This window comes from Dryobates pubescens, chromosome 15, assembly GCF_014839835.1.
Source record: "Dryobates pubescens isolate bDryPub1 chromosome 15, bDryPub1.pri, whole genome shotgun sequence".
In the NCBI taxonomy this organism is placed as follows: Eukaryota; Metazoa; Chordata; class Aves; order Piciformes; family Picidae; genus Dryobates; species Dryobates pubescens.
Window position 1 is genome coordinate 21,116,980 of NC_071626.1, and position 60,948 is coordinate 21,177,927.

A 60,948-nucleotide genomic window follows, 5' to 3' on the forward strand; every position below is an offset into this window, starting at 1 on the left:
AATAGTTTTTTTTATATTTAATAAATCATATTAGGCTGGAGGTGAGGAGAAAGTTCTTCACAGAAAGAGTGATTGGCCATTGGAATGTGCTGCCCAGGGAGGTGGTGGAGTCACCGTCCCTGGAGGTGTTCAAAAAAGGATTGGACGTGGCACTTGAAGCCATGGTTCAGTTAGTCATGAGGTGTTGGGTGATAGGTTGGACTTGATGATCTCTGAGGTCTTTTCCAACCTTACTGATTCTATGATATTCATATTTTATCATATTTCCAGCTTATCAATTTGTTCATAAACTATATCAGGTGGTTGCATTTGAATAGTTTTATTTGGGTAGGATTAGACTAACCCGAACAGTTATTTGACCTTAAGTAACACAGAAGATACATTTAATACCTCTGTCTGAATGACAGAGAAGTTTCTCTAGTTACTCCTTGTGCTCCTGGGGGTTCATGAAGAAAAGTGTGCCCAGCAGCTCTCTGGAGTTTCTCCTTCCCCTCTTCTCTGCCCTGGTGAGACCACAACTGGAATACTGTGTCCAGTTTTGGGCTTCCCAGTTCAAAAGAGACAGGAATTCGCTGGAGCGAGTCCAACAGAGAGCTACAAGAATGATTGTGGGAGGGAACATCTCTCCTATGAAGATAGAAAGACCTGGGGCTGTTTAATCTTGAAAAAGCTGGGGGGGGGGGGGGGGGGGGGGGGGGGGGAGAGGTGTCAAGATGAAGGTGCCAGGCTCTTTTTGGTGGTGCCCAGTGATAGGGCAAGGAACAGTGGGTACAAGCTACAACACAGTAGGTTCCACCTCAATGCAAGGAGGCGCTTCTTTACAGTGAGGGGGACAGAGCCCTGGAACAGGCTGCCCAGAGAGATTGTGGAGTCTCCTTCTCTGGAGACTTTCAAAATCTACCTGGATGCTTTCCTGTGCCCTAAGTGATCCTGCTTTGGCAGAGTGTTGGACTCAATCTCTTAGGGTCTCTTCCAACCCCCTAACATTCTGTGATACTAAACAAAGCCTGTGCTCTTCTGTCTGGGAGGTTTTCACTAAATGGGTTTTCCTTCAAAGTATTTTAGAAAATTAGGGTGAGTTAAGCTGTGTATTCTAATCAACCAAGATATAAATAAATAAATATAGACCATCTGAACAACAACCAAGTGCTCACAGAGAGATTCCTGAAATAAATTGTGCTTCAGTGAAGAAGTTTTTTACAACAGTGGATTTCTGTGCATTTCAGCACTTGCAAGTGTGGCTTCTTTTTGGTAGCACAAAGAAGCAGGTACCCTGTCTGACTTTCATACTGCAGAACTTGTACTGGACAGAACATGCTTGAACATAAATTTTTATGTCCATTCTTAAGGTGCAGAAATAATGTTTGAAGCAGTTATGGATATAAAGTCATTCACTCTTGCCCGGTTTTACTTTGCAAAGTTGATCTCTGGACCAAAGCTTCATGTTTTTGCCCAGTCATCATTTGGACAGAAAACCTATCAACTTTGGCAAACATTCCTTGCTTATGTGAGCTGCCCCTCCAACGGCCAAAACAGGAGAGAGTAATAAACATTGCCAGTAGGTTTACTAGAACAAGCCAAAACACCAGGTCTCCTGCCTCCAAATCCTTTGCTGTCACAGGTGTCTCACAGCACAGCTGAACCACAGAGAAAACAAGCCCAAGGAAGCACAGGAGCCTGCAGCAGCAGGGAAACGCAGTGAAGAATTTGGACTGGTGATGCTGAGAGCTATCATATTTTACAATGGAAGTGCTGGCCACCAAAGGAGGGTACATTATTAATTGTTTCAATTGTGCACCTTAACATTCCCCCCACCTTGTCTGTCAAGATTTGTGCTGAAAAGTATCCAGATAGGGATGATGCTTTAGCACTCGAAACCTAATGAAGGTCAGCTTGGAAGTTTGGAATAAAAGAAAGATAACAACATCAGGCCACCTTTTACGCTCTTCCCATGAAGCCTTTGTTCCTTTCCTATGGATGCACCTTTTCTGTGAAAAATCAGCACAGCTTCTTTTGTGGTATGGTAGCAACAAAGCCCCCAAACTGAAGTGAACCATCAAAGTGGGAAGAGAGGAAGAAACCACGTGGAGGACCAGCAGGCCATACTGAGTTTGGGATTTCTCTTTGTAAAATATGCAGTCTCTCAAAGCACACATCATCTGCACAACTGATATCTAGAACTTTGTCCACTATTACAGAAGTAACTGATGAAGTGCAGATGGCAGCTTGTGTATTGAGCTGGCCTCTTCATAAACTGTAATTATGGTGGACATGGAACGGATCACCTCATCCATCTGGAATAAAAATGAGATTGGCAACTCTGCTCTATATAGGACTGCAAAATATCTTGCCCATCTCTACTCTTGGGCATGGCAGAAGTTTAACAATCAAATATAGAAAAACACAGAACCCAAATGGCCTTCTATTTACAGAAGTGATAAACTAACCACTGGAAAGATAAAACCTGCCCAAGTAATTTCTCCTCGCTGACCTCATGCTTCGGCACTGCTTGGAATCAAATCAGCTTTGGAAAAAGTAATCTGTAATTGAAAACAAATGGTGACAAGGCACAAAAAAGACACACCAATAACTGACTTGTAACCTCAAGGCAGTTTCCTAAGCTCCATGAAAGTCTGAACCTTTCCTAAATAGGTATCCAGTGACGTATTCACCGGCACTTGCCAGATTACGGTCATCTGCACATCACACATCACCAGAGGATTTGTTTGTTAAAAGAAAAATAGTAATAGGGTCACTCTGTCCTTTTAGCTGTGCAAACTACAACTAAGTAGATCTCATTATAAAGACCACAGCACATCATACAAAACACACAGTTAAGGATCATGAAAACACAGCTAGTTGTAACTCAAACCACCACTTACATGACATGATGTTAGGCTTTGTAATACACAGGCAAGTAATGACTTCGTGTTTGCTTGTGTACTTATATTCAGGAGGTACTTCAGGGATAAACCACCTACCCAAGTTATAAACCAAGGACTTTTAAAGCTTATCAGGTGATGTCACTGTTGGGGCAGGGAGGGGAGCCACACAGTATAAATGCACCTTATGCTTTTGGCAAGGATGCTGAGCAGGCAGTTTGTAGAAAAACAAACCCCAAAAAACCCAACTTGCATCATGGATACCAATCAATCTGATTTCTTCTATAACTTCTGATCAACACCTTGCTAACACAAATAAGACACAAAATCACCTGGATCATTAGAGAATAACTAACTTTATACAAACAGACATGGCCAAGGAAAAACAAAAATAGCTTTACATCACTGGGGGTGGGGTTGTGGGGTGGGGTGTGTGTGGCAGGGAAGGGGAATAAATCTCCAAAAGCCACAAAAATCTAGTTTTCAACTCTGCCTTGTTTAGGAAAATCTCATCCTTATTTCTAGTTCCATTCAGTTAATCATCTGTTGCCTTTCACATCATGAGAGAACAAGTACATAAATTGTATACCTCTGCTTTGGCAGTATTTTATGCTCATTTTTGATGACTACCGAGTTAAACACTGAGTTTGGCTTGACAAAGCCTAACCTAGTTGTTTGCCAAAAAACCAGAAACCAAACCAAAAGACTAGAACTCAGACCCCACACACTTGTGCTTACTCACCATCAAATAAAGAACTGCATCTGCTGAAGCAGGGAAAAGAGGCTGTTGAAGAAATTGGCATCTTACCCACCTTCTCCTTACAGGTCCTTGCCACAGTATTAGTAAGATGTAGTTCTAGATCAAGGGATTGCCTTTGTGTCAGACTTACCTGTCATTAACTGATTCATGTATTTTCTGCCTTCATCATTTTGACTACAACCAGAAAGTATGACTGGAATGTACAAAATATACCTGAGACTGCAAATGGGCTAAGACTTAAAGCACAAGTACAGGACACCAGAAACTTGCCATTATTGGAATCCCTAGAAAGTTACAGAGAGGGCAATGAGAAGCTGATCACTCTCCAGACAACTGCTGAAAGAAGGAAAGGGGGTCACAACCAAAAGGTTTGGTATGAGGCCCAGGTTTTACTATTTCTAGGCTAGGTGTGGAGCATATCTACTGCTGTGTTCTTCTACATCTGGTCACACATGCTAGTTTCTGAGGTGCCAGCTTAAGATTCCAGGCTTTAAGCATGAGCAAGAAAGACTGTTATGTGCTTACTTGCATTATCTTGTATCACACTTGGATAGGCACAAAGTCAATTCCCTTTGGTACAGAAATGCATCTCATCATCTTCTGTTTACTAGACAATATGGTTACATAGGTGACTACTGCAAAGCAAAGGATGCACAGCAAAGTTCTGGAGCATCAAAATCTCTTAGAGACCTCACACTAGTGAAAAGTACAGTAGAAAGTGAACTAAGGCCTCCTTTTAGGAAAAAAAAGGGGGTTCTTCAGTGAAGTTTTATAAATACCAGTACAGAAGCAGATTTGATACATCTTGGCTATCATTTCAATGCTGCTATGGGACAGTTCTGAGGGCAACTGCATCTCTTGAGTTTAGGAAGTTTGCTTTAATCCTGCCCTTGTATGTGGCTAGTCATTACATGGAAAAAAAATGAAAGGGCTGCTCAGATACAAAAGGAACTGTGAAAATACTTCTAGTAGCATTTTTATCTGATTTCCTAAAGTTAATACTAATCTGAGAGGTTTTGCAGCTGGAAGGAACTTCAGTTGGTTTGTGGAAGGTTTTTTTTAAGCCTGTGTTGAAATTGCCAGAATTTTTTTTACTTAACAGAGGGTGAAAAAACCCCAAACACCACACACAAACCCTCCCCCACCAACCAAAAACCACCACAACAAAATGCAACACACACAAAACCCCACAAAAAACTCCAAACAGCAAGATTAAAACCCCAACACAACAACAAAATAACCCAAACCAAGAAAAAAAACCCCACCAACCCCAAACACCAACCTCACCTGACTACCTGAACAAGTAATATGCAATTTAATTACAAAAAATACAGAACTCCAAAAGCATTCTGTCTGCTGTGCCTCTTCAGGAAAATATCAGCTGGTCAAAAGCGCAATCTTGGCCATCACTGGCAAAGAAAATGACCAAGCACCACATTTACCCAACCACATCTCACTTCGTTTGAACGTTCAGACTGTTCAGCATTTGGATAATAAAACACTTTTGTAAAGTATCTTCACTTCTATTAGTCAGCTTCACTAAAAACTCTGCAGTATCTGAGAGACACAAACTAAAAAGCAAGACAGAAAGGCCTTTAAAATGATGTATACCCACATCCTGTATCAATAACGGCCACAAAACTGCATGAAAGGAGGCAAGTTTAGACAAGTAACTAAAGCCTTTAAACAATTTTGTAAGCAAATGGTCTGTGACATTTATGCACAGTGGTGGGTTGCTGCCACCTTTTGGTTGCACGTGGCTATTAAGTTCATTTTGTACCTACAATGAATGCACAATGGAAATGCAGGCGATGACTTCTGGGACCCTACCGGCTCAGACGACACTGGGATGGGACACGAACATCATTAATACTTTCCATAAACTGCATGTGTGTGTGTTGACATTTATTTACCACCCTCCAGCTTCAAATATCTTCCTATCATCTTTTGCTGAAATCAGTTCCCATTGGAACACATGTAATAGTCACTAAATGATAAAATTCCAGCATTAAAATGAACTACTTAGCCAAGAACAAAACCAAGAGGACTCCAAGGAGATAAATAGAGCAGAAACTACACCGTGCACTTTGTACAGCCTGTAGATTACCCAGATGTGGCATTAGCCAAGACAAAGCTTTTATTTTGCACTTTTCCTCCACAAAAATTCACTTCTAAACAACAATAAATGCAATTTAAGACAGAGGCCATGTTTCAGTCCAAAACCAGCTCTGAATTTTTTACAGCACGCATTCAGCTTTTATCCCCATCTGTTCATTCTAAAAGCTATTATTCAATGAGTAAAACATGAACAAAAAAAAAACCACACCAAAACAAAACAAAAACCAACCAGCCAAACAAAAAACCCAACCAAACTTCACAGACCATGCATCTAATGCTTAAGCAAGCTAATCCGGTTTTACCCATGACAAAGGTACTTCCAGACTGACTGCAACATAAATACTAAGTCTTCAAATCAATGGCAAACTGTCAACTGTGGAGGGAATATAGAATTGTAGTATTATAGAATGGTTTGGGTTGGAGGGGATCTCCAAAGGTCATCTAGCCCAACCACCTCCATGGTAGGCAGGCGACTGGATCAGGTTGCCGAAGAGCGCTGTTGAGTTGCACCTTAAATACCTTCAGGGATGGGGCCCCAATCACCTCCCTGGGCAATCTGCTCCAGTGTTCCACTACCCTCATGGTAAAGAACTTCTTCCTAACATCTACAAAGCAACTAACAGATGAGCACAATACTATACACACACACACACATATATATATATTAAAACCCAATCTGTGTATCTATTACCCTCCTTTCCTGAGGCTACACAACAAAAGTTACTTGAGGCTGCACATTATGTGGTCAGTAAGGACACAAAACTCATTGATGACTGTTCAGCAGAATGAAAAGGCAGCAACACCACACAATGGTTCTGAGTATGTGGGCAGAGAAACATTTTTGAAGTAATTACACATGAACTTGCTTACTGTCAGCAGAATGTCTCTTGACATCCTTTTATGTTTCCCCACCTCCCCATTTGTTTAAAAAGAATCCAGCTGCTGTCAACTGCTAATTAAATACTTCGGGTTTCAGCTACAGTTGCTGTATGCACACATCTGTGCAATAAACACTGTTTTAAGTGACACATTTTCCATGCTGTAGGAGAGAATATTTATGATATGAAGAAAGAAAAGCAAGTAGGGTCCAAGCCCCTACCCCCATATTCACTAGAAAGTAAAAGCTACAAAGTGTTTTAAATTAGAACTGTTTAAAATCCCTGTATGGCTTAAGGGCTATCTTAAAACTCACTGCTCCCAAAACAACATATTTACTCTTTTTTTTTTTTTTTTTTTGCCTTAAATATATATATGTATTTTTTTCCATATATATTTCCATACATATACACACAGAAATTAAATCCAAACATACCCTTCGGTGCCTAGACATGTTTAAAGTGGCTCATGTTGAGCACTTTGGCTTAAGTGACTCTTAAGCAACACCATTTTCCATGCCCTCTGATTTCACAATCTGGGTTCCAAACAACAGATTTGAATAGAGACAAGTCAAACATGCATAACGAAGCCCTTCTAAGGTCAACAAGGCATTGGTCAGACTTCATAAGCCTGTATAAATCTCACTGAACTATGTGAGCTTTGACATCACATGGCTGGAACAAGCCAAAAAAAAAGGTGACTTGAGCAGTGCCATTCAGACTAAGGACATCACTGAGTTTGGTCATTAGCACCAGAAATCACTATTACAGAATCAGCATTTGTCTGTAAAGCGGTTGTGCATTTCAGTATTTCAGGCAATCCCTTTGGAACTCAGGGTGAAATATCTTTCACACCTTTTACTGGCTATTGTTAGAAGCAGCTGTCCTCAGAAGTATTACAGGGAGAACATTCCCATTCAGATCCAGCTATCCTTCCTCATACAGTAAGCACTCTCCTTAAATGCAATGCAACTACACATTTTCCATTAAGAACACCAAAATCCAAACCTTACCAAATAAACAACAAAAATCCTTCTCAAATACCAAAACACAGAAACACAACCCCGCCAAACAATCACTGACTACAGTGTCTTGCTTCCCTTTGTCAGTTGGAAGGGCTACTAGCTGTCTCCCATCAGAGAGAGTCCTTCACCAAGGACTACAAGCAACAGGCAAAATACAACAAAAAGGTAGTAAAATATAAGTAAACTTTTGAACAGCATGTAGTAGCCAGTACTGTAAGCAAGCCAACCCAAGGGGATGTTAACTAGCAATCTTCTCTCATCTGGGATGAAGTAAACAGATTTCTCATATTAAGTACCTATTATTTGTTGCTCTGCTACCAAGGAGGATCTACACAAGTGAAAAAGGTCATTTTTGGAATTAGCAAAAACAAATAAGTGTAGCATAAATCACAGTGTACTAATCTTCACAAACAGCTACAAGAGTTGAGTCATCACTGACTGTCACCCAATAGCCTACTTTCAGTACGCAATCAACGCAGTTTTAGTCTCTTTAAACTTAGATCTAAGGGTTTTTTATTTGGATCCAAGTTACACTGTGACATCAAAGCCATCTTGATTTTCACTCCTCTCTGGAAAAGAATTTGAGATGGAAGTGCAGGTATGTATGTGGGAGAGAAGGGCAAATAAATGTGAGAAACTTCAAGTACAGCTGACAGCAAAACAGCACTAGGCCAGAACAGCAAGCTGGGCCAGAACACTGCTTTTCTTTTTGCCTTTCCATACTGGAAAATAGAGAAGAAAAACAAAAATAGATAAGCACAGAACCTTAGAAGAGCTAGGTCTCAGCTCCTTCCAGCCTCGAGCCAAGCACACTAGTACAAACTACCACAGCTACCAAACTCACAAGTAGCATCTCCTCCCCTTCTTTTTCCAAGTAAATGCCACTGCTGATTGGTTTCCAATTCAAAGAGCTCCAGCTCTAGCCATGATACGTGAATGTACAAACAGCTTGCTACCATGATCTAAACACAGCTGATATCTTCCTGACTACATGGTCTGGAAGAGAAAGTCAACTTAACTCCTAGTCATAGAAACACAAAATAATTCATACCGGGAGAGACCTCCAAGGGAGCATTGGGTCCAATTTTCTGCTCAGTGCAACACTAACAATACTCAATCCAGGCTTTGTCTGGATCTTGAAAACCATCAATGACAAACATTTCTGGGATCACAAAATTACAGAATGTTTTGGGATACAAGGGACCTTTAAAGGCCATCTAGTGTCAGTTCATGACACTGACTCCCATCCTCCCGCTGTGCAGTTTTAAGCTTATGAACACTCCCACTGGGAGGGAATGCATTCACTAGGTATCTGGAAAATCTATTAGAAAATAACTACATTTCTTAAGAAAGAGGAGGAAACCTTTCTCTATGCTACATCCTGAAAGAAAACCTAGGGAACTGCCAAAAAAGGGTGGGACCAGTCAGGTTCTCCTCACCCTCTACTCTGTACTGGTGAGGCCACATCTGGAATCTTGTGTCTAGTTCTGGGCCTCTCAGTTCAAGAAAGACAGTGAGTAACTTGAAAGAGTCTAGTGCAGAACCACAAGGATGATTAAGGAAGTGGAACATCTTCTGTACAAGGGGAGACTGAGGGAGCTGAGGGATCTTTAGCTTGGAGGAGACTGAGAGGTGACCTCAATGTGTACAAATATGTCAAGGGTGAGTTCCAAGAGGATGCAGCCAGACTCTGCTTGGTGGTGCCCAATGACAGCACAAGGGGCAATGGTGGAAGCTGAGGCATAGGAAGTTTCATATAAATATGAGGAAACATTTTTTCCCTGTGAGGGTGACAGAGCACTGGAACAGGCTGCCCAAGGGGTTGTGGAGTCTCCCTCTCTGGAGATATTCAAAACTTGCCTGGATGCATTCCTGTGTGATCTGGTGTAGGTGATCCTGCTCTAGCAGGGAGGTTGGACTAGATGACCTTCTGAAGTCCCTTCCAGCCCCTGAAATTCTGTGATTTGTGATTTAACACTTTTCAAGCCTAATAATGAAAGCAGTTAAGAATTTTTACAGAATACAGTGATTAGTGCCTCCCAGAACGCTTTTCTACTTCTATGTATCTGGTGCTCTTAAATTCATCTGTGGACACACACACAAACTGCAGCAGAGCTTAAAAAATACACCACTGTCATTTAAAACAAAACCCCAACAAGTACTTACCCAGTATGTAGAATGCATACAGGTTTGAAGCATAAAGCATTTTAGAAATTCACTTGATAAATTCCAGATAAAAAACAGCCAAAAGGTCACTTACCTTCTGAGTGATATTAAAGTAAAATTTAATTAACTCCACTGAATTCTTTTGGTTTGAATTTAAACTGATTTTGCCTTGCAAGGCAGAAGTTGTATCATGAGAACATCAGAGAATACTTCTCTCAAATGCAAGAAAAAAGTGAGCACCATAAACAGTGTGTGACTTAAATCCATGAATCCCCCATTTTTAAAGGTGCACATGTCAACTACTTGTAGAGGAAATAAAGAGGTATCACAGTATCACTAAGGTTGGAAGAGACCTCAAAGATCGAGTCCAACCTGTCTCCACAGACCTCATGACTAGACCATGGCACCAAGTGCCATGTCGAATCCCCTCTTGAACACCTCCAGGGATGGTGACTCCACCACCTCCCCGGGCAGCACATTCCAATGACGAATGACTCGCTCAGTGAAGAACTTTCTCTTCACCTCCAGCCTAAACTTCCCCTGGTGCAGCTTGAGACTGTGTCCCCTTGTTCTGGTGCTGGTTGCCTGGGAGAGGAGACCAACCCCTTCCTGGCTACAACCACCTTTCAGGTAGTTGTAGACAGCAATGAGGGCACCCCTGAACCTCCTCTTCTCCAGGCTAAACAATCCCAGCTTCCTCAGCCACTCCTCATAGGGCTTGTGCTCAAGGCCTCTCCCCAGCCTTGTTGCTCTTCTCTGGACACGTTCAAATGTCTTAATGTCCTTCTTAAATCGAGCGGTGCAGAACTGGACACAGTACTCAAGGTGTGGCCTAACCAATGCAGAGTACAGGGGCACAATGACTTCCCTGCTCCTGCTGGCCACACTATTCCTGATACGGGCCAGGATGCCATTGGCCTTCTTGGCCACCTGGGCACACTGCTGGCTCATGATTAGGCAGCTGTCAATCAGCACCCCCAGGTCCCTCTCTGTTTGGCAGCTCTCCAGCCTGTAGCTCTGCATGGGGTTGTTGTGGCCAAAGTGCAGCACTTGTTGTAATGCTCTTTGTTGTATTTGCCTTTGAAAACGCCATTGAAATCTTACAATGTGGAAGCTGATGCTGTTTGTTTGCTCTGTTTTATTAGAAAAAATACTCAGGCAAGGTCTACAATCATCTGTCAATTATAAATGACTTACAAGGAACTCATGAAGCAATAAAATTAAAAAAATACAAATACAAACTAGATCTGAAACACTTCTATTTGGCAATTTTATAACCAATTAAAAAAAAAAAAGGGAAAAAAAAAAGAAACAAAGATTACAGATTACTTTATAGGTACAGAAACAAAGCAGTAGGTGAAGTGCTCAAGCAAAAAAATCCAAAACAAAAAAAAAGAAACAAAACCCAAACAAAAAAAAAATCAAACAAAAAACACTGCATTTTTTTTTCCCTCCAAAAATAAAGTCACGTCACTACAGATTTCATGAATAATACCCTTATTAAACAACCATTCCAGAACATCTTATATTAGTGGTGCTTTTCATTTGCACTTCATTTCGTTTGATAAGAATTTCCCTCTCTTTTTGTGTGTGTGTACATAAGCAACATTTTTAACCCACTGTAGCTAAGCAAGACTCTCGTGTCAGTACCAATGCAGAACGCATTTGTATTACATTAGGATATGCTCACTTCTGCAACCGAAGGGTTACTTTTAAGTTTTATTCTATGTAATAAAAATTTAGTGTAAAAACTGCTGGTTATTAGTTTCACTGTAGTAAACTCCTCCCCAATAAGGAGGACTAACTCTGCAGTTTGACTGCATATATCCATACAAATTTTACATATTAGTTCCTTCCAAGAGCAAGGAAAAAACTAATGTAACGTTCACTATTAGAAAGGAGCGCCATGAATTAATTATGGGTACTATTCATCCCTCTTAAAGACTTCTGGGAAGGATGTTCAATGTGTTTTTTGTTCTTACAACAGATATCAACAGTAGTATATAGTCCCTTAGGTATGTAAAAGGAAGGGGTTTTTTTTATTGTTAAGGAAGGTGCTTTTTTTTTCTCTTTTTTAAACAATTCTTCTGGCAGCACTAGTGAATTACAATATCCTTCAATATTATTTCTACCATAATATATACATTTTAACTTTCATGCCTCTAGAAAAACATCTACAGTACATTTCATAATATAAAAATATATTACAAATCTGCTGAAATATTTACAAGCAATGTCCTATTCTCTATATGCAACATTTTTGTCTCCATACAAAGACTAACAGGTTAGACACATCTCTATTTGTCAGTTAAAAAAATCCATGTCTCCTTGCTTATTAAGCAAGAAAATGATTTTACTTTCCTTTTCAAAGCCAACTTTGGTGCATAAAGGATTGAACTTCTAGATTATTATTTTTTTTTTTCTTAAAAATACCATTTTCTTTACATCTAGAAAACATTAGGCCAAAGAAAAAATAAAAGAACACTTTACAGTGAATGGGGATCCTAAAAGGTTAAAAAAGGAAAAGTAAAACACCCATAACACTAACTGCTTATAGTAGAGGTTTTTCAAAAACCATCCATTGATACAGATCACAGAAAAGCAGATCTCATCAACATACTACACTACTCCTGCAAAGGGTGTCAGACATACTGCAACACTCTCAATATCTTGAAACCGTACTATATGTATTCAGGGTCGACTGGAAAAGACAAGCATTCCATCAACATTTGTTTAAACATTATCACCCGACATATCTTAGGGTCTGCAAAAGGACAGATTACAAATGACAAATGATTACTATCCACCATACTCAGAGGGCAACAGGATAATCCCTTGGTAGTTGTTTTATTGTCTGGCCTGTGTTCTATTTAGTTAACATCCACGAGTAGCCTAATAGCTCGTTAACAGTTCTCCTGGGAATTGTGAGTAAATGGTGATGGTTACTTTTTCTTTTCATCAAATATAAACTACTGTATTCACTAAAGAAAAAAGCAGCTTAAAGAAGCAAGCATGCAAAGCCTTTTAGTTGTTCCACTAAGTTGCCAGAAGAGTGTTTGCTCAGTCTCCCACTGTACCATTCCATGAAAATGTGGATATACAGTAATATATATATTAATATATTCCACAGAAGCATCAACTTCATTCACAGAATGTTTACACTAAGCATAAATATTTATCTAAGGGGGAAAAAAAAAAAGATGGGATTTGACTAATGTGCAACTTTATTTCTAAATCCATTGTCAGTGACTAAGACTGCAGGTGTCCCCAACTTGCTTGGTTTTTACCTCTTCAACCTCTTCTGTGGCATTGTTCTGTAAAACAAGATAGTACAGGTTTACATAAAGACCCTGCCATGTAAATGTTAGTCAGGTAGAGCATACTGTCAAACCATGGCTATACAAAATCTGCTTTTACTTCACTTGATTAAAACTGAAAGTAATTTTAAATTATCCAACATTAGCACACATTTCAGGTAATTGTTTCAAACTTCCTATTGGAATCATCGTTTTAGCATGACATTAATAGATTGCCACTTTCCCCCTCCCGCCCCCCACAAAGTCTTCATCGCTAATTCTTTGATCTCCCACAGTTTGTCCCAAAGCTTTTTTTAATCACACACTGGTCTTATACAGCTAAAAATCTAGATCTTAGTTTTATTTGGGAGAGGTAGAAAGGGTAGCTCATTTTTCACCAAGGACCATCTCTGAGATTAATCTCAGAGATGATTACATATTTACATGAACATCAAGATGATTATAAAGTCAGCGTCAAGCAGTTTTGAAACACACAATCCAATTTCCTCACAACATTTTTTTATCATTTAGTGTGAACATCAGTAATCCATATAGTTCACTAAGTATTTTGCATACTTATATTTACTAAGATAGCAGATACAGTGTGATGCTTTATTGTCATGTTGTAAACCAAGTTTTCATTGATTAGTGAAATACACTGAATGTTAAAGGTGAACTGAAAGGCTTATCACATATCAAGACCTCAGATTAGTGTTCTTGTTACTCCTTTAGACACTAGGTCACTCCACATTAAGGAAGAAACACAGGAACATGGAACTTTTGTTACAGCAGGAAAAAACTTCTCCCCCCAACCTTTAAATATTTATCTTTGGATGTTCAAACCTTGAGAGTGAATTAAGCATTTCAGATTACCTTTAAAAACTGTACACTCAGAACTGCAGGTACTGACAATTATGTGAGCACACTAAGAAACTGGGGAGGGGGGTGGAGGGAAACTAGGAAATTATTAGGAACAAGATGGATCAGAAGCCAATCCGAAGCCCTAAAACCACAAGTGCAAATGCAGCTTAAAGACAAGCAACATGTACTGTCCCCTTCTGTCCCCCATCTAAAGATTCTTTTGTTAAAAAATAACAGTACTTGTATCCAAGTACAGGGTTCAAGGTAATACTTGCATGTATTACAGTTGAATATAAAATATGTAAAGATAAATTTGGACTTTAAAAAAATTGGTATACAAACCAGTATGTGATCTTAACAGAAGTGATCTTTCAGGATTCCACTGTATGTACCTCCTTTACTAGAATTTCTGTACACCAAGCACAAAAAAGTAAAATACACTTGGTAAATACACACATTCCCCGTTTCTCAGTATAGTACTAGAGTTCAGTTCAAGAAGTTTAAGTAATTCTGAAACAACTTAAGACCTCAGAACTTAACTCCTGGACGCTGACAGGACGGAGGCTCCCTGGTCTGGTGTAAAACGTGTTATCAAGCTCAGGTTACCAACGTCAAAAAGTTAAGTGAGGCTTAAGACTGTATTTAAGTAAAGGAAGTTTCAAAATGAGGACATTACCTGTATATGTTTGGGTCCAGAAGCAAGGCAGTATCTTTTGGTAGCTTTGATAAATGAACTACTTTAGTTTTTAACTGATGTCGCTCACTTTCATTTACCCACACATCAGGCAGACTATGAATAAATAAATAAAATAAAAATATTCAAAAAAGATCAACTGTTTTTCTTACCATAAAATTAATGTGGTAAACTAGTACACATGAAGGGTTTTCTTAAAGCAATCCTCACAATTCACTGGTTAGAAAAGCACCTTCACTGAACTGAGGAAAAGACAGCCTATCTTTACATACCATACTTTTCAATTGCTCAGCGTGAAAGAGATGCTAAACAGAGGATTCCAGAGGAATACCAAACCAGACATACAGTGACAATGGCAGCATATTCTCCATTTTAACAGTTTAATGTGAAAATGGATAGCAGGGGGAAAAAAAGTGAATCCCTGAAAATACTTTATTTTACTGGGCATAAAATATACTACAGGCACCGAGATTCAAGTTGCACTAATTTTCTTGCTCCCAGTTACAAGTTTTCAGTGTTAAAATGCTTCAGTTTTGCAAACTGTTTCATTATCTTCTCAGGAAATCCAGGCAATCATCACAACAAATTCTGGCTATCTAACAGGTCTCATTGTGAGAGGGAATAGTTAAGTCTTTACACATTGAAAGGAACTTCAGAGCTGCTTGTGGCAAAAGCCTGGGGAAGAGGGCCAGAGACGTTTTGCACTTTAACTCTTTTCAACATGCCACCTTGAGAGTGCCTGATTTTATTATTGCTTCTTTTACTGAAAGCATACTGGGCTTTTAAGGCCTTGCGGAGGTTATCAGGAAACAGACTGATAAAAGAGGCACTGGGCTTGATGAGGTCATCAGCATCTTACTGAAAACCTGCTTTCTTGCCTCCTCCCAAAAATTAGCATTGACAGCAGCTGTGCAGAAGGAACAGGGGATCCATTCTGCCTCCACTACTGGTGGGAAAAAAAAAGTTCTCAAGAAAGGAAAGAACCCTCCAAAGCCAACAACTCCCTGAGAATATTTTCAGTCATTTGGGGGGTTTATTTTTTTTTTATGTTGTTTGGTTTGGGTTTTTCCCTTTGTTACAAGATGTATGAGTCAAAAATTAATTTCAGGATGGGGAAAAAGTTAAAGTTTGCAATTTAGAATTCTAACATTTTGAAACAAGTTTCACATTGAGAAACTCAACATTTAAGACAATCTAGATAAAGCAGCTCTTCCTCCCACCAAATCCATAAGCAATTTAACAGACTTTCACAAATTATTAAACTGAACTAATTTTTCAGCAATGGAAGTTAGCTGCTACTCAAATTTGATGTTTTGATCCAGAAAACTTAAATGAAGCCAAAAATGTCCATCTCCAGCAGGAAAAGGAGTTTCCCCAGTTATATTTTTCCCTCCTAAGACAAAGGTAAAAGAAAAAAAGAAGGGTGTGGGGAAGCTCACACTCAGGAGACAATGCATCTATCTATTGAGGTTTAATATGGAAGATGAAAGGTGGAAGATATCATAAGACAAGTATTAACTGTTGCTGAAAAAAGTTGGAGCAGTGTAACGGTTTCTCAACAAGACTCAGAGTAGAAAATGTTTCTAAGTGTGAGTAGATTTACTGTTTAAGAAAAGTTGGGGGACATTAGCCATGGTACTTTGCATTATTTGTTAACTGTAGTAATCAAATGGAATTGAATCTACTGAATAATCCAAAATTACATCATTCAGTGCAGAAAATATACCATCTAGCTAACCCAGCTGAGATGCAAGAAACGTCAGTATAAACCAGCTTGTCCTTCTACCTCACCAACCAAACCTCCATCCACCTGGGGATAGCTTAACAGCACTGAATAACTTGTCTTCTCCAATGCAGTTTCTAATACTGTATTCATCTGCATGAGCAAAAGTCTCATTTGACTCTCTCTTGGAATGAAAAGCACTTTGCTGTTGTGTTTTCCCATTTCCTTTTCATGCATCCAGAGTATTGTATGTTTCTTTTTAATTCCTTGTATCTTAAAATGCAACTAACTGTCTTTATCTCTGAAATAGTTTAATGATTTCAGCATGATGCCACATACAGCATTATCAGCTGTTTTAAAGGGAAGGAAGAAAACCTGCATTCTTCACAAGAATGTTTTCATCTCCCAGGTCAAATAGAACCTTGCAGGCTACAAGTGCTGCAATGAGCAAAAGCTACAGACCCTTTAACATTGCCCTGAAACACCAAACATTGCTCTAGATAACTCCCCTGCAAATAAAAGTTATGACAGATTCATGCTGCCAAGTTCACACTACTGCACATGACTAATCTGGGACACTAAAAACTGAGTAATTTAAACCACCAAAGCAAAGATAAATTTCTGTTATGCCAAGCCTTTGACTCACCATCCCACTCAATCACTTAAAAGCAGCAGCACTGAATCTAAAAGATCCCATTATTCTGAAAGTTAATTGCACAAATTATGATTATTTCATCTGAAACTCAGATATCCTTACTTAATGAATTCCACCAATTTAAAGCTATTTTCCTCTTTTTAAGAAAGAGCCTATAAACCTGCATGTCTTATCTACTTATGCAGCTATCCACCTTAGTGTGAAATAAATGTCTCAATTACTTTCATTTTTATGCAAGGAGAATGGATCCAAGAGATTTATTTTATTCTAATTATCTTTAAAAGTAGTTAATTGCCTTAAAACTGGTGAAGAACATGGAGCATACAGCTACTGCCTCCTAAAACTACTCTGCCTACTGCCTCTGCTACAGTACAGTGGAAAACATTTCTCCCTGTAATTAAAAAAAATATATTTATAAAAATTCTATTCTGTATCAGAACAGAGATGAGATTTCAGCTGTTTCAAAGTAGATAAATTCTTTCTAAAGTACACTTACTACAAGCCTACCCAGGGGCAGTACCTTCATCCTGCATTATACACAGCTAATTGTTTGGAACAAGGCAGGACTTTGAAGAACCAATAGAAAACAAGCAGCCAAGCAGGCTGGAAGAGTATTCCAAGCTCCAATGAGAGAACCCAAAGAAGCAACAATATGAGATGGCTAGCTTAAAGGGCCAAATGTGGTTATTACACTGTTAAATTGTGGCACCTAGGCAAAGATTCTTGTGGTTCTGCTGTTATGCTAATGATTGTTCATTTTTCAGTACTTAGAAGTATTTCAGGATCACAATGCATCAGTGGGTAACTCAAAGTTGTCTCAGTGATGGGTTTCCTTATGCATATGGCTGGCAAAACCGATCTGAACTTCCCATTCAATAGAGAACCTGGTTATCAACGCCTATAATGACAAAATGTATCAAAAACACAGCTTCAAGTTTACCTGAACTTGCATCAGAGTCTAGAGACTTCAGAGCCAAAGTGAAAATCAACTAAAATATTGGGGTTTTTGTTTAACTTCAAAATTCTTTTTTAAGAAGTATTTTTCAAAGCATGAACTTTTAATGTTCAAAAGTACAACATCATTTACTTTAGGAACCCCACTGTAATTTCTTCCCCATTTAAATGCTAGATATGACTACCAATATACTCACATGTCCTCTGGTGTCCAATGGAGCAGGAGTTTTATTTTTCCAGAATCTTCTTTTCTTTTAGCTATTACCTGACAATAATAAACCATAATTAAAACTCATTCTGAAGGTGTTTTTTCATTATTTTTTTTTTGCTCAAAAACATTCATGTTCCACTGGAAATTCATAAGCAGCACACTGTTTTACTCTGTGGAAGTTGTATTAATTCCATAGACAAGTAGTTCTGGGCCCCTCAGTTTAGGAAGGATGTTGACTTGCTGGAATGAGTCCAGAGAAGTGCAACAAAGTTGGTGAGGGGTTTGGAACACAAGCCCTATGAGGAAAGAAAGACTGAGGGAGCTGGGGTTGCTTAGCCTGGAGGGAGAGAAGGAGACTCAGGGGTGACCTTATCACTCTCTACAACTACCTGAAGGGAGGTTGTAGACAGACGCATGATGGTCTCTTCTCCCAGGCAGCCAGTACCAGAACAAGAGGACACAGTCTCAGGCTGCACCAGGGGAGGTTTAGGTTGGCTGTGAGGAGGAAGTTCTATACTGAGAGAGTGATTGCCCATTGGAATGAGCTGCCTAGGGAGGTGGTGGAGTCGCCATCATTGGTGGTTTTCAGGAGGAGACTTGATGGGGTGCTTGGTGCCATGGGTTAGTTGTTTAGGTGGGTTGGATTGGTTGATGGGTTGGACGTGATGATCTTGAAGGTCTCTTCCAACCCAGTTTATTCTATTCTATATCACTACTAAAACCATTCTTGGTAAGGTACAATATTTTCCATTAAATCTTTGTCTACTGAGCAGTCCCTGAAAATAACAACAACAACAAAAAAGGTAGCAGCCTATAAATAGTCTTCCTCTCTTTTAAAACACTTCCAATTTTTAAGCATCTACTCTAAAAGCTTGGAATGTACATTCCTCCACAAAAATGTTCTTGTTCTTCCACAGGATGTTTATGGAAGTTGCAAGAAATTGATGGCTTAATTGTAGCATGGCATAAGAACAAAATCTTCTGCCTCAAATGCTTGTACATATAAACTACATCATATGCATAATGGTGGAGTAGACATCCATCAGCAGCCTCTGGAGGACCCCACGCTGGAGCAGGTGGATGTGCCCAAAGGAGGCTGCGACCACATGGAGAGTCTGCATTGAAGCAGGTTCCTGGCAGAACCTGTGGACTCATGGAGGAAGAAGACCACACTAGAGAAGGCTTGCTGGCAGGACTTGGTACCCCCACGAGGCTAGACCAGTGTGTTCCTCAGGGGACTATACCCTGTGGAAAGGACCTATGTTGGAGTGGTTTGCGAAGAACTGCAATCTGTGAGAAGGGCTGACACTGGAGACACTCAAGGACTCTACACTGGAGCAGGGCAATTGTGAAGAGGAAGGAGCAGCAGAGACCACATCTGATAACTGGCAACAGCTTTATGGTCAGGTTTGCAGAAGTTACAACTGAAATGGAAGAAATCTAGCACCTCTGCAACAATGATGCTTTGTAAAGAGCGTGAGTCCATTCACGTTTTTCATTTAAAAAGTTAATTCAGCCAGATGTATGCTTTATATGGTTTTGATTGGAAAAACAAAATAAACCAAACCCTCTTCCTATATTCTCTAAATTTCATGCACTGTCCCAGAAACAAAAGGGGAATTTAATTTGATTTGTTTTCTTCTGAAGGAAACGTGCATCAGAAGTTGTTTCAAATCAGAAATGAAGTTCTGCTGACCTCTTCTGGAAAACCAGAAAACGTCACCTTACAAACTGGTATGCATCCTTACTAATTTACTGTGTTTCACAGTTTTAAGATTCCAGAACATAGGTAACATGTGCCTGCCGAGCTGAAGTAACTAAAAAAGCTAAAGCCAGTGAAGAACAGTTTATAACCGACTATCTGACCGACTGGACAGATGGGCAGAGTCCAATGGGATGGCATTCAACAAGTCCAAGTGCCGGGTGCTGCACTTTGGCCACGGCAGCCCCATGCAGAGCTACAGGCTGGGGTCAGAGTGGCTGGAGAGCTCTCAGAGAGGAACCTGGGGGTGCTGATTGACAGCCGCCTAAACATGAGCCAGCAGTGTGCCCAGGTGGCCATGAAGGCCAATGGCATCCTGGCCTGCATTAGGAAGTGTGGCCAGCAGGAGCAGGGAAGTCATTGTGCCCCTGTACTCTGCATTGGTTAGGCCACACCTTGAGTACTGTGTCCAGTTCTGCACCACTCGGTGTAAGGACATTGAGACACTTGAACGTGTCCAGAGAAGGGCAACAAGGCTGGGGAGAGGCCTTGAGCACAGCCCTGTGAGAAGAGGCTGAGGGAGCTGGGATTATTTAGCCTGCAGAAGAGGAGGTTCAAGGGTGACCTCATTGCTGTCTACAACTACCTGAAAGGTGGTTGTAGCCAGGAAGGGGTTGGTCTCTTCTCCCAGGCAACCAGCACCAGAACAAGGGGACACAGTCTCAAGCTGTGCCAGGGGAAGGTTAGGCTCGAGGTGAGGAGCAAGTTCTTCACTGAGCGAGTCGTTCGTCATTGGAATGGGCTGCCCAGGGAGGTGGCGGAGTCACCATCCCTGGAGGTGTTCAAGATGAGATTGGACATGGCACTTGGTGCCATGGTCTAGTCATGAGGTCTGTGGTGACAGGTTGGACTCAATGATCTTTGAGTTCTCTTCCAACCTTGGTGATACTGTGATAATTCAGATTTTTTTAGAGAATGAAATCTAGTCATTTCAAAAAGCTGGAGGAGAGGGGCAAAGGCCACAGTAACCTGCAAGATACACTTTTAATTATTGCAGTATCTGCTGATTGGGTTAGATGGAAATGCTTGACTTTTGCACCTGACAATTCAAACACACACAAAAAACCTGACACAATGATTGGGCTCCAATTAAAAGGAGAGAAAAAATAAAAATTCAAAGATGAATTCTGGAAGGCAAAGACATTTCTTCAGAAAGGTCTTATTGACTGCATCCTAGAAATTTCTACATCTAAAAAGAAATTGGTGGGGTTTAAAATAAATGGCATGGTTTTATATAGAATATATATATAAAAATATACATGCACAAATGCACACAAAAGAAGTGCCTTATCATAGGAGATTGAAGGTATCTACAGTGACTGCTTAGAGATTCTTCACAGTATCACAGTATCACTAAGGCTGGAAGAGACCTCGAGGATCATCAAGTCCAACCTGTCACCACAGACCTCACAACTAGACCATGGCACCAAGTGCCACATCCAATCCCCTCTTGAACACCTCCAGGGATGGTGACTCCACCACCTCCCTGGGCAGCACATTCCAATGACAAATGACTCTCTCCGTGAAGAACTTTCTCCTCACCTCCAGCCTAACCTTCCCCTGGCACAGCTTGAGACTGTGTCCCCTTGTTCTGGTGCTGGTTGCCTGGGAGAAGAGACCAACCCCCACCTGGCTACAACCACCTTTCAGGTAGTTGTAGACAGCAATGAGATCACCCCTGAGCCTCCTCTTCTCCAGGCTAAACAATCCCAGCTCTCTCAGCCTCTCCTCACAGGGCTGTGCTCAAGGCCTCTCCCCAGCCTTGTTGCCCTTCTCTGCACACATTCAAGTGTCTCGATGTCCTTCTTAAACTGAGCGGCACAGAACTGGACGCAGGACTCAAGATGTGGCCTAACCAATGCAGAGTACAGGGGCACAATGACTTCCCTGCTCCTGCTGGCCACACTATTCCTAATGCAGGCCAGGATGCCATTGGCCTTCTTGGCCACCTGGGCACACTGCTGGCTCATGTTTAGGCGGCTGTCAATCAGCACCCCCAGGTCCCTCTCTGAGAGCTCTCCAGCCACTCTGACCCCAGCCTGTAGCTCTGCATGGGGCTGCCATGGCCAAAGTGCAGCACCCGGCACTTGGACTTGTTGAATGCCATCCCATTGGACTCTGCCCATCTGTCCAGTCAGTCGAGGTCCCTCTGCAAATTAATCCCTCTTGAAATTAGTTTTTCACTAGGATATCCATCCTGTAAAATACTGCACTGTAATGCAGCATTCTGAAGTATTAGATTTTTCAGACACAAAGAGAATGCATACTCTATATACTTACAGTACTATGAAATACAACACTGTGGCCTTTTCCTAAACTTTCTATATGTGCTGAGAGGTTAAAGCAGATGGCTCGATGTCTTATAGCATCCAGTGTTTGTGCATCAAAGAAGTCATGAGGTCTTGCTAGAAAAAAAGGAAAAAAGGAGGAAGAGAGATCATTAGTGTTCAATACATTGAAAGGATTCAAACACATGTAAGTCTGAAGTTCCATTAGTGAACCATTTATCATTATGACAGCAGGACTACTTTATCAAAGCATAGTAAACATTAATTGGAGAGAAAGAGTGGTAGGGGTTGAAAGAAACCTCTGGGAACCTATCTAGTCCAAGTTGCCTACTAAAGCAGGTTCCCATGTCTCAGGTTGCACAGGAATGTGTCTAGGTGGGTTTTTGAAGGCTCCAGAGGAGGCTCCACAGTCTCTCTGGGCAGCCTGATCCAGTGCTGTGACACTCTCAATGTAAAAAGGTTTTCCTTCGGATTAGGTCAAACTTCCCGTGTCCCAGCTTGTGCCCATTGTTCTATCACTGGACACCACTGAAAAGAGACTGGCCCCCACCCTCCTGACACTCAGCCTTTAGATATTTGTAAGCAAGAGGTTTAGATATTTGCAAGATGTGCCAAGAGGGCCACAATTTGTTTAAATCAAAACATACTCCTTGTAGATGAAACAGCTATTTTCACAAACTGAATTACACTTGCTCAGTTTTAACTTTCAAGTGAATTCCATTCTTTCTTAACCTTCAAAATTAAGAATTTGTTAATTTTGCTAAGTACCCCTGGGAACAGCCACAGCATTAATCTCTTTAAAAAAAATCCCATTAAACCCAGATCTCATTAATAAATGTAGTTCTAATTGAATGCAAAACCAGTCCAGCTCAATTATGGTGTTTATAGGAACCTACTGGCCAAGTCACCCTGCAGCATAGTCAAAAGTTCCAACGTTACTGCTGTGGCTTTAAAAAAAGGAGCATTGAAGTACTTCAGAACATGACAGTGCATAGAACAAACATCTTAAAACTAGAATTATACATACACCTTATTACTTAAGTTTATTAAAAACAACCTGCTCTGATCTAATATATAATCACTGCACTGGATACTGAGATGCTGCAAAGAGATCAACAACAGCACTGAGAAAAACAAATGGCTTGGTGCTGCAATGGAACACAAAGCTAAAGATTAAGAAATAATTATTGTGACCACACTGAAAACATTAGTTCCCCATTAAATTTTTTTATCTCCAAGGAGTAATAATGCTGGAGAAACTCCACAATGCTAGACGGGTTTCTTTCTATGTACAAGTTCTTTGATTATTAGTAAACAGATTATTTTCTAGCCAAGAAGCACTAAACTGCACCACACACTTCAATTTATCACAAGTAAAATGCAATTAACATCCATTTGATATCCTAAAAGCTATCTAAAGCCAGCAGGCACTAATAAAGCACTTTTCCTTTTAGAAAAGCACTTTCATAGTTAAGCATTTCTTGAATAATAAAAACATGATTTAATTGTCATTTGGAGCATAAAGAAGGTCTATCAATGCTACACCAAAAACACCAACCGAAAAATAACTGCTACTAGGCACATAAATGTACACTGTTAGAAATAATACACCCATTTAAAGCATTTCATATAGTCCAGTAGTAAAATTACATGAGCAAATAAGGTATAAAAAAAAAGCATTCAGGTTTTCTAAGCCGTGAGAGCAGTAATTCTCAACACAACACACTGAAATGAAGAGTTGGTATTAGATCATCAGCTACATATCATCCTGGCATTTGAAATTCTGTGGTCTTCATTTAAAACAACTTCTAGATTCCTTTTCACCAAGATTATCTATCCATTATTTCAAAACCTCCAAACTCCACTTAAAGCTAGTATTTGCTGTGCTCCTGGGAGTAATTGTTGTCAAGCATTCATCTGTACTTTATGTCTTGGCCTTATTCTATCTCAGCTGGATATTGCCAATTAGGCAATCATCTCAATACAATGTTTTCTTGCTGCAAGTTGCAGCTCATGCTGCAGGTGGTCAGTGATGCAAGAATGTAAATATTTTATAAATAAATACAAGGGAGGAAGGAAAGGGGGTGGAAAGGAAAAGACAACCCCACATTTTTGGTTTCATACTGGAAGTTTTTCCAGGCTTCACCACTGGATAACATTCAACAGGTGCAGAGGGCAGGCCATGATCTGTCCAAGGTATATGAATAGGTTTATTTATTGCTTATTGACTGTTAATGCTGTATATTCTAGGTATAGTAAATCTATTCACTCAAAATTGCTCTCCAAGTATGGTATCTCCCAGCATAACATTTCCAGCCCAAGCCTCTGACACATTGTAATACTTTCTCTGTATATAGTTAAGCAGCTGCCAGCATTCTGTCGAGTCGCCGCCTGGTGGACAAGTGGTGGCATTGCACCCTTTGTTCCATTAATAGAATTCTGTAAATACTCTAATTGGGTCCAAATTGTAAATACTACACCACTTATGGGATGTATATTCACAATCATGAACTAGAATCTGTATACAAAATAGTGATTAAGCAGTTATTGATAATTTTAATAATTAATATTAATATGTATATAATTCCTATTTCCTCTTTATAAATTAATAACCTCTTCATCACAGCAGGTCTTGACTATCTCCAGAGAGGGAGAATCCACAACACACTGGACAGCCTGTTCCGTTGTTCTGTCACCCTCACAGTGAAAAAAATTCTTCCTCATGTTTCCATGGAACTTCCTACACCTCAACTTCCACCCATTGCCCCTTGTCCTGTGACTGGGTTTCACCAAGATGTATATAGCAAATCAGAGCCTCTATAACACCACTAATGTAATCAGCTATAAAGATGTCTATAGTAAAATGTGCTTTCATCATAAAAGTACTAAGTACCAAACTTAAAAGAGCAACATAGCATTTATGGATAGGAATTAAAAAAGGTAGAACAGTGAAAAAAAATGGCAAGGTGTTATGAAATGCACAAAAAATTCTACAAGTCAAGTAACAGTAAGAATTCTTCTTACAGCTTAAAGGATCACGTCCTTGACAAATACAAAGCCACAGTACAGTTTTCTTTTTATTTATGCATAAATGTCTCTCAGAAGGCTGTTAACCTTCAGATATAAACAGAGAAACCAAATCTGTTGATTTGCTGTATTTAAACTAAGAATTCAGACATGAGGAATCTCCAATAGCAGCACAAATTAGCAATCAGTTGCCAACAAATACCGAGAAAGCCACACCCTGCAAAAAAAGCCAGGGCCTAATCAAACAATGAGGAAGATTTCACACTACCAAATAGTATCTTGTTTTACACCCAGTTATTGTAACTTCTTCTGACCCAACTTGCAGAGACCCTGGTCCATGTGTTCCATCAACACTCCTTTTGGACACTTAAAAATCTAAATATACATCTGTGTTCTCAGCTTTATATATTGAAAATGCTGTTATTTTGTTACTTTGCCTTCTTAGCTAAGGGTCCTTGCTGTCCCCTATTTTTATTGTGAAGACAACCTTGCACACACACACTCTATTCTTTAATTAAAGGTAAAACTAAGTTAATAGACAGACAAGCAAAGTTGTATCAGCCCTTTGTTGAGTCCACCTAATCAATAATAAGCCACATAAAGTTTTAAAGAAAAGCTACCAATATTTAGCATTTTCAGAAAATGCCATCAACTTTGGATACATTTCTGGGTCACAAAACCCCTGGAGAAATACGTAACAGAAGTCAGTTCCCAATTCAGTTAGAGATGATTTTTGCCTTAAGCCATAACTCAGCAGCCAGCACTGCATTTTCTCAAGAGGTAAGAAGATAAATTGCTCAGGCAACTGTCATTTTCCCTCCTGTGTCACACTTGATCAAGACAGTAGGACCAATCAAGTACTACAGTCTGATCTTTAGCATTTCCATAACTTATATTGCTTACATTTCTTTGCCATAGATTCATTCAATAATTATGCAGTAAATCACCACGACTAAAACATCAGAGCAGATCATTTGAAGTTTTAACTATGAAGCTTCTGAACTTCTAGGTCAATAATGTTAATCAATTACTAACAAAATGCCAACCAGAAAAAGTACTTCTGCATATGCTGAGGGGAAAAATTGAATTAAGATGCATTAAATCAGCCACCTAACAAAATTCATACGGACGAAGAAATGAAGATGCAACTCAGGAATCTCTGAAAGTGAAAATTTTGAAGTGACCAGTCTTAGACATCTATATTTCATGTGAGTAAAACAGTCAACAAATCAAGATAATCCCTTAGGAACTTGCAACTATTTCAAGTAAATTTCCCTTTCGTTACATCTATGATGAACTAAAAGGATAATGCAAAGTGAACACACAAATCTTCATTGATCAAACCTTCCCTTTGGAACCTTTGCATTTCCATGGAGTGCTAGAGTCAAAGGGAAAGCTCTTTGAAAGTAGAATTCTGAAAAGAACAAAATAGCTTTTTACCTTCTTTGAATGTTGAATCAATGCCAAAATCAGAGGAATTACTGAAGTTTACACTTTTAAGATGCTGAATTATAAAACTTGCTCACATCATAAGAATGCCCAAGCATTTAGGGAAAACCAAAAAGTAATCACCTTGCCTGAAGTTAACAGCTGTTCCTCCCAGAGCACTGAATTGCATAGTTGTCACATAGTGTGGAAAAGGCACAGGAAATGCACTTTCCAGAATTCTAGGTGACACCTTAACTTTCCAAGACAGGCATTCCTTCCCTTCAAGGCAGAAACATGACCACTGCTTCATAAATTTTGATTGCTTAGAACATATTGTGATTATATCACAATAGTGACATAATCAGCTAAGATGACTACTATGTACATTCGCTGCTGCAGCACTATTTGAGTAACTGGCAACTGTTACTTCTTCACAGGAACAGAAAGATCAATACAGGAAAGCTTTCTGCCACAAAAAGGTTTTGGAAAAGTAAGACTCTAACTGCTGGCCCAATGAAGTAATAGTATCATAGTCAGGGTTGGAAGGGACCACAAAGATCATCTAGTTCCAACCCCCCTGCCATGGGCAGGGACACCCCACACTAGATCAGGCTGGCCAGAGCCTCATCCAGCCTAGTCTTAAACATCTACAAGTTCTCTGGCATGCCATCACTAAAATCCTACTGCCTGCTAGGAGATAGGACTGAAATGATTGCCTGCTTGTGAACAGAGCTTGATTTCCGTGGGCGGTATAACATACAACAGGTCCATTATCTTGTGATTCACTATAAAGTTGACTTCACACTACAGGTTGAGACTACTGCACTTTTTTTCCTTCAGCTGTTGACATACCAGCAGGAAAAAATAAAATAATTTTTTTTAAAAATACTCAAATTAGTTTCCAGATGTCTCTGCTCTAAAATGAAACTGCCACAGTAACAGATCTTAACTAGCAAATGAGTTCAGAACTGGATGGCGGCATCCAAAGCAATTATAAACCAAAAGCTACATTTTTTAATGATTTCCCAGTTTTTCCTAAGCATTATTGTACGTTAGAATCTTTAACTAAATATGACATGGTTATTAGTCTGATTCTGGTACAACTCAGGAATCAAACAGCTGCATCGAAATGGACTAGAAAAGCAACGGGGTAAGCGGTTACTACATGCCCAAGAAAACAAATCTCACATTAAATGACAAATCAGACTTCTTAGCAGATTGGTTCCTAGAAATTAAAAAACATCACTGTGCAAAGAAAGATTAAAAAAACCCGAAACACAGCAAGGGGAATCTGCCCCAAATTAGAACTTGGTTATGCTCATGAAACTGTCATCAAGCTAATGAAATGTTGTGCTCAGAAGAGAGCTTATGTAATATGCATTTCTCTCTATTTCATATGAATCTGCAATCTCCATCTGCAGCACCAAACTTCAGATCTCCTCATCACTGAACAGAACATTTTCCAACAGTCACATAGTTAGCAAACAAAAAGTGACTCTAAAATGAAAAACATCTTTAAATTGTAAATGCAAACTGTGACTCAGATGCTTTGCCCTAAAAATGAACACAAACAGAATCTAGAGTTGCTTTCCTCCTGTCACAAGGGATGGCGAGACTATGATTCTAAGGATTACAAACCTTACCAGACATGTGCTGAGAAACAACCACATGGAAGAGGAACTTCCTATCCAAGTCAAAACATTCAAGAGCTCCTATTTCCGGAAACACTTACGTAATGATCGTCGCCTCTTGTTTTTTAACTTTCTTCTTTTATTCATTCCAGCTTTAGATGGAGATTCCTCTTTGGCCTTGGGCTGGCTGGCAACTTTCGAAGAGTTCTGCTGGCTGAAGTGTGTGGGCACGTGACGGGCAAGTCCTCCCTGAGATGCAAAGCTGGCATTGCACCCACCGACTACACACTAATGAGAGGAGAGAACAGAACACCCCTATCAGCATGCTATATGGCACCCATTTACAGGAGTCTGACACATCTTTCAGCTTCCCTTTTCTGGCTCATCTTCCAATACTAAAAGGAAGACAAATTTTTAATGACCATGCAATTCTTACAAAAGAAAAACAGAAACATCATCTGAAATAAATTTCTATCTGAACTTTGTAACTCTCAATTATCATCATCCATGGTAAGATTTTCTCTATATTGTATTTTATAGAATAGAATAAACCAGGTTGGAAGAGACCCTCAAGATCATCACGTCCAACCTATCATCCAACACCACCTAATCAACTAAACCATGCAACCAAGCACCCTATCAAGTCTCCTCCTGAACACCTCCAGTGATGGTGACTCCACCACCTCCTCAGGCAGCCCATTCCAATGGGCAATCACTCTCTGTGTAAAACTTCCTCCTAACCTCCAGCCTAAACCTCCCCTGGCGCAGCTTGAGACTGTGTCCTCTTGTTCTGGTGCTGGTTGCCTGGGAGAAGAGACCAACCTCTGCCTGTCTACAACCTCCCTTAAAGTAGTTGTAGAGAGCAATAAGGTCACCCCTGAGTCTCCTCCAGGCTAAGCAACCCCAGCTTTCTCAGTCTCTCCTTATAGGGCTTGTGCTCCAAACCCCTCACCAACTTTGTTGCCCTTCTCTGGACATGCTCCAGCAAGTCAACATCCTTCCTAAACTGAGGGGCCCAGAACTGGACACAGTACTCGAGGTGCAGCCTAACCAGTGCAGTGTATATTACATAGCATAAAACCAGACAATGCACTGACAAACTCTTCCCACGTAAAATAAATGCTTCTGAAGATTTTTTCCCCTTCACTGATTCACATTCCCTTGCCTTTCAAAATACTGCAATTCTGTGTTTCTCAACAGCTCTCTGATCATTTTGTAACAGTAACATTCTCTACTGTTCTTCTTTCTTGTGACTAGTCATAAGTGAAAAAAACCATACCTTTACCCACATTAAATTTCTAACAGCTTAATGCTTTGGGTAAATGCTAAGTGAAGTCACTAAACAGTCAACTTACTGTTCTGTCTGAAACTTCAACTTCAGTAACTTGAAAGTTGTAGTAACAATTATTTATTTGGGGATGCTACTACAGCTTCAGAAGTATTTAAGAAAGTCCTATGTAAAGAAAATGACCTCTCTTCCTCAAAAAAATCAAATATCCAACTATAATTAAGCAAACCCACAGAAATCACAAAATAGATGTGACTAATCTAATAGTGGCTACAATAATTGTTGGCATTTTTACAAGTATTCTGTTTATATTTACAACCACTTCATTTGCAAAATAAGTACTTAAATCATACTGTTGAAGAGCAAGGCATAAACCTTTTCTCTTGTGCTCTGAGCATACAAACGTAATAGAATGATAGAATCATAGAATGGCTTAGGTTGGAAGGGACCTTAGAGATCATCTGCTCCAACCTCCCTGCCTCTCAACTAGACTTGGCTGTTCAAGGCCTCATCCAGCCTGGCCCTGAACACCCCCAGGGCAGAGGCAGCCACAACCTCCCTGGGCAACCTATTCCAGAGCCTCACCACTCTCATACTGAAGATCTTCTTCCTAAGATCCAGTCTAAACTTACTCTCCCTCAGTTGAAAACCGTTTCCTCATCCTACTGCTAGACATGCTTATGAAAAATCCCACTCCAACCTTCTTGTAGAATCCCTTCAGGTACTGGAAGGTCCCCTGAAGTGTTCTCTTCTCTAGGTTGAGCAACCCCAGGTCCCTCATCCTATCTTCATAGCAGAGGTGCTCCAGCCCTTAGATCATCTTTGTGGCCCTCCTTTGGACTCGCTCCAATTCCTCTGTGTCCTTCTTATGACGGGGACACCAGAACTGGATGCAGTATTAAAGGTGGGGTCTCACCAGAACAGACCAACATAAAAGCAATTTTAAGATACACATTCCTTCACTGGCTGCACTGGATTGTACATCCACACAATCAGTTTTCCTTCTGATGCAGAAAATAGTAGCAGGGCAAATGAGCTGATCAGCCTAAACCAGTGGAAAGTTCATCTTCCACATATGTTCTGCTCCTCCCTTTCTTTTCCCATCTTTCTCAGCTCCTTCATCTGCACCTCTCTTCTCTAGCACTTCCTTCCACAGAAAACGGATGAGGCAGCTCCAACAGGTGTCCAGGAATAAGTGACACTGCAATTATGGACATAGTGCAGTTTTCTCTGAAGACTAAGGATGAGTTTGAAATGCCTTAGAGTGATCTGCCTCAAGCCTGTAACTTTGACTGAAAGACAAGAAAACAGCACTAGAACAGCACTTTGCATGTTTTGTCCCTAGAACTCAACTGTGCTGTTTTCCAGCAGTGGCTGCAGAATCAGAAAGTCTGCTTCTACCTCATACCTAACAAATGGCTTTCCATCATCATTACATAGTGTCCATGAAAAGAAAAGCTTTCATTAAGGTGCTCCTGAATTCAGCTTCTAGCTCCTTCTGAGCCTACAAACACTGACATAAAAAAAGGCCTAAAGTTCAATTACAGTGAGAAATTAAAATTCCCATTTTGACAATGCCTGCTAGAGATCAAAAATAACTTAGAAGTCTTGATCCAGTGCATGTGTTGCCATATTCCAAGTTTATTAATGTACATACCTTCAGGAAATAACACAAACTCTGTATTAGGCACATTTTAAACATTTTGTAAAATACAAGAGCATAAGGCTTAATTAGTTGTATTTCCTGTCAGATGGGAAACACTGTGTTATGACTTGCAATGTCCTAACTTTACTTGTCTACTTCTGTACAAAGATAACAAATATATTCTAGACAGATTATCCACAGAAGATACCACTCACTTCCTTGCTCAGCCCAGGTTTTACTTTCCACACCCCCAAACCCAACATCCTTAAACCTTCAATATATGCAGCTAGAAATTATCTCTTGTTATTAAGTCATATTAAATATTTGCAGAAATCACTACATTCAGATATTGTGTAGTTTTGAGACCACCTGACCATGTCATCCAGTTAATCAACAGGTAATATATCAAAGATGACAGAGAATAACTTTGTAGTAGACAGGAAATAGTAGAAGAGGAGAAAAATCTTACCTGTTTTTCTTTTTATTTATTTTTCTCTCTAAAATAATATATCCAGCAATCCGTTACTAATGGGCAAAGTCTCTTCTCTCCAAAGATAAAGGAGCAGTTCAGGCTGTCACTTCAGGATCTCGGGACGGTAAGTCACACCAAATCGGCTTCCCACCAGATAATTAGACAGATCTAGAGGGCTTCTAATAAATCAAACTCTACTGTTATGTACAACTTCAAACCAATCTCTTCATTTTTTTTTTCCCCCCCCAAAACCTAAATCTCAAAATTTTGCGTTCAATTTGAGGTATGATGGATTGGGTCCGGATTGGTGGATATGTTACTTCAAGAGAAAATAAGTCAACAAGTAAGAAGATTAATTTCTCCAGTGTACCCATACCCACCATTAGTAATGGGCAGAAATGACCAGTGGTTTTAACAAAGAGGATGTAAAAATATCTAGCGAAACAGGTTGGGTTTTTTTTTTCCTAAATACAAAATGACCAAATCTCCTTTTTAAAACAGTCCTTGTAATTTTGCCACAAAATCTAAGTAGTATTTTAGACAAGTGGATAAACCTCTTTATTGTCTCAGTATCCAAATGTTGTGGCAGAATGACTTTGTATTTTCTATCTCTACCTGCAAAATTCTAATGGATAGAAGATATTCTGTCAAAAGACTAACAGATATGTACCTCATGAGAAGACTGAAGCTGTTTGGTTATGTTTTCTGCATGTCAACAAGTACTTCTCTTCTCAGAGATATACCAAATGCAGTCACTCCTTAATGAATTCTGGAAGTTACTGGTGGTAGAATGAGCAACAAATTTCATTTTTATTATTACTTTCTTTTTCCCTTTTAAACTTTCTTTTCCCCTTTTAAATGTCTCCAACAAACCTGTCATTTGTTGATTTTGAAGGCATTTACCTCACATCAGCAAACCTTGCATAACTGACCTTAAACATTAAGGGCATACTCACTAGAATCAGTATATGAAAGCACCCGACAGCACACCCATATACAGTCTTGTATGTACACAAAACTGCTATATGCATTTATTTTGCATAAAATCTCCTTTCATTGTGTCTAACATCTTCTATTTGGCCACCTAGACTACATTTTAAGAGCTGATTTGATATGTCTTCAAGTAACTTTCATTGCTTTTTACAGCAACAAGGCATAGAAAGTAGTTTTTATTTGGGGGGGGGCAGGCGGTTTGGAGTACAAGAAACCATGCTAGAAAACGTAGGTTGTCATACCATGATAAATATTCAAATACTTATTACTTTTAACAGTCAAGTTTAGGACAAGTAAGATAGAATTACTTCATTTACTTTCTCCTCAACTTGCCAGAGAAAGGTAGCAGCGTCAGTTTTCCAACTCAACTGATTATTCCTCTAGATCCACCTGTCTACATGCTCAGAAAGCATGAAAGTTTTAATGTGCTGAACCTTCACAGGACCACCACTATGGATTTCTAAAAAGCTGCAAAAATTATGTACTAACAGAATGGAAAAAAAAAACACCACCAACATAGTCGATGTCTTCAGAGAAACAATTACATGCTCTGAGAATTCTTATATTAAATGAAAATCTACAACAAAAAAAAGAAAGGATGGCTAGAATCAGATTGCAATAAGCAAAGGGAAAGAAAGCTTCTAGGAGCTTCACATATTGAGAGAAGCAGCAGAACTTCAAAAATACCCAACAGTGGGCCAAAGAAAGTCAGTAAGTTCCATAACTTGGTTGGTTGTTGCTCTTGATGAGAAAAAAACAACCTCAGAAACAGTTTTTACCAAAAGTAGGACTGGGAAAGCACACAGCTTTGCAGAAATTGTGCTTGGTTACAGACTGAGCACTAGCTGCAATGGCAACTGTCTCATTTAAAAGACATTCTTTACTGGTGGATGGATTTGTGAGTGCACTAGGAAAACACACTTTATCAGTAATAAAATCAGCAATGATGGCCTCAGAAAAAAAAACAACACACACAAAAAAAATCACACAAGCAAAAAAAATCCACCCATGTGGTTCCACATGAAACCTGAGGCCACCAGTATTAAGTATTAAAAATTCAGGAAACAAAACAGAAAAGCAGTATGATGAGTAACAGGGAACTGAGGTCCTATCTCCTGCCTAAAGAGCTAGCCTATCTTTTGTCTTTCCTCAGCAGATGACTTAGATAAAATGATATCATTCTTAGGAGTTGCATATCACTAGCAGGAAACTGCCCCATATAAAAATGGAGATATGATAGCCAAGGTCTCAAAAATAGGTATTCATAAGGAAATTTACCTTTTCTGTGGCACAGATATTGAAATATTAATGCTGAAGGAGACATGCTAAACCTCACAAACAGAAACAACAGGAGACATTTTGCCATTGCAGTTTTGAAGTGGGTTGATTTCTGTGATAAATAGACTACAATCACATAGTTTACATGAATACATGGGAAGGGCAGATAAAGCCACAAAGAACTTTTAACAGGAAAGCACAGCTGATGATTTACAGCTGAAAATGGCTTTTAATCTAAGGGCATCATCATGTGTATTGATAATTAAACCCAAACCAGGCAACTACATAAAATGAGTCCACTTGCAAGCAAAAGGGTGACAGGACAGGGACTCCTTCAAGAGTAGCTCTACCGCAAAGACAGCTTTATGCCTCAGACAGCCCCCATCCGCCTTTCAATTTAAGAAAATACTTTTGTCTCCTATCTTGGCTAGAAATACAAGAACATAGCAATCTGCCATATATCTGGTCATCATAAAATGATAGTGCTCTTTTACCTTTACAAAAGTATATTTTCTGTGCTTTTAATTGTCAGTTTTCACCTTTCTCAACATCCTAAGCAGTTCTTCTGTCAACAGCATACAGCTATTTCCATTACTGCCTTTTACAGCTTTCCTCAAAAATCCTGACATTTACTTCTTTATTTTTGACATAAAGCACTGAAAGACTAGATATTTTCTCAAGTTCTCTAAAATAACAGATTCCTTCCTTTTCTGCTACAACCCAAGCATGTTTTCACAAGACAGCAGAAATTCCATTTGTAATTTAGGTTTTGGGAGATACTTTGTCTGCAGTAATCATCAAGAACAAGGGGGCCTTAATCCAACTCTGACTTGAAAAAAATTTGGCTTTTCCTAAAAGGTGAGAGAGATTCTGATTTAAGAATGGCTAAATGCACCAAACAAACATTTTCTGGTTTTGAATGACTGCCATGAAACAATTAGCAGCGGCTGTTCTTGGACTGATCAAGACTAATATCCAGTGCTTGCTTAAGCGCTTTTGTATCAAACAGCACATTTCAAAGGCTTCTATAAGAAAAGAAGCCAGCAAGGAAAGGGAGCTAGTTAATTACTAGGTTCCTATCACAGACACTTAAAATACTTGGCTATCTCATGTGAGACCTGTAGCCTACATTCAGCATAAATGACAGGAGAACAAAAGATGTTACAAAATTCTACTCAGACCCCAATTATCCTCCATTCAAATCCCCCAGGAACAGATTGAGAAATATAGAGATCAAAAACAAACAAAGGGACTAAAGGCAACAGTGGGAAAAGAATGCTGAAGTGACACACATTGAGCCGTGATGATTAACTACTGCAGTCCTAGCCTGTGTTTTGTTCTTTCCCTTAGTGTGACTGGCAAGTACAGAAAATCAGCTGGTGAAATAACACATATTTAACACTATAGGATTATTATCAGAATTGTTTTACATTTTAGGGCTCTTGATGTAACCAGAGCAGCCAAAAATGTGGGATACCAAGTTTTACTGACTTTGCTAGGTAACTCTAACAGACTCAAAAGTACCACTGGAATTTCGAAGCTATGCCCACACCTCTTGGAAAACTAATGGTTCTAAAATGGAGTTTCTTTAGTCCAGACCAAATAAGTACACAGATTAGCCTACCTGAAAGACTTTTCTTCAAGACCAAACTTGCCAATATGCTTTAAGGTATATAAAACATTTAATTAAAAAACTAGTAGACCTAAGGTACAATTTTCCTTAGATGATTGGGTGTTTTTAAATTTTCTTCAGGGATTAGCATTTAAGATTAGCTCAGTTGCTGGAACAGTCATATCTGCAAGCTTCCAGGGATCTATGATACTTATACTATGCTTTCAAGAGCATGCTAAACTTACTCCTGTAAACAAATGTTATGATAATTTCCAGAGTTCCCTGTTGTTCATTTTCTCAGTCAGAAACTTTCAGACTAAACTATATATTTCAGTATGGAAAAAGGCCTAACCTTTATTCAAAATCTTTTTAATGTGCCATGCACTATTCTTACTCTCTGGGCTTTAAGTTTAGTTTTGTTTTCCATTATAACTGTTGTTGCAAGCTATGAAAAATTACTAATTTCTGGAAAACATCACTGCAGTGGGAAAGTACTTCTGAGAAATAGTTGCCCTCAAATAAAATAGTAATAATTTTTTTTTAAAGTAATTAAAAAATTACCTGAGAAGGATGAGAAGAGAGAGAAGTGGAAAAACAGTGACTAAAACTTGGTGAGGTTGGGGGGTAGTGGAGAGGAAGACATAAAATGCTACCTAAACTCAAAAAATAAAAGAGAAGGTAAAAAAAAAAAAAGACCAACCCCTAAGTCATTTTCATATCCTACATGGAAGGAGAACTTCAGTCTGAAGTAGTGTGGGTGGGACTTACCATAAAGTGATCCAGGACTGACAGCTATGAACTGCCCCAACTGTATCCATAAGAGGATGAAGCAACTCATTAATAACGGATTGGTGGATATGGGAATGATAAACACTACTATACCTAGAATTACAGGTACAGATTAGGGGGAGAAAGAAAGAGAAAGTTAGAAAATACTATGCAGGAAATATAGTCAGCTCAACGGTCCTGTATTCCTGACTTCCTTATTGTTCTCAGAGAGGTTAACCATATAGTCCCTGTCCGTGTTTCAACCGAACTGTGCTAACAAAACCGGCTCTTATTCAGGCACAGAATGTGCATCATCAGGCATGATCCAAAACTTACTGTGGAAGTGTAAAGCATGAGGAAAAATATCTCTGCTGGAGAGTACACCAATACAACTGAACTTCAGCACTATGCACTTTTACACTCTCCTACCACTTAGATTTAAAGACACAGAGAACCAACAAGCGTTTTCTTCATTTGTTTCTGTAACAGAACAGAACCTTTGGGCACAGTAATTGCAAAGACAAAGGCTCAGCTCACTGGATACTTTTTAAGAGATCTTCCTGTGATGACATTTTTCAACTAATGTACTGCATCAAGAAAAATAAACAAGATCACTCATTAATTAAGAGATCCAATCTTACGGGGAAGCTTACCTTGAAAGGTTTGTCCCCACTGTGTGTCAGCATATGCCTCTGCAACCAACTTTGACTTGTTGAAGGTGTATTATATACTTTGCAACCTTTCCACAAGCAAACAAACACCTAACAGAGTAAAAACATGGTAAGTTTACGCAAGACAAATGCAAAAATCAGGTTAGTAAAGAAGCCTGTTTTCACAACACAAAGTATTTCCAAGCAATTCTGAACAGGAACGTTTTATTTTCTAACACACTTCTCATTGTACCAAGGAAGAAGTAAATTACAACCACAAATACTCAAAAAAGGCCGGTCACTGGAAAAAATATCAAGAAACAGATACCTGTAAGAAAAAACACAGTTCAGAGCCACAGCATCCCCTGATGTTTGTTCACACTCAACATGCTTATCCTTCAGATACTGAGCCATAACATTTGTTAATGACAAATTTACATAGTTTCCGAGTAGCAGATAAAGGAAATTGTCCACTCTCATAAGCAAGTCATAGTTTCACTTCTTTGAGTTTTTGTTTTTCACAACACGGTTTTAGATAGCAGTTTTAGATTTTATAATACTGGCTGTCTCTAGTCAGGGCCTTGCACCTAATTCCTGATGAAGAAAGTTACAATTTCTCATTGGATTCAAAATCCATGGGTGTTTTGTGATTCCAGCGTGCAGATCAGTCATACGTACAATAGTGAATTAAGGGGAACAGAACTTACTCATGCTGCTTTTCTCTCTCCTCTTATTGTGTCTATCTGAAACTGACAGAATAAAAGAAGTTCAATGAACTTGCCTTTCATTACAATTTCAACAGGTCTGCCTGTGAAGGGAGGTATAGCCCTAATCTGTAGCAGCAAAATAGTCCCCAGGAACAGCATTGTTCATAATACAGGTTTTCAGAACTGCAGGAAACTAATTGGATTTGAGTTTCTTGTTCTCTTCTGGAGATTGAAAAACTGCATCTTCAAAAGACTGTATTTTCAAAACAAAAGAGCAGCCCCAGGAGTACTAAATGCTCACTGTATAATATATAGATAGCCTGGTTTACTAATACAAAGAAGAAAAACCCTGTATAATTGATGCAGGCCTACTGACATGCAAGGACCAACTCCTTAAACCTTTGGTGTTTGCTGCTCCTCAGTTTTTGAGATTCCCCTGAAACCAAAGAATTGGTATTTCTGAAATTCCTGGCTCTGCAACAGCTCTGCAACCGTCCAAATATTTCCACCAGCAACTGCAGGGCACTCAAAAGAATATTAGTAAGAATATTACAGAGACTGAATATTACAGAGACTGTGGAAATGCAATTCCTCCACAGAACAAGCGCTTGATTTTACAACAACCCAGCAGAAGACCAAGCAAGGCTTCTTGGGAACCCTTTTCAAAAGGCTGAACCCAAAATACTTTGGAAAAAAACATCTGAGGGAAGTAAAACTATTTGCCAAAAAGTTTACTGGGCTCTTCACAGACCCATCTGGTTTAGTTTGGAGCCATTATCTCAGTATTAGCCTGAAAATACACATTTTAGCATACAAAGATGCTTATAACATTACACTCAATGTTTCAATAAGCAGCCACTAACCCCACTTTTCTTCAAATCTGTTGTCACTCTAGTTAAATAGTATCTGAAATGCAATTAAAACTGCACAATCATTTCTAACGCAACTTAAACACCTCGCCAGCAGGTGGCAGACAAATCCCTGAAAAGAAACCGGCTGGAACCCTTCTATAAACCAAATCCAGTAGATGGGTAAGAAGTGCGAACTGAATGCCAAGAGTTATTAGGCACTTACTGTTTCAAATAACCTCCTCTTTCAGAAGGAGAAATATTAACATTAAAACAAAAATATGCACAAATCATGTCAGAATGTAAGTGAACGAAAATATACCAAAAAAAAAACCCCAACAAAACCTGAAAAATCTTCCAGTCCGTGTTGTAAGAAATGAAAGGCAAATGAGAAAGGGTCATGAATGAGATTAGAAAAAAACCCCAAACAACCACTTTTGGTTATGTGAAAGTCCTCAGAATACCAATACACCTCAACCATTTCATTGTTTCATCCAAGGTTCATCCAACACTTCAATAAACTTATGAACAGAACTGTAACAAAACATCTCATGAGCAGCTAAAAAGTCAGCTCAATGGATTGACAATTCTGCTTAGAGCAGAAACTGAAAAATTATCACCAAATATGAAGGTGAAAGCTCAATTACATCAGAAAACATTGGCTAAATACAACCAAAGTCACGGCAGTCTCGATGACACAGTTACATAATAAAGCAATGCAAATTAGCATTTTATTAAAATCTCCTACTCACTCAAAGCCTAATAGCCTAACATTTTATTTCTGGAGAAGTGACAGGACACAAGCCAAAGGATGACTATTCTAGCTTAAGATGTGATACTTGCTCTCTAAGAAATCTGTCTTGCAGATAACACCAAATTGGGTGAAGTGCTGATCTGCTCAAAGATAGGAAGAATCTGCAGGGGTAACTGGACAGACTGGCTCAATGGACCAAGGTCGACAGCATGAGATACAACGAGGCCAAATGCTGGGTCCTGCACTGGAGTCACAACAACCCCATGCAACTCTACAGGCTTGGGGAAGAATGGATGAAAAGCTGCCCAGCAGAAAAGGACCCGGGGGTACTTGCCAACAGCCAGTTGAATATGAGCCAAGAAGCCCAAAAGCATCCTGGCCTGCTTCAGGAATAGCGTGGCCAGCAGCAGCAGGGAAGAGATCAAGTGCCGGTACGCAGCACTGATGAGGCCACACCTCAAACGCTGTGTTCAGTTTTGGGCACTGAGTTGCTGGACCATATCCAGAGAAGGGCCTAGAAAAAAAGTCTTACAATGAGCAACTGAGCAAACTGTGATTGCTTAGTCTGGAGAAGAGGAGGCTGAGGGGAGACCTCATTGCTCTCTACAGCTACCTGAAAGCAGATTGTAGTGAGGTGGGAGTCCGTCTGTTCTCCAGAGTATCAAGTGAACGAGAGGGAATGGCCAGAAGCAGCATCAGGGGAGGTTTACAGTGGTTATTAGGAAAAATTTCTTAACTGAATGAGAGGTCAGACATCAGAACAGGCTGCCCAGGAGTCACCACCTCTGAAGGAGTTCAAAAAAAGCATATAGACATGGTGCTTTGGGACATGGTTTAATGGCCACAGTGGTGTTAGGTCAATAGCTGAATTTAAGAGGTCTTTTCCACACAAAACAATTCTGAAGAGTTACAGTGCCAAAAGCAGGCAGATTGCTTGTTTGATGAAAAGCTAGTTTACATGACATATTCCAGGCATCAAGGTAATTTGGGAGGTTGGGGAGGGGCAGGCAGTTCAAATTACTCTAATGGAAGGTATTTTGAAACATTATACTTGTGAGACCAACAGAAACTGCATCATTTGACTGAAATACACATGATTATATATGCACCTCAATCAAAAAAATGATGCAATTATGTTGAAGGCATATTTGGCCTCAGTACTACAGAGCTGTTGAAGTAAGACTTTGTACTTCCAAGTCAATGAGCCTTACATCTTCCCTGTTACACATTCTGTGCATACTTGAGAATAGAATAAAACAGGTTGGAAGAGACCTTCATGATCATCACATCCAACCTATTATCCAACCCACCTAATCAAGTAAACCATGCAACCAAGCACCCTATCAAGTCTCCTCCTGAACACCTCCAATGATGGTGACTCCACCACCTCCTCGGGCAGCCCATTCCAATGGGCAATCACTCTCTCTGTGTAGAGTTTCTTCCTAACCTCCAGCCTAAACCTCCCCTGGTGCAGCTTGAGACTGTGTCCTCTTGTTCTGGTGCTGGTTGCCTTGGAGAAGAGGCTGCTGTCCACAATCTCCCTTCAGGTAGTTGTAGACAGCAAGAAGGTCTCCCCTGAGCTTCCTCTTCTCCAGGCTAAGCAACCCCAGCTCCCTCAGCCTCTCCTCATAGGGCTTATGTTCCAAGCCCCTCACCAACTTTGTTGCCCTTCTCTGGACACATTCCAGCAGGTCAACAGCCTTCCTAAACTGAGAGGCCCAGAACTGGTCACAGGACTCAAGGTGTGGCCTAGCCAGGGCAGTGTACAGGGACAGAGTGACCTCCCTGCTCCTGCTGGCCACACTGTTCCTGATACAGGCCAGGATGCCATTTTACCTTAGTGAGACTCCATTTGGGAAAATGATCAAGATATGACTTAAGCCAAGTTCACATGCAGTAACATGTTCACTTTGTATAAGCACTTAAAGATACACCAACAGCTTCAGGATGTTGTGAAGTTGGCACACATTATCAAAAACCTGATCACATCAGATCATTTATTAAAAAGAACTTACTAGATCCTTAAAGCTAGGCATTCAAGAAAAAACAGAGAATACCAAATCAGGTGAACTGATACTTTAAAGACAGCAGCAAATTTCACATTTTAAAGAGTAAAACACTGTAGGCTAAGACAGAAAGACAAATCAAAAAGTAACACCAACCCCTCCTCGCTGACCATCCACGTGTATAGAGCGAATGTGATCTGCCAAATCCGGGCTGGAGCTGAAGCAGGCATGACAGTGGTCCCAGCAACAGTTATAAGCAATGCTTTTTGCAGAAGAGGCAGGAACTCCTTGTCCATTCATCATAACTGGAGTTGAACGCCCACTGGAAATTGTGCTGTCTACATCCATAATAGTGCTGCTTATGCTGCAAGACAAGAGAGAGCAAAAAAAAGAGAGAAAGTTTGTAGTTGTTGGACATTAACAGAACAACTGAAAATAGTACCTCTTTAGGGGTTTGTTTCAGATCTATTTAGACAGGTTGAAAAGAAAATCTTGAACTTACTGTTTATTGTGGTTCACTACCTTAACTATAATAAATGTACAGGCAGGAAATAGCTAATATTACTTGACAGAGTAACTTCTTCTGGACAAAAGGAATGGATGGAAAATCCACCAATTCACTGACTTGTCAGAAAATTAACTCTCATGTGATTAAGAAAGCAATTTAAGCTACATTAATCAGCCATTCATTATTTTTTATTTCCCAGGAGAGGGGAAAAGAAAAAAAAAAGGCATGCTGGGTCAGACCAGAGATATATCTAGCCCAGTATTCACCACTAACACTGGTTCCTTGAAAGGAACACAGCACTGAAGGTTTAAGGTACTTTCAGTTTTGCCCCAGCATGGCATTCATCACATGCATGGTCTAAACTAACAAGTTTTTGGTTTTTTTGATGTTTTTATTTGTGTATTTGTTTGCTTTTTAAAATACACTTCTCAGAGAGGCCAGAAGTAGTGAAATATGTGGCCAGCAGGGGTCTTTTTGGTCAGCTGTTCTGCTCTGTCTCCTGGCAGATACACAGCCAAGTGTCACACTAGACCAGAAAAAATTTGCAAGTGTGCTCTTTTCAAATACATGTATGGTATGGAGATAAATGCATATTTTTACTAAGTAAATATTGAGCTACTAATAAAATGGTTTTTCACCTTGTGAACCTGCTCACTGCCTCTCAGGACCTTTATGTGTGTGTCTTGCACAAAGTCATAGCACTACAGAACAGGTATCAGTATCACCAAGGTTGGAAGAGACCTCAAAGTCATCTTTGAAATGACCTCAGATCAAGGTGGTAAAACTTTCTGCTTTTAACAGGTTAACACAAAAGCTAACCTGCCTGCTTCCCCAACACAAAAGCGAGGGGAAAAAGTAACACACAAAACTCAGGGTTGAGCTAGTAAGAGAAGTGTTTAATATAACATCATAATCACAATGCATAATTACCTTAGCTAATAATCTAATTATGCTAATAACACAATGTATTATTACCTTAGCTTAGCCTATTTGCAGAAGAAGTGTAGTAAGATACAGGAAAAAAACCCAAACAAAAACCAGAAAACCAAAACCAGTGAGAGCTACCCAACTCCCACCCGTCCTGCTGCCATGTCTGCAGGAAGAAGCCAACACCCAAGACCTGGAACCCCAAAGCAGCAACGGGAACAGGAAGCCTCTCGTGTTGCAATCTGAACTTCAAGCTCCACAATACTTTCCTCCAGTCAGCACTTTCATGTTTGAAGCTGGCATGAGTGCAGCACAGTATGTGTAACAGCAGCAGACTCAACTCAACCCATGAAACTGCTTGAACAGGAACAAGTGAGACCCTGTGGCCTTGTCCAGCTGAGATGTTAATGGGTGCTTTCAAGGGCTGGAGTTTCTGCTACCTTTCTGAACAATTTTCCCAGTGTCTGATTAACCTCTTTGCGGAGGAGGGGGATATTTCCCAACATCTCCTCAGAATTTTCAATGTTGCAACTTCTGTCCATTGCCTCTCATCCTTGGCAGCTGTGGGATTTACTCATCTGGCTCCTCCTTTGCTAAGCCTCCTTGTAACATCACTGAAAACAGCAATGACCCTGCCCTGCTTGTCCTAGCATTGAAGAAAACATCTCTCAACCTCTCCATGTATAGTACTTCCTTCAGTTTTCTAACTATCTTGGAGACCCTCCACCAGATCCCCTCCAGTATGTGAGTATCTGTGATGAGCCCCAATTACACACAGTAATCCACGCTATCTTAATGGTGCCATATAAATGTTGACCATATAAATACACTTTTGCTAATACAGCACAGTATGCAGCTGTTAATTTTTGCACAGGTGCCTTAACATATTCTCCTGAGCAAAGTGCAAGGAAAAAATAATAATTTCATTAGAGAATGAAGATAACCATCTCCTGTTCAGCTCTACAAAACACTTGTAATTTTCTAACTTCTACCATATCCCTTTTTTCCCCCACTTCTCACACAGAATCTCTATACTGAGAGATATTAGCAAGGTAACATTTGTGAATACCCTATCCCAAGCACATATCCCTTAAAAATCTTCCAACTCTAGCCTATTCCTACTGTTAAAAGTGACCAATTACTCTTAATCCTTGGGTTTTTTCCAAGTTAAAAAAAAAAAAAGTTTTAGAGACCTTTTCAACATTTTTTTTGCTTGAATAACAGTATACCAAATACATACTTCCTAAATGCTCTACAAATACCACATGTCTTTGTTGGGGTTTTTGTTTGTTTTGGTTTTGTTTTCTATTTTTCCCTCTCCATTTCAAAAAACCAAGACCTAGCAGTTTACAAGGCTTGACTTATAAAGGGCATAAAGGCTCTTTGCTGCTACACATATTTTCCCATGTGCCTACTATTTTTAATTTCTTTCCTTTTCTATACCCTGAATACACAGTGCAATCTCTCTTCACCTCCCCCTTCCCTCCCTTCCAAGTAGTCTTGGTTCCTTTCATGACATGTAAGTCTCAATCGGTGAGTAGCAAATAAAGCAAAAGGTGGCAAACAGAAGCCTACAGAGATAAGGTTTTGAATCTGCTCCACATTGCTGCCTTTCCCCCAAAAAACCCTATTTTCAGTCACCAGAAACTTCCAAAAAACAAAAAAGAAGAGTAAATAAAAGCAACTAGCACTGTACCAGTCCCTACAGTGCTAACAGCCATTTAACTATTAGTGATTGTCAAAAATACGTTGCAAGCAGTCCCAGTTTTTCCCACCATGCCAGGCCTATAATAGATGCAACCAGGGGACTAACATCCCCTCCTTCCTCAACTGATGTTTAAACCACAAATTATCCACAAAAGTAAAATCTATAAAACTGTGTTATGGAAGCAAAGTTTACAAGCAGGACGATAGGAAAATTGAATAATTAAATGTGATCCCACACACACCTGAGTCAGTTATTCAAACATAGTACTCCCAAAACCAGTACTTGGAAGGAGGCTTGCATTTCTCAAGGATGGCAAAGCACTGCAGATACAGCACTCCTGAAACAGTTGCCTCTCACCACTTCATGTGGTTAACAACCCTAACTTTCTCACAACTGAAAGGTACCAAAGCATAGCACTTAATAAATACTTTAAGTTGGATCTCCTACTTTTGAGCTATTTACTGCTGGCCTGAGCTTCTATCTCCACTCACAGCATTAGTGTCATTCTCATCCACAGAGGCATAAACACTCAACCTCACTACAACCTACTTTTAGGAACCATCTTTCTAATGCTTCTTTTGATAGGCTCTGCCAAAATGCATGAAACTCACTGCCTTGACACATTTTTTTCCTCTAAAAATAACCCATTAAATAAAAATGTTGGTTTGCTTTTTTCTTGCTCTTCTGTGCCTCCAATGCACCTCACAGTATTGAAAGTCTAGGATCAGCTTCTGCCTTTCTCACTTAGCAAGTTCTGGGTCATCCAGGAATGAGAAGGCTGCAAAGAGAATCTGTGAAAGACTAGCAAAATCTTTCCTCCTAGTCATACTGCTCTGGTACAGCTCAAGCATGTTTAAGTTTTCTCTAGTCTTCCACACACAGAGTGTCAGAAGGCTTTTCAAAGTCTGTAGTGTATATATAGCATCACAGAACACGCTGTCTTGGAAGATCTCTCACCCTTGTGACTTGGCATTTCAAGATGAAGTGGAAAGATGGATGTGAAGTTTTACAGTCAGAGTTGTGGCTGCTGCTAAGTCTGTGAAGACTCAACAGCAACACTTTCTGCTAGACCTGCTGATTCACTCACTCTGTTGTTTCTTGGAATTTCAGAAAGAGTTGTGAGATCAGGACATACAAGTGGGTATGTCATCTGTACACACTCCCACCATCTAAATCTAGTCCACTTCATCCCTATCCTGACCAAAAAAGGGGAAGCACACCAACCCAGCCCAAGAAGGGCTGGACTATTAAAATCATGTCTGTGTATCTTTCAAGCTATGAATGGGGCTTTTCAATTCAACCTGACTTTCTGTCTGCCTGGGATGATCTATAAGAGGGAAAATTCCTTAAGAAAGGGAAGGTAATAATGGAAATTACATTCTTCAGCTTTCTTATATGAAATTCACAAAGCCTGAAAATGGGAAAGCAATAACGTATCAACAAGGAGAAAGCTGAACCAAGCAAGGAAAACAGATTTTGGCAAACTGCTGATAACAAAACAAAGACTTTGAAACAAATTCTTAGCTTAAGTAAGTTAAAGCAAAATTTTCTGCCTTTTTCTAAGCCTTTTTTCCCCAGCCAGTAGATCTTTTTAAATCCTGACTGCCACTATCAAAGCAGAATGACACAAGTAGAACTTAAGCATCTGTGGCATTCCCCTATTGCTAGTGACAGACAGGTCTGGGTTTGCTCCCAAGCTGTAAGCAGGCTTCAGTTCCATTGTAATGGATCTATAGACCATAGCCTGATGAAGAACATTAGACACTGGAGTTTCGGAGAGTTCAACTCAGGGGTCATCCCGAACAATAGAGCATCAAAAACAGTCACTGCTGGAGAGAGCCTGCATACACAATAGATGTTTTTAAGAAGTACCATTCAAAAGACCGACTAATTACTAAAATTTAAAACTGTTACAGCAAGCACAACATAGTCTACAAGCTTATGTTATTCCCTACTTTCATCCTAATCCCAGCACCAGAAGCAACTTGAAGGAAAAATTACAGCTCTAGAGACAAGAACTGAATGTCTTTGAAAAATACCTTCCTAAACTTCCACACCTCATTTTAGCAAGTCTGCAAACACTGGCGAACAATGCCTTCCATATGCAGTAAGGTGGCACTGGAAACACGTCATCTTCTCAGGAGACTCAGACCTCTTCCCTCCTCCTACAATTTTTCCCTCTTCCAGGAGATCAGCAGCTTTGAAATGGTACAGTAGAACAGAGTATTCATTAAGCAACAACATGAATGCCATCTTAAACAGAGGAACTGTTACCTCAAAGGCACTGTTTCAGGTCTTACTTTTACCTGTACCTACTTTACTTTTAGCTAGAAATAATATACTTTCATAAACAAGATAATGAAGATAATTTGTTAGCATCATTTCCATATTAAAAGGCTAGCATCTGCACAATCTATATATGCATGTGAAATCAAATGTGTCTAGCTGGTAAAATCCAGTCCAAGCTGTATTAAAAACAATTCTGACACTGAAATAAAAAAGTAACAGCTACAAACTTCTAGGAAGCTGCAAGTTGAAGTATTTAAGTCCCAAATTGTTCTTTCCCTCTAAGGATCTGAGCAAAATTAAGCTACTGTTGGAATCATGCAAATGAGTAGGTCCTATAAAGAAGAAACAAAAATTCCAAATTATTCCCAACTTCAAATGCATGAATTTCAAACCACATTTTACCATGTGCACATCTGGGCCCCTGTTGTTGTGTAGAGTTAAATGTGAATGAAAATATAACAAGCATTATGTGGTGTATCACACATCATTCTTGACACATGCTTGGCTCTCCAAGGAGATCAATTTCCTCACTACTGCAAGTAATCCCTTCCATTGAATTTAATTAATGGAAAGCCCCTAACTTTTTCTTTCCCTTTTTTTGTTAATCTTCCACAACAACAGAGTAGGAGTCTAGAAAGAAAATCAACCAAACACAAAAGCAGAACAGCATAATTTCATTTTTACTTTCCATGAAGCCCCATTAGAAACCATCCACTTGAAGGAATAGCACAGCTAGGCACCGAACACATGCACAAAAGCCCAATCAATTTGCTATTATACTTTTAATGTCTGCCATCATACTCCCTCTAGACCCTAACTGAAGTAACCTTCCCTCAGGCAAAATTCAGACCTAACAGATGGGCCTTATACCATGCCCTTGAGGGTCAACAAGCACTGCTTCAGTCTGATCAACAGGAGCTCATTTCAGAGTTACAGTACCTCCACCGAGAATGCTTAGCTTCCAGTCCCCAGATGTTCAGCAGGTAAGCAAAGGGACCCAGGTGATTTCAGATAGCATCAAGGGAAACAACTGTGACAGATCCTATAATAAATAACCTTATCTTGTAAAGCATCGAATTAATAACGAGCAGAAATTTCAGGGAACACACACTTTAGTCAATAAAAGGCACACTACTGAGCAGTCACCAAGCTGCACACTACACTAGCTCAAAGATTCTTCAGAAACAGCTTCTTCTAAAGCACACAGTAATAACCTAATCATTAAGCATCAAATCCACAGAAATATTGTCTCCAATTAGATGAAGAGTATAATTAACATTCAAAACTCCAAACACTAAAAACCTCACTGGAACATCTTAAGAATTAACAACAAAACCAAAACAAACAAAAAACCACACAAAACCCCTCCGCCAGTTTCTTTAGCTTCTGCTAATCTGTAAATCACTGTCATTTCCACATGGACCTTCCGCTACATTGTTCCAATCTATACAGGGAAGCTTAAGGAAGAAAACTGAACTGTAACACTCAGCTAAAACAAACTCACAATGATGGAAACACTGTGAATGACAGTCAGTCCTTACAGCAACTTCAAGGGTTAAAACCTAGTATCCTACAGAAAGTTTTTACCAGATGTAAGACTAACTCACAACCAGGTACTAATCCCAAACAAAAATAAACAGCATCAAGTGCAATCATTCAATTACAAATGTCAAGTTGAAATACATCAAAGTTCTAATGAATAATATGCCAACTAACATGCCCAGACACTTCATTAATTTCATTTTATTAAGAAAGGTCCAGAGTGAAAACAAAATCTTCACAGATTTCCCCATTATTCATTTGTTTTCCAGACAAGGAGTGGAAAACTCTGGTATACAGCTCTAGCCAATGGACTAGTCCTGCAAAAGCAACAGTTTACAGTTTGAGGACATCAAAGTGCACTTGAATAAGACACACACTACTTCTTAATGCTGCTTCAATAGTCAAGCAAAGCTAAATCCTCATAAAAATGATCAAATTATCATCCCTGAGCTCTCACCACTGATACAAAGCTCCTCCATCTGTCCTAGGAATTTCTTTTAAAACTCCATCACTTCCAAACATGAAAGCCACTGTATCTTCTCTATTATTGTTCCACCCACCAAAGTAGGACAAATGTAATTTCTCAGACCTAACAATTTCAATGGTATGACTGAACTTGATATAATTGATTAGTAGCAAACTGCTACAATGGCTCCTAAGTGAAAAAAAGAGGAAGAATAAATTAATGTTTCTGTACTAAGATTAATTTTTGTCAATCCCAAATAAATATTAAGCAAACTTTAATGCCAAACTCCTTATGAAATCATTATCAGAAAGTGAGGGTACGAGCACAAAATGAAATGCAGTGCTCAAGGCAGCCATACACAGGTGTCCAAACAGATTCAAATTAATCTTTGCTTTATGCACTCCAAATGATCATGTCAATTTAAAAGTCAGATCCTAAGAAAAACAAGGCATAAGCAAACCTCTGAGAGACAGCCACAAAGCAGAAAAGTTTAACAATTGTCTGCTCTTTTTGTCCCTTTCCCCATCTTTGGTCAATTTGGTATTTGATGACGAGTGTGCATTAGTAACAGACATACTCCCACTACTAAATTTCCATGACTTACCATTTTAATTCCTCCACATCAAACATTTACTTTTCACAAGCAAAAGAGTTTGCCTTACTTTAAGGGACGTAGTTCAACTGTGGCATGCAAAATGACATAATGCTTTAGAGCTCCTGCAGGTTTTTTTTCATCTAGTCAGCAAATGATCCAGAGAGAATCTTCAAAGCAAACAGAATGCAACTTCAGCTACCCACAAATTTTAAAGTTTAGGGTTTCTCAGTCTTTTTCTCAGTAAACCATTTATCTTTAGTTCAAACAAAGAGTACCCAAAATAATTTAATACTGATGATGATTAGTTTGTGAATTTGGGAAAATTTAACACCGGTGGGAGGGGGGGAAAAAAGCATATGCAGATAAACCACTATCAAAACAAAACCAGACTGCAGAATGGTTGCCAAAGATAATTCACATGGCAGTAAGAAATTAGAATACCTGGATCAAAACAGTAAGACAGAACTACAGGAAGTCCACCACTGTGCTTCAGAGGCAGTATCTTCTGTTCACATCTGCTCTTGCAGCTCCTATCCAGAAAGACCCCTGGTATCAGACAACACAACTGCCTCCACAGGAAGGGAGGAAAAACAGAACAGGCAGAAACTGCCTATGTCAGCAAAGTGACTTTGTGAAAAGTAGGGGAGAATTCACCTAGCAAGTAAGAGATACCACATGAAAATATTAAGAGGGATAGAAAAGGAAAACAGCAATGTTTGGTGGTCTGGTATTTTCCAGAATTACCTTCAAGTTTCTCGATACCTTTAAAAAAGTAACAGCAACATTAAGGCAACCTCTATCAGAAAAAGACCAAGGTTTCCAGGATTCAAACATCCACTTCCTTGGAGGCACTTGTGTTTGTGATTTCTTTTATTTTCTTTTTTAAAATCAAACCTATTCATAAATCAATCTTAAAAACATGTCTGCAAAACTCTTTAATACATCTATGTAATTATATGCCTACAACCAACATAGTGGAGGGGAAAGAACCAAAACGAACACACAAGCACACACACAAAAACCACCCAAACCCAATCAAGAGTGATAATTTTTTAACAGCACGGCAAGTGATGACATTTACAAGGTCGTTTTGAAATTCCTTTTGAAGCAGCAGCTTATTTTGAAGTAAGGCAATGTCTAGATTAGGTACAAAATCCTAGAAAAGGAAGTAACACTGTAAACATTTCAGGCTGATAATATAAAATGAGGGGAAGATAGAAAAGCTCTTCAGGAGAGAGGAGTCGAAGGAACTTAAAATAACAAACACACACAGGAAACAAAACTCTGCTGAGAAATGTATTATGAATCACCTCTCAAGAGCTGTTTCTACTCTCCTGGATCACTTGGGTTATTTAGATTCTTAGCCCTAGAATATTTGGGCTTACATTGTTTACATAACACAAACTCAAGTTACCTCCAGATTTGTAACACACAGAGGAACAGGTAATGCAATAAAGAAACTTTGAATGCCAAAGTATCAGAAGACCAGTCAGAGAGTAAAGCTGGTTAAATGTGCATGCCTTGTGATATGACAGAACAAAGACTACAGATGCAAAAGGATTACACAAATCAAGAAACTTCAAGTGGTTCTGCCTTAAAGACACAAATAAAACTGCCTTTCATTTCTGGGAACCACATAATCTTCAACTTGGTAATTTCCTTGGAAAGTTAGGGAACAGCAACATGTGGTTCATAATTTTCAATCTTTACTAAGAAAACAGTCTGTTTACTACTACAGCTTAAAAGAAGCACAGAAGAAACTCATTCAGTGATTAAAGAGCTGTCAGAACTCATTTTTCTTTTTGAGCCACGCTTTCAATACCAAGAACCATTATCAATAGAAAATAGTCTAATCAGCACTGGAAGTTAATAGCCTTCAAGCATGGTGTCAAAGACATTTCACTTGCTGTAACTATTACTTCCCATTCTCCCACACTTAGGATACCTTCCCTCACCCCCACCCCCAGAACAAAAGAACTAAGAAAACAAGCAGAAGATAAAACAACTGAAGACATAAAACTCCAAGAGGAGACCTAAAAATCCCCTTGTTTCAATTACCATCATGTTAGGCTTAATTTAGTAGAAAATAAAATTACATAGATAATATGGCATTTTATAAAGCAGCAGCTTTGCCCATTCATATCCCAGTGAATAGTTGCTGCTAACCCAGCATCAAAAGCAGAGAAACCAGCAAAGTAATTGACTCAATTCATAATAGAAAAGTTACAAATTAAGGTCTGATTCCTTTTCTGCTGGACACTGAATTAACTACTACTTATACAGTTTGGCATGCAAATTAGCCTATGGAAGTCTACTTAAGCTCATGCCAAAATTCTATTTCACATGGGAAAAAAAAAATAAATAGATTTCTCTGTTTACTGTGTATATAAGGAAATATTTTCTTTGCCCCTTAAAAGTTTCATTTTGTTTTTAATATTTGGAATCCAAGCTGTGGCTACAACACAAACACTAACAATCAAAATAAGGACTGCACAGCAGTTTTACAGGGGAAGCAGAAATTTGTACAACACACTTCATGGAACAAGATTAATAACAAGTATAGATTTGTTATGTTACATTCTTACTTAGGGAAAGTATATTGAACAAATGATACCAACATATGTGCAGATAATCTTGCCTTTTGCAAGTCTCCAAAGAACTCGGATTTGGTTTACTCCCTCTGACACTACACCAGCTATGTGAATTACAGCACACTTCTACAGTGCATCTTTCAAGATCATAACAAATCTTTTGTTTTCTATCACCATCAAATATCTTTGCATATAACATAAGCTAAAATAAGTTATCCCTTAAACATTGGCAACTCAAGCTTAGCGTAAGATGTTTAAGACCTTAAATTGGAGGATAGAGAAGAAAATTAGATATGGGAAAAGAAATCCCAGGTCTTTTTCTCTTTTTCTCCATTTTACCACAAGAGGGAAAAAAAAAGAAAAGGTACATCATCTGAGTGAGAGGCTTCACATTTTTTCCCCCAAATATTTGTTAGGCTTTAATTTTGCAAAATCACAATCTGGGAGTTATAACACAGAAATATTCATATTTAATTTTCTAAAACACATTTATTTGAACACTTTCACTTTCTAAACATGAACAGCTCTGGACAGAATGCATATAGAATTATAAAAAGGTACCAGTTAACTAGTTTATATAGTTAGACAACAAAACAAAGAAACCTCCACCTCAAAGTACCTTCCAGAACTACTACTTTTAGTTTTCTGCAAGTGATGCCACTGTATTTTTTTAATAGCAGCGGGGAGAGTGGATAAAACACACAATGGAGCTCCTCAGTCTCTTCTATTTCCTTCTCCTGCATGAGTTGACTGAAGAATATATCCCAAGCTACTTCAAGGATTCTCTGCAATTACTTGGCTTCTTTGCAGCAGAGACCGATTTTTCACATAATAACTTGCTTTTCCCTCACGAGTTAGACACACACCATTCCCTATCATACAGAAAGGTTTCCATGTGTACCTCTTGTCCTCCCCTCGCCAGAAACCCCTATTCCCATCTCAAATGCTAGATCTGCTCCCTTCCAGATGACGCCCCTACTCCCCTACTCAGCAAGATTGCTCTACTGTTACCCCAAGATAATTTCTAGGTGTACTTCCATAATACTGTACTCTGTCCTAGCTCTGCTCATTCCTCCATTATCCTCTAATTGTGACAGTGTTTTCCCAAAAGAGAGATGTAAATATAGCAGTGATTGGAAAGCTGTGCAAATCTGAGTGCTGTGCAGATTCAAATAAGAGTGACTATGATTTCCATTGCATCATCCAAAAAAATGAAGTTTTATCTATGACCAACTCCAGAAATGCAAGATGTCACAACTCTGCTTAATGGATGTTCAGGCTGCATGTAACATCCAGTTTCATTTTTCTGGTAAGGGGTTGGGGGGGAAGGAGAGAGAAACATATTCTTTTTCCAAGAAGAGATGTCCAGGACTGTTCTTTCCACTACTGCCTAATAAATTCCCTGAGCAACCCACCAATCAAACCTCATGCTCAGAACTTAACAGACTTAATGATGTCACAAACTTAAACAGAATGCACACAGACCTCTGGGGATGTACAAATCCAATACAAAAGCAATACCATTTATCTCTTACACAGAACAGGAAGAAGTTGTTCTCAAATTCTATTAAGTATATTTACATCTTACTACAACAACAGCTCATTATACCAAACTCTTTCATCTAGTTCACAAAAAGACTTTATGTTAACCTCTCAATTATACCAACCAACAGCTTTGGTAATAAAAGATACCCTCCATACAAAATATCTGGGCTGTTTTGTCCTCCCATCAAAAGCTATTTTCCTCAGTGCCAGAGAGGCATGAACATAACCATTACAGAAACCAGGGGGTTATTTTGTAATTTGAAAGCAAATAACAGCAGCAACAATAAATGCAATCAGAAACACTGAAAATGTAATTTTCAGCAGAATTTTGGAAATTCAGGTAATCTTCTACAGAGCCCACTGGCACACCAACATTACACATACTCTGAGGAATTATAAGTAAATAAAAAGTTAAATAACTTCACCAGCATGCCAGAACTGCTAATGACTGATTCTTCACTTCCTGGATAGGAGTAAGTGAGAATATGCAGCAAAGAGAGGCCTGAAGTGCTTCTGGATCTGGTCACATGAATACATGAAGCATACCTACTACTATATGCCTTCCTGATTACATATTTCAAATTGACTATTCTGCTTTCATAAACATCACTCCTACAATTCACACATCATTGTCTGCTCAGTATTGAAAAAGAGCTTAAAAACTAGACAAAATAATGGCTACACTCAAAGTTTTAAGTAATTAGTATTTTAAAAATCAGCACATGAGAAATTGAGAACTTAATTTTAAATAAAATTTTTAATATATATAAAAAACAATTTTAAATCCAGCCTAAATCATGGATTTTTCATGTCTAAATCTCCTCTCTTTCAGCCTCTTTAGTTTCACACACCTTCCTTTCACTCAATAAAACTAATCCAACAAGCTGAAACTAAAAAAAGGTTTACTATTGGAAAACTTTTTTGAAACATGTGTTATCAAAACCACCCACCCATTACACAGCAGCAGAGTAATGACAACACTTCTAGAAGTATTCTTCAACTCTAATAGGGTTAAGATAGCTAAAAGTTTCCGTGAGTATTGACTATTCCTTGAATCGGTCCCTCCCAAAAACCGATCCCGTTGGTGAAAAGCACTAAACATGCAAAGGCTAAACAAATAAAAGCAAGCCTTACGAGTTGAACGAAAATTGCCCACTCCGTGAAAAGGATGGCCATTAATTAGTGCTGTGCCCGAGGGAAAGATTACTACACAGGTTCAACGACAAACTGTTACATTTGGCCTATCAGCTAGTCAATCGGCACCAGTCAGCAAAACAGCCGATAGCTCCAGCAAAACCGGGCATTTTCAGTGCTTCTTGCCTAGTCAGTAAGAGAAGGGAGCAAAAGACAAACTGCTAAAAAAGGGGTGGAACAGAAGACCAGGGGTAGCTTCTCAGTGAGAGTACAAAGATGAAAGATAAATTCACAAGTAAAAAGCCCTTCACACCACTTTACTATCTATAGTTCTGCTAAACATCTTAGTACACTTGGAAGATCTACCACTAGTCCCTAAATGAAACGAAATGTGATAATGGAACTATTTCAGATTTAAATATACGTCCATAATAAGCTTTCCAGTAAACAATACTTACATTATTTCAGTAATCTAACACTAAGTGTTTCTAAGTAAATATTGTAGTTCAGCAGTAACACATCAGTGAGCTGCAGATGTAATTTCACTGCACTCAAATCAGCTGATTTATACCCAAACCCATCTATCGGTTGAAGTCTACCTTCAGCACCTGTGCCCCAGTGCTAAACTCAGTTATTGTGTTTGTAGTTAACCAATTTTTTTTTCCATTTAAGTCATATCAAATGTTTCTTAGCATTGTAATAAGACTAGCTGCTCCAGAGAATTCTGGAAAAACACATCCATACTTTCAGCACGTCTGAAGTCAGAGAAAGGCACAAGAAAATTACTAGCTGACAACAGTCCTTGTTTTTACTGTAAATCTTAAGGATAATTAGACTTGAATGCATATTATTATTATTATTATTGAGCCAGCTGATAAGAGCTTGCTCAGAAGTTCCAAACTTCAGCACAGCAGTGGGAACTTAGCCTAATTCCCAGGAAAAACCTGGAATTATTACAGGGCAATGAAATAACTGCCAGACCTAGACTTAACTGCACTCAACTCTTACTACAAATAACCTCTAGGTTGAAAACACCACCTCTTTATACTAGGTATCAGTCTGGGGGTTGCTTTTTGGTTTCTGGCTATTTTTTGGTGGGGGAAGTTAAATGTATTTTTTCAAAGTCTAAGTAGGTAGAAGCAGCTGCTTAAAATTCACCTTATGTTTCAGGGTATCGATATTCAATTTCATTATTTGTTTCTTGTCTTGTTGTCAATACTTGCAAATTCCCTACAGTAATGCCCCATAGTATTTATTCTATCAGCAGATACTCTCAAAATACACTCAAAATATTAGTAATAAAAGGTGCTGAATAGTAGGAATATTTCGATTGTATGCAAGATTTTACTGTTCAGTTGTTTTATTTGTAATTTATTTTTATAATTGCTGAAACAAAACAAAAACAAAAACCCAGAGATAACACACTGGTAATTGTAGAGAATTATAAAGACCATACGCAGGAAAGCAGGAATTTGATCACTCATGGAATTCAGGCCTTCTCACCACACCCTCTTATTTATTCGAATTTTCTAAAGAGGAAACAAAAAAAAAATTCCAAGCCTAGGGCCATGATCTGAAAGTTACCAAACCTGCCCACGGCAGGAGAATCTTTTAACAAGATATATTCTTCTACCAGCTTCCCCTCACTTAGCCCAGGAACTGTAAATTCAACAATGCTAGTTCAATCTCTTTTTTCTCTCCTCTTCCCTCCCCCAGGTAATTTTACTTTAAAACAGCGAGACAACACACGAAGCTCCTTAGGACTTCAAAGACAGTCAGCAAAGGTGATAAGTACTGTATAAAATACTACTTCATATAGAACATTATTTAATAGATGCATGTGTTAGAGTATCTACTAAGACTATAACGTTACAGGTTTTACATTTCAGTGCAAAGGTGAGCAAATCAATGAATAAGTCTTTGGGGATTTTACTGCATTGTTGTAAACCTGCAACTCCACCTGTAAGCCTAAATAAATTGTTGCCAGCTCTTCCTTGGTGTTTCACCATCCCACCTCACGTACTCTTTGGCACATCCCCCTTACTTTTTGCAATGCTCTGCTTGTCTGTCTGATCATCTAAAAAGCACAAGATTACGTTGTGGCTGGCTTCCAAGCAGCAGCAATCATTTGGATCACTAGGTCAAGCAAGTGACTTGAACTACATGGAGCAAAAATAATAAAGCATTCTACCATGCCAGCAAGGAGACACACAAAATGAAATTTTCAATCATCAGGAATAACAAATAGCACTCTTGGTAACATTGCTATTTCTCTACTCAACTCACAACAGACTTTGAAATGACAGCAGAAAATTCCCTCAGCGCTCCAAGTTTTCAGTCTGGCAGTTCAAGATAAAACTTTGCAAAAACTGTAAGCAAGGCATAGTCCTTATTTAAACCCACTAAATGCATGAAGTCCCACTCCTGCAACCAAGTCTGCATCAGTGAGACTGGAAAGAAGCAACAATGAGCACACACATAGATTTAACCGTGTGACTGTAGGAAGAGAATCATGAGAACAATGACAAGAGAAAGTAGTAGTACACTAGCTCGGAAGGGCACAAGCACAGCACAATGCCACTGTACTTCCAGAAAACCTCTACAGGTTACTTCTGTTATTTCCTCAACCCACAAATTGACAGGCACTCAGATAAGATCGGGATTCAATTTAGTTTTAATTGGTGAAACACAAGAAACTATGACCTTAAAAACCCATTATCTGTCTGTTTTTCCCCAAAGTCTACCCTGGACATACAGATTTCACATAAAATCTCAGCTTTTGAAAAAGCAAAAGAAAAGAAGCAAAACCTCAACACCAGCCCCTCTTTCCATCTCACACAAGTTTGGAAGAAAATCCGACTCCTATGGGTGTCAAACATCAGATAGAAACCGAAGATCTGAATTTTTCTCTCTCTTCTTAAGACTTTTAGGCCAATTACGAGGTGTGGGAGAACTGACTCATGAGGGTTGTGTTTGTCTGTAAAACCTCAGGTTAGATCTAGTGATGCCCCACTTCTGAAATACACCCATTTTACAGCTACACAGTATTTGATACAACATATATTGGAAGTGTATTTCTGGACCTAACCATCCAATTCTTCACACTTAACACTGAAACTATTTTAAGAAAGCAAAAGAAACTTGTAAATGTTACTTAACTGTAACTCTAACAGGGAAGTCTGATGCCTTTTAATGTTACACTGAAATTAAAAATAGTAGCTCAAGTTTCCAGGACTATTTTAAAGGACTAATTACTAAAGGGATTTACAGCATTTTAGGACTGCTTTTACGTCCATTTTTCAACCTATTTTCAGTTTGCCAGTTGCACACAATTCCTGGACAGGAAACCTAGTACATAAACCACGTTCTTTTAAATGCTTGGCTTCCTAAGTCAAACCAGACCTGAAAGGCAGAATTCAACCGTGAGAATTTGGTTGTGCCTTCCCACAAGAACCAAGCTAAGGTCTCGGCAAAATGAGACATGCACCTCTAAAACACAAACAAACAAAATACAATCTTTGCATTTACTATCACAGAATTTGTCGACGGTTGACTTTGAACCTCAAATTAATGAGGTTTAATGCTGTGCATGCTTATTACTTGTGCATACCTAATGCGGAAAAGATGGTCTCCTTTTTATTTAGGAAACGACACATTTATTTATTTTTACATCTTCCCCTTATGCTTTAAGAGGTTATCACTCGGCTTTCTGCCTCTAGTGCAGAGACCCTGGTGCTGGCGCATCCACAAATGATTTCCCATGCTGAAGCTCTGGTACACCCCACCTGTGCACAAGATAAAACCCTAAAACGCCCCAAAAGCACCATCCGGGGAAAAAAAAATCAGGGGAAAGCAGCAACCAAACATCGCCACCTCAACAGGCAGCGCTCCGTGCGTGGATCGCAAGAGGGGCCGCTCCGGGGCTTTCCATAAAACGCCTAGCGCTGATGGCCGCAGCTCCAGCAGCCCCCACGCAGCCTGCAGCCCGCTGCCGGGCCGCAGGGGAGTGTCCCCTCCTCCTTCCAAAAGCAATGGGCACGCTTCTGGAAGGGGCCTGGAGGACCAAAAGCTGAAGCAGGGACGGAGGGCCCATTGCAGGCCGCCCCCTGCCCCGCCCGACACAAGTTGGCCGGAGAAACCTGTGGCTGCCCCCTGCCGCCGCCCTAACAGCCCCCAAAGCAGAAAGAACGGGGACGGGGAGCGGTAGGCTACTGGGGAAGAGGGGCCCCTTCGCCGCTGAAGCGGGGTGGGCAGGTTGGCGAGCCCACGGCGCTGCAAGGCGGGGAAGCGACCGGACATGGCGCCCGCTGGTCTCGGGACCTGAGGGACCCCCAGCTCCCCGAGGACGAGCCTAAGAAGGGCACAAGCGATGGCCGCCAGCAGAGAGACTGACCTGTCCTCCGAGTCCATGCGGCTGAGGGGCTCCCCGTCCGAGGACATCTCCAGGCTGCCCCGCCGACCCCCCGACGTGGCGCTGCAGCTGCTGCTGCCGCTGCTGCTGCCGCCGCCGCCGCCGGTGCCGTAGCCCTCGTCGCCACCGCTGGACACGCTGCTGGAGCTGCTCCCCCCGCCGCCTCCTCCACCGCCGCGGCCCAGCCCGTCCTCCTGGCTGCCCCGGGGGCCCTTGGGCTCCTCCTTGGCGTCGGCCTCGCTGCTGCCGCCGGGGCTTAGCGAGCGGGTCTCGTCGCTGCAGCAGCCGCTGCTCGTGCTGCTACTCCCCACCAGGCTGCTCTCCTCCTCTTCGCCGCCCTCCTCCTCCTCCTCCTCCTCCTCTTCCTCTTCATCCTCGTCCTCCCCGTCCCCGGCCTGGCTAGCGCTCTCCGGGCTCGGCTCCGACATGCTCTCCGCCTCGCCGTTCAGCAGCAGCAGGGACTCAGTCTCCGCCGCGGCCACCGCCGCCGAGGACGAAGGCGACGACGAGGATCCAGCCCCAGCCTCCTCCTCCTCAGCCGCGGCGGCCGCCGCCTCACCAGGAAGCAGCCCCTCCGGCTCCGCCATGTCGCTGCGAGCGGCCGCCATGGCGCCTGCGAGTGGCTGCGAGCGGAGCCGAGCCGGGCCGGGAGCGCGCGGCGGCAACTGCGGGGGCGTGCGCGTGGCCTGCGCGCGCGGGCGCGCTCCCCCTCCACTCGCTCCTTTCCTCCCCTTGCCCTTCTCACCCGCACAATCGCGCGGCGGCGCGAGCCGCAGGAAGGACTCGGATCACCGCCGCACGCGCTACGGAACGCGCCCGGGGACAAAAACGTGGGAAGGGCGGAGCGGTGGCCCCTGGCGCGGGGTGCCGAGGGTGGCGGCGCGGAGGGGGCGTTAACGGGCGGGGCGGTGTGGTGTGGCGGGGCGTTTGGGTGATGGGGGCTCTGCTGCGCTTCTAACGCCTCGGTCGAATCGCGTCATCGTTACTCACCGCATCTGGGGGAAGAGTGACTGATGACTCGTGTGCGGAGGGCGTCCCGCGGGACGAGCCGGGAACGGAGAACGAGACGCTGCCGGCCAGTGGGCGCAGCGCCGCCGCCCCACCTTCGCCCCCCACACACCCCGCCGGCAGAAACCCTGGCGCCGCGAGCCGTCCCCTGCCCCGCAGCCTCAGCAGCTCGGGCAGAACCCGGGTAGCCTACGGGTCTGCTGGAGGGAGCAGGGAAAGAGACCAGCAGTCACGGCTGTATCGTGAGAAGAAAACTGGGGTGGGGTGGGAGGAAGTTGTAAGGTCTCCGGGGCTGACTGGACTCGTAGTAAATGAAACAAGGAGTAAACGGAATATAAAGCTTCCAAGAAGAAGAAACGAGGCTGCTCTAAAAAAGAGAGCTGCAAGGTGCAGGTCACGATGTGACATTACCCAGTGGGAACTGCCAAAAGACAAGCTCAGATGAGACACGGAGACAGAAAAAAGGATTTCGGTCATAACGACAAAAAGGAATGACAAGGCAGTTGTGCTATGCGCTGAGGAGAGGGAGGGAAAACAATAAACTAGACGTGGTCTTAAACTTCTTTTTGGGGTGTAGAGATGTGTTGGCTGCTGGGAAAAAGCAGTATGACCAAAGGGGAATGCAAAATACAGGTTATTGTATGACACTGAAAGTAAATCCAAAGAGTTTAATATACTAAAACTGGAGCAATTGCTTAATTATTTTTCTTTTTTTCTTACAAACCTAAACTTCTTTCTGGAGACACAGGGTTGGTACATTTCAATTTGTTGAGCTGGGAATGGTGTCATCTGTAAAAATAATAACAAGCTATATATTTGTTAAAGGGGAAAGATGCCTGAACAGGAT

At 40.2% G+C, this 60,948-nt stretch overlaps 1 protein-coding gene across 3 annotated transcripts; it reads right to left on the bottom strand.

Annotated features, from left to right (window-relative positions):
* Positions 1-11,219: 11,219 nt before the first annotated feature.
* AEBP2 (AE binding protein 2) lies at positions 11,220-59,905 on the bottom strand. Of its 3 annotated transcripts, XM_054167759.1 has the most exons (9): positions 59,076-59,905; positions 41,534-41,741; positions 37,066-37,173; positions 28,458-28,644; positions 22,263-22,387; positions 18,207-18,274; positions 14,660-14,773; positions 14,326-14,392; positions 11,220-13,140 (listed from the first exon to the last, which is right to left on the bottom strand). In XM_054167759.1, the coding sequence occupies exons 1-8, from the start codon at positions 59,699-59,701 to the stop codon at positions 14,338-14,340; spliced, it is 1,491 nt and encodes a 496-aa protein (XP_054023734.1). In that variant the 5' UTR covers positions 59,702-59,905; the 3' UTR covers positions 11,220-13,140; positions 14,326-14,337. The 3 variants fall into 3 exon arrangements, with proteins under 3 accessions (XP_054023734.1, XP_054023735.1, XP_054023736.1); XM_054167760.1 differs by lacking the exon at positions 14,326-14,392 and having other exon boundaries at positions 59,076-59,904; XM_054167761.1 differs by lacking the exons at positions 14,326-14,392; positions 14,660-14,773.
* Between the last annotated feature and the right edge of the window lie 1,043 nt (positions 59,906-60,948).

What these genes read in the sequence shown, in the direction of transcription:
- AEBP2 (XM_054167759.1), bottom strand. Translation starts at nt 59,701, where the DNA reads ATGGCGGCCGCTCGCAGCGACATGGCGGAGCCGGAGGGGCTGCTTCCT. An exon ending in GTGTTGTATTTCATAGTACT is followed by an intron (nt 18,275 to 22,262) that starts GTAAGTATATAG and finishes TATTATTGTCAG; the next exon opens with GTAATAGCTAAAAGAAAAGA. An exon ending in CATTGGACACCAGAGGACAT is followed by an intron (nt 14,774 to 18,206) that starts GTGAGTATATTG and finishes ATTTATTCATAG; the next exon opens with TCTGCCTGATGTGTGGGTAA.